At 47.6% G+C, this 67,154-nt stretch overlaps 1 long non-coding RNA gene across 2 annotated transcripts; it reads right to left on the minus strand.

Annotated features, from left to right (window-relative positions):
* Positions 1-24,040: 24,040 nt before the first annotated feature.
* On the minus strand, positions 24,041-44,108 carry LOC143822890 (uncharacterized). 2 transcript variants are annotated; one of them, XR_013226291.1, is made up of 6 exons: positions 43,828-44,108; positions 42,710-42,794; positions 30,803-31,298; positions 27,786-27,898; positions 27,136-27,248; positions 24,041-25,522 (listed from the first exon to the last, which is right to left on the minus strand). It is a non-coding gene; the product is annotated as an uncharacterized LOC143822890 (long non-coding RNA). The 2 variants fall into 2 exon arrangements; XR_013226290.1 differs by having other exon boundaries at positions 27,136-27,898.
* Positions 44,109-67,154: the final 23,046 nt, after the last annotated feature.

Genomic DNA, 67,154 nt, shown 5'->3' on the forward strand with positions numbered 1-67,154 from the left:
CACTACCCTAAGGAGTCTCAAAGTGGCTTAAAGTCCCTTTCCCTTCCTTGCCCCACACCCTGTGAGGTAGGTAGGGCTGAGAGAGCGCGAAGAGGACTGCTCTGGGAGAACAGATCCATCAGGGCTGTGACTAGCCCAAGGTCACAGAGCTGATTGCACATGGGGGAGGAGTGGGGAATCCAACCTGCCTCTCCAGATTAGATGAAGCCTCTTTTAACCACTACACCAAGATGGCTGTCTTGACAGATAAGGGAAAGGATTCAGATAGGTCACCATGTTGGTCCGACAGAGTAGAATCACTTTTTCATTGCTGCTCGATGAAAAGCTTGAGATTCTAAAATGGTGGGCAAACCTCCCTCCCCAGGTTTGGCATTAAGTATGACATCCAGATGTTTGAAATGATCGCAATGGTTCTTTTAGCTTCCCACTGCATCTTTCTCTCTGGCACGTAGAGCACAGAAGGCCTTAGCAAATAGAGTTGCCCAGTCCAGGATGGGAAACTCGAGGAGATTTGGGGATGGACTGACCTCTGTAGTCTGGAGATGAGAGGAAAGGGAAGGTGGATGTAAGCCACTTTGAGACTCTTCTGGTAGAGAAAGGCGGCATATAAGAACCAACTCCTTCTTCTTCTTCTTCTTCTTCTTCTTCTTCTTCTTCTTCTTCTTGCATTCTTCTTCTTCTTCTTGTGTTGAGCAGGGGGTTGGACTAGATGGCCTGTATGGCCCCTTCCAACTCTATGATTCTATGATTCTATGATTCTATAATTCTTCTTCTTCTTCTTCTTCTTCTTCTTCTTCTATAGTCATAATGTCACAAGAGCCACAAAATCCAAGGCAGCTGATTCCCTGCCAGCAGATTTTGCATCAGCAAAGAGATACGTGCACTCACTTATTCCTTAGCAGCACAAATCTCCTCGTATTTTCCCATCTTTGGAGCTTAGGCCTTCGATCAACATGCGGCGACATTCGGCCAGCACACACGATTAAGGGGAAAATTGCTGGATCCTGTTTCCCCCTTGGAATGCTGCTGTCTAGGAAATAAAAGAAGTAACCCCAAGGGACTTCGGTCACTGATCCCTCGTTATGTAGCCCAGAAGCTGAGCTACAAAAGGCCACAGCTAGAGATGTTTTGTCATCATGTTCTTGGAACGAGTCCACGAAAGGCATCCTTCGGGCAAACATGGCGTGACATCTGTTTGTAAGAGGGTCAGTTCCCTTTAGAAACCTGATTTGATTCGCTGGGTGGTCAAGTCGGTTTCTATCCTGACTCAAAGGTTTATCAAGTAGAGATGCCTTTGAGTCGATGTGCAGGCAGCTAGCCAGTCTCGAGCATTTATGAGACATTTTCTCTTCTCTGTGTTTTGAAATAAATTTGAAAACAGCTCTTCATATTGTTTGCGTGACGACTTTTTAGGATCTGAATATTAAGGGGGGTCTTATCAAATAGTATTTTTTGTAAAAAAAAAAATCTGGTGTTTTGAGATAGGAATACTCATTAACAGGGTTTCATTTGTACAAATGCCAGGACGTTGGCTTTCCACCCCCTGCTTGCTTGCAAGGTTTTTAGCATTTAATGCATTTGCATGCTACTGCTTCCCAAACCCACTCAAGTTCCTGCAGGGCCCTCAACTCTTCCAGGATCTCATTCCACCAGGTCAGGGCCAGGGCTGAGAAGGTTGAGGCCAGGCATACCTCCCATGGGCTGGGAACCACCAGCAAATTTGTACCCACAGAGAGTAAGGCTTCTGCACAGTTGACTATGTAGTCCTGGATGGGGTATGTTGACTGAGGACTACATAATCAAATTAGGGCTGAATTGCAGGAATGCTAGAATTAATTATGCTGCTGGCCTCTCAGTGGGAAAAAATATATGTGTATGCAGCAGTTAATATGTCAAGGCTGCCCTCTATTGCACTGGACGACTGGTCCATCTAGCAGAGTCCGTTTTCCGCAGGGGTTCCCCAGAGTCTTGGGCAGGGACCTTTCCCCACACATGCTACCTGAGATCCTTTTAACTGGAGATGTGAACCCAGGACCTCCTGCATGCAAAGCATGCGCTCTGCGTTTGAACTATGGCCCCAGCCCAAATATCCAGCGCGAGCCTTCTGGGCTCGCTAGTTTGCAAGTTTAGGAAAATATGTCAGGTACCCCGCTCAGCTGGCAGGCGGAATTCAGTTACCCCAGCGGGAGCCAACTTAACGGAAATATACCTCCCCGCCGATCTCTGAATCAACAGCGCTCTATTTGCAGTAGTGTGCAATAATATTGACTCAAGATTTGCATGGAAAGGTAATTCCTGTTTCAGACGGCTAGATAATTTCCCAATGGCTTATTCCTTTTTCTCGGGGATGCAGAAGCACGTTGACTTTAACGATAACCAAATTATGCCTCCCCACAGTCCCTTTGTCCTGTCTTTTCAATCCGAGAAATGGCAACTCCTAAGCATTAGAGAGCGAGAGGGGGTCAGCTCCAGCTGACTTTATTCCTTATGATGCCGTGGTGAACAAAAGCCCTGGGGCCAAAAACTTTAGAAACGGAGGGAGTTCGCAAAGGTTCGGGGAAACACTTGCCTGACTGAACATGTCGTATGCTACAAGGTGAGTATTAGCATGAAATCCCTGCAAGGGGGGGGGGGAGAAATCATGTACCCCATCTCAAAAGAATAAATCAATTAGTGGTAAAATAAAATGGCAGCACGCCGAAAGAGCCAAATCAAGTCAAAGCGGCAGTAAACTCTAGTAAAATACAAGAACATCCTAACAAAATATTGTTAAGGCAGCATTTCTCAATGCCCTCGGAGATGGATCAGTTCTTAATTTGTGACCAAAAGCCAAAATACCCTGAGGTTTATATATGTCAGCTTTTCTCAACTTTTTTACCATTGAGAAACCCCTGAAACATTTTTCAGCCTTTGAGAAACCCCAGAAGTGATGTGATTATGCAGAATATGGTTGGGAAGCAGAGCTGTGGACACGCCCACTTGGGGCCCCTCCCCTTCTGACCCCCTCCAGGCCCATCATTGGCCCATCATTTGGGGAGGGGGGCAGGTCAACATGATCATTGATGGTCATATCACCCAATAATTGTTTTACAAATTTCAACATATATTTTAAAATTAACTAATTCCCTCCCGTTTGGGAAACCCTTCCAGGGCCATCAAGAAACCCTGGGAATTCACGAAACCCTGGTTGAGAAAGCTTGATATAAGTCATGGAACAATCTGCTCCTCCCCTAATATCTGTGTGACTTAGTTTGGCCCTATGGGATGGAGCTCTTATTTCAGTTGTCGGTTGTGGATCTTGGTGCTGGAGCCGTCTCCTTGAAAATAAACGGATGTTTTGAGCTGGCTTGTCTCTGTCAAATGAACCTAAGAACAGGGACCTGAGTGAGTGCTATAACCACGGAACTCATGACCAGAGGTGGGCATTGCATACACAAGGCCAAGTTTACCACTGGATGTACAATGATCCACAATTTGGGGAGAGAAGTTGACAAAGCCCCATCAGCTGTGTTCCCACTGGGCTGTCATCTAATCATGCAAGCTCTTAAGAGGTCTTCAGTCTGAAGCCAGTTCCTATGGTTTATAGTGGTACGGTGGATACTGTAGGCCCAAGCTTTGAATTACACTGAATCATGCCATTGGTCTACTTGGTTGCACATTGTCTTCTCTGGAGATAGCTTTGCAAGGACTCAAACAGAGCCCCGGCATCTGCTATCTCACTGGAGATGCTAAGGATTGGACCTTCTGCCAAGTCTTTCCTAACACCAGCCACAAGAGATACCAAGGAATGTACTTGGGGCCTTCGTGTGCAAGAGATATAGTTTTTAGCCATAGCTTTTTTGTATATCTTAGACTAGACACCTGAGATATTTTGACTGGAAATGCCAGGGACTGAATCCAAGAGAGACCTTCTACATTTGATTTGCTACCAAACTAACCAAAGCTACACCAAATTCTCAATGAAAGTCTCTGGAGACAAAGTTACACCATATTCCCAGCTCCTGTGGAGGGCCTCATTCTTGTGGCCATGTAGGAGCTGAGATGTGTCCTCAAGACCTACAACCAAAGTAGAAATACTACCAACATATAATAAGAGCTGCACCAAATTCCTACTAACGGTCTCAAGACCTACAACCAAAAAACAGCTACACCAAATTCCTACTGATGGTCTCAAAGAGATATTACCAAAATGTAACTAGAGATACACCAAATTCCCAGTGATGGGCTCAAGACCTACAACCAAAATAGAACCGGAGCAACACCAGATTCCCACTGAGGGTCTCAAGCAGACAGCGGACCCCAAACCATTGCTTGTCTGCCACTGTGCCAGCACTTCCGAGCATCACTCCTCCCCCCATCTTTTGCAGGTGTCTCTCCCTCTTTCTCTCTAGTACCCAGATCCACAGTTGGAACACCCAGAGCCTTAGCCCTGGTTCACTTTCCTTCTTATCAGCAACGCTGGACCACAGAAGAGCTTAGTGTTATTAACAATAACATAATACCAGTGCTCCAGTCAGAGAGCAGGGCAAGATAGGGGTGCCTTATCTTATCAGCTTGTTTAAATTGGCTCACCAGGTGCTATAATTTTCCGATAGCAATATAAACACTGTTATTGTCCCACTTTTCACCAGCCTCTCGACTTAATAAGGTTGCCTTTGCTCTCTTCTGTCAAGTGGATTTTCCATCCCAAAGTCCCTTTTAAAAAAAAAAATGTTTCCCTGTTTCTTTGTCTTCTCTCTTTGACTCGTTTTAACTCTGCCGGTCACACTACTGTTCGATGAGCAACAACAGGCAAAGGCCCATGGTTTCTGTTTCCCTGCGAGAAGAGTTTACTTTGTTTCCATGGCTCACAGCTTGGTGGGAGCCCAAATCTCCGAAAACAAACCTTACAACTGAGCCAATGGGGGAGGCAGAGACGGTTTTTGGAAACCATTTTGCTGTAGTGAATGGAGTCCACCAACAGTGTGTTGTACCCGGTCAGACAGGGCTTTGTGATTCATTGAAGGTGAGCCAGAAAGACGAGAATGAGAATAAAATTTGTGGATCAGTCATAAGGGAAATCTTGCTCATTCCGTGAGCAGTGCGATAACTAGTCATGGATATTATTATATACTTCCTGGGTGGCTTTCTAAAAACAGACCTAAAATGTGGGCCGAAGTTGAAAATGGTGTAGACTTTTCTAAACATTTGCAGTAGCTTTTGGGTGACTTGGAAAGCAAGGATCGTTCATCTAGCCAGGAACTGGCTTGATGCGTTCTTAGTGACATCATCCCATAGCCAAATCTGATTGGTTATGTAACCTTGAGAGTTCAACCCATTCACTATCCCTGACTGGCTGGGATTTCCTGGCTGACTAGACCAGGGCCTCTTCTGTACACAATAGATAATGCACTTTCAATGCACTTTAGAAGTAGATTTTGCTGTTCCGCACAGAAAAATCTAGCTGCCAAAACACATTGAAAATGCATTATGTGTGCGGAATGGGCCCAGAAAGCATCAACTAATTCACAACAATCTTTGCTGCTTGCCTTCAGTGTTATTCCACTGTCATCTACGATTGGCTACAAAGCATTGTGATGTCATCCCATTCACCAAAGAATTCCCAATAGGCTGAGATCATCACCCACGTGGCTGTCTCCGGAAGAAGAGGACTGAGTAGTTATAATCAAACAAAATGGCGGTGAAAGAGGGCAGGAGGAAGAGAGACAATGAAAAGGAATTCCTTTGTTTAAAAGAAGTGAACATTAGTGGAGTTTTTTTTTTTTAACATGAAAATTAAAACCAACTTTGTCAGACCTCCTTGAAACAGCAGAAGGTTCTCTCCTCGCCCTGTGTCGGATTGTGAGAAAACACACCACACTGCAACCAGCAAGCTCCGTGAACCAGTCATTCAGCAGTGACCAGCTATCAGTGCGAGGGGTTGTAATGCTTAAACAAACCTGCCTTATACCCTGGTATCCCCTAATTTCAAGGGGATTACTGCTATCCAGCAGTCGACAAAGATTGCGCCCTGTTTTACAGCCACGCCAGCTGTGTGGGAATGCAACGCAGCAGCCGGAAAAAGCCACCCAAAGGGCCCGTTGGAAAGAAACGCTGTTCAGATCGGGACAGTCATTAGATAACAAACCCTGTAGAGGGATTGATTAGCCCTGGAGAGCAGAAGGATCTGCCTTGTTGACCTCAGGGCTGAATGCCCCATATGGCCGTCTTATGTTCTTTATTAAGATCTAGCTCCGTATGGAAGATCTATGGGGATGTGGACCAGGTTCTATGGAAAGCCGCCCTAGACAAAAGAGGAAATTCTGCTAGGATGAAGTATGGGTTTGGATTTTATGTCTCTCCCCTCTCTTGGTATGGTGGTGAAGAGCAACGGCCTCTAATCTGGAGAACTGGGTTTCGTTCAACACTCCTCCGCGTGCTGCCGGAGCTCATGGGGTATCTGTAGTAGGGAGAGGAAGGGAAGGTGATTGAAAGCCACTTTGAGACACAGGAGAGCTATGAGGTGGCCTTGGGCCAGTCACAGTTCTTCCTGATTTGTCTCAGCCTCAGCTACCTCAAAGGTTATCTGTTGTGGGGAGAGGACTGGAAGCTGCTTTGAGACACATGAGATCTACTGGGTGGCCTTGGGACAGCCATAGTTCTCTCAGAGCTCTCTCAGCCCCACCTACCTCACAGGGAGTCTGCTGTGGGAAGAGGAAGGGTAGGTGTAGTAAAAAGCAGGGTACACAAAATCAGCTCTTCTTCTATTAATGGGAGGAAAAAGAACTGAACTGAATCCAAATGGATTCCCTCTACTACTTGATCCTTCGGATGGCAAGATCTGCAATCGTTGTAGGGAAAAAATGAAACCTCAGAATGACATGCCACCGTAGCAGCTATATATCTATTGATGTGAAAACATCTTATGCGGCAGCCATAGGGGAAAATTAGAATCCTAATTACGATAAGCTATCCCCGCCTCGTGTTTTAACAAGGGGTTTTGACAGATGGGGCTTCAAACACGAAGAGCACCTGCCTGTATTTTTGCTCGCTGGTTTGTTACATTCCCAGTGTTGTCTTTCTTTAATCCTCGGCTTCTGTCTGCCTGCAAAGATGCCGAAATCTTGTAATCACTTAATTATAGGAACAACAAGGCCTGAGCTGAGTGACAACGGAGGCCGTGCAGCATCACTCAACAATTACCTTGTTTTGCATCCAGTTATTTCTACCTTTCAGCCTCTGGAAAGTTACACTAAAATAAATTTCCCTCAGATCTATGCCGATTGCATCAGTAGCAACAGGGCGCTAAATCCACTTGCTCCGTTGAAGCGGTGGGTAACAGAAAGGCTACCTTTCTTGAAATTCAGGGCCCAAGGAGAGCTCTCCTGGTAAAAGGAGGCCATTTCCAAAAATGATCTTATGAAATTTCTGGCTGTTAGGACAAAGTTTGCTTCCGGGAGGATTCCCCACGGTTCCCTCGTTGCCGATGTGAATGCACAATCATGTGCGGCAGCAGAAGAATAATGCACAAAACACACTTCCTCACTACAGCTGCCATCCCTCCCTTTGCCACCAGAGGGCTTTGCCTTTGCAATCAGCAATTGATGTATCTCTATAACTCTATAGCAGGGGTAGTCAAACTGCAGCCCTCCAGATGTCCATGGACTACAATTCCCATGGGCCCCTGCCAGCTTTTGCTGGCAGGGGCTCATGGGAATTGTAGTCCATGGACATCTGGAGGGCCCCAATTTGACTAACCCTGCTCTATAGCACTGGCTTTCTCAACCAGGGTTTCTTTTCTGCCCTGGAAGGGTTTCCAAAAACGACTGGGAGTTGAAGAAGAAGCTCCCCCTAGCCACTGGCAAGGGATTGGTGGGACAGGGTTCCCAAATCCAGATTGGGAAACTCCTGAAAATTTGGGGTTTGGGCAGGATACCATCCAGTTCACCCTCCAAAGCATCCATTTCCTCCAGGGAAACTGATCTCTGTATTCTGAAGACGAGCTGTAATTCCAGGGGATCTCCAAGTCCCATGGGGAGGCTGGCACCCCTCCCCTTGTTATTTAGATCTCTGGATTTTAGGGTACTGTCCAGGACGATGTTGCTGCGAAGCCGGCCCTGCCCATGACCTGGCGTCCCCACCCTCGTAATGCCTGCTGAGCTGGTACATTTGTAAGGTAAACAGATGGTTACAGAGCACCAGAAGCGGCTTGCTAAACGTTCTCCCGAACTTCCCACCCATTATGGAAGGCATGTGAAGCAACAGCAAGGCCTCGATGATGATTCATGACTGTGGCTGCTCCCCATTAATAGAGTCATTATGCCATTAAGGTAGTCATTAACGATTCATACGGAATAGACCCAGCTGGGCGAGCCCCAGGGAGGTCACCCAGGGATGGCTTGTCGTAGCCTTTTTCAACCTTTTGACCATGAAGGAAGCCCTGAAATATTGTTCAGGCTTCAAGGAACCCCAGAAGTGGTGACAGGCCCCTTTCTGAGAAGTGGGTGTGTCAGTAAGATGCGGGAGCCAGCCAATTGATTGATCATTTACCGTTTCCGTTGTGGAGAAAGAGGCTAGAGCTGATTTGGCACTTACTTTGGTTTTTCCGTTGTGGATCCTGCTGAATTCAGATCGATTTGGACTTGGGTCTTCCTCTATCCCCCCCACCCCATTGAAACAAAGTGTTCTGCAGTTGATTGGGGAAGCTCAGAGCAGGGAAGGAAGCCAAGTGCAGCAGAGGCTCTTTCTTTTCTTGAATGAGGTGTGGGGGGGGGATTGGAGACAGCAGAGAAGGGGGGAATAAATCCAAGAGGCAAATCTCTGCTGAGAGAAGTTAGGGCTTCTGGAGCGCAGTCACTTTAAGACAAGCCTTGCAACCAGGATCCAGGAAGTCTTTGAACTGATGCCCTGACCAATCAGGGAAGACTGCTTTGCTATGGGGCATGGAGAAGGGAGTTAATTCGCAAAGAGCAGAAATCTGCACACTTACTGACAGCGATTTTTCAAATATCGAGGGTTATATCCACTTCTGGATATTGTGGGGGAAAGGTAGGGTCACTCCGGATCAATCATGCATGTTGTAGAGGGAAAATTTCCAAAATCAAAATGGAAATCGAATTCAGTGTAGATGGTAGGGATTTATTCAGACTTGGAGTGGGTTAAAAGCCCCATTCAGACTACACTCAGGCCTGTAGAGAAACAGGGGAAGGTGGCTCCAGTGACATATAGTGATGTCAGCGGCCATCCAAACTTCTGGGAAAGGCTGTGTAACCCCTGGGGGGGCTCTCATGTAATCCCTGGTTTATAGTAACAGAGAAAAGCAGAACCTTGAAAAACCTGGGCAGAAGGGAAGGCTAAGCGGAGCGAATCCTGCTGGAAACTTCCAAATGAACCATGCGACAGGCAGGAAAGGAGCCAGCTGAGCATGGACTCATCAAGGCATGGAGGGAATCCCAGAAAGCAGGAGATCTAACCAGCTCTCCCGGGTTGCCTTTTGCGTGAACCCTTCCTGGGTGGTTTGTTTGCACATCCCCGGCAGATAAATCTGAGTCATGAGATGCTGATTCGGCCACATCAAAAAGCCACATTCCATACTGAAGGAGTACCCAAAGCCAGATCGGAGACAACACCTTGCGTTGTTGCTCCCTGGGGTTTCACCACCTGGGAGATGGGAACATCCCCGCAGGCAAGTCCTAATCCGGGCCTTGCAACTGTGCGAAAAGGCTGAACTTTTCACATAGGATCCTACGAGGCTGCAGGAGCCGAGCCGAAGGAGCAAAATGAGTAAGTCGCATTTGGCTTAGGCTCATGCATGAACCCAGTAGGGTGTGCGTTTTTCTCCTGTCATGCCCCCCTCCGCCCAATCGACAGCTGTTTCACCCAGAGGACTGTTGACGGAGCATCCTTTGCGTTATCTGGCCTTAACGATTTTGCATGGTTCTCCTTGTAGTGTGGAGTCCTGCAGGAACGGTCCACGGATTGATTTACTTCATTGATTCCCTGTTTTCCTCCCCAATGGGGAATCTAAAACAGCAGTCAGTCTTCTCCCCATTCTCCAGGTTAAGCCAAGAGCAGGAGTGGCCAAACTCTGGCTCTCCAGAGGTCCTTGAACTACAGTTCCCATAAGCTCCTGCCAATTGGCCGTGCTGGCAGGGGCTCGTGGTTATTGTAGTCCATGGACCTCTGGAGAATCACAGTTTGGCCACCCCTGGCTAAGAGTGTGTGATAGTCCAAGGTCACCCAGCCAGCTTTCATGGAAGAGGGGAGATTTGAACCTGAGTCTCCTTGATCCTGGCCCCTGTGACTACTTCACCAAATGGGCTTTGTACCGAGGGATAGGTGCTGGCACACCTGGGAATTAAGGACTGTGCACAGAACTCCAAGGGAATGTCTAGTTAACAGGACCGGGCCAGACACAGGAGTAACGAGGACTTTGTAATGTCTGAATTGGTTCTGGTGGTCATTTTGGATTCTTCACCAGCCAAGGACACTTTTGACCAGGCATTTTGTCCCATGGCAGAAGCATGGAAGAACTCTCCTCCCTTAGCAACTCTCCCCCCATTGCCATTTGTGAGCTGATGAGTCTATTATTTAGATCAGGGGTAGTCAAACCGTGGCCCTCCAGATGTCCATGGACTACAATACCCATGAGCCCCTGCCAGTGTTTGCTGGCAGGGGTTCATGGGAATTGTAGTTCATGGACATCTGGAGGGACGCAGTCTACCCCTGATTTAGATTTTATGTTTTAAGTTAAGATGAGAGGGTGTGACTGAACAAAAGTTACTGGCAAGTTTCCATAGCAAAGGGGACAATTTGAAACTGGGTTTCCAAGATTTGAATCCAGGTTTTCTCAACCAGAGTTTCATGAAACCCTGGGGTTTCTTGATGACCCTGGGGTTTCCTGATGGCCCTGGAAGGGTTTCCCGAATGGGTGAAGGATAATTAATTTTTGAAATATTTTTTAAATTTGTTAAACATTTATCGGGTGATATGACCATGTATGGTCCTGTTGACCCCCCTCCCAAAATGGCCAATGATGGGCCTGGAGGGGGTGGGAAGGGGAGGGGCCTTGGGAGGGCGTGTCCACAGCTCTGCTTCCCAACCATATTCTGCACGATGGCGCCACTTCAGGGGTTTCTTGAAGCCTGACGAATGTTTCAGGGGTTTCTCAAGGGTAAAAAAAGTGGAGAAAGGCTGGAGCAGAGAGAAACTGCAAGGCTGATGAACAAAAGAGAAGTGCAAATCGGCCCAAAAGGTGGGTGAAGCAGAAATGTGCTCAGCATACCAAATGAGAGGCTGCCAGCCTAAGCGGATGGCTTGGTGATGAATGAGTTACAGGTGGAGCTCTCTAGTGGGGGGAAAAAACTCAGGATGGTCCCAATAAGTCTCCACGATTCTTTTTTTATTGCAGCATAATGTATCCAACAGCGGGCAAAAGATAAAGCTTGTGAGCCATTTATTTTAAGGCTTAAAATATCAAATTCCTCATTAACAACCGACTTCCTCAAACCAGCCCTGGTAATTACAAGGGTCAAGTTGTGAGCGATCTTGCACTTGGAGGGAATTAATTTTCACCGCCACCTCCAGCCTCCATAAAAAAGCGTTCGGCCAGCAAAGACAACTTTATGATCCGATCCAGGACAACTGGGGCAAAACTCAGATACGGTTTCATGGTCCTCCGTCAAAGAGGCACTTGGGACAAGGGGATCTAAGAGAAAGACTCGTTTTTCCATTATGCTTCTAGAGAATCAAGAGCTCGAGAGGTGTGCAAGAGTGTTATGGGATGTTTCCCAAGGAGCAAATGGGGATATGGAGTGTAGCAGTGTGAGGAATTTTCCAACAACTAATTCTTTATCCACAGATGGGAGAGCCTGGAGTTTAAAATTGATAATCTTCTTCTTCTTGATAATCTTCTTCTGCTTCTTGAAGAACTTGATAATCTTCTTCTTCTTCTTCTTCTTCTTCTTCTTCTTCTTCTTCTTCTTCTTCTTCTTGAACCACTAAATCAGGCTTTCTCAACTAGGTTTTCTTGAAATCCTGGGGTTTCTTCATGATCCTGAAAGGGTTTTCTGAATGGGTGGCCATTCATTAATTTTTAATATTTTTAAAAAATTGTTAAACATTTATCAAATGATATGACCATATATGGTCATATCTGCCAATGAGTGGGGAGGGGAGGGGCCCAGGGTAGGCTTGTACACAGCTCTGCTTCCCAACTGTATTCTGCACGATGGTACCACTTCTGGGGTTTCTCGAAGCTTGAAGAAAGTTTCAGGGGGTTCTCAATGGCAAAAGATACAGGAGGGAGGACCCATAATTCTAGGGAGCGTACAAGACTAGTACATCTTTATGCACAATGACAAAATGCTACAAAGATGTTTGAACTTTCTCTAAGGAGAGTGATTCTCAAAGCCATGGGGTATCAGAACTTTTAGAAGCCTACGCTGATAGAGAACATCTGAACTCTGTCTAGGGTACTTCAAGGACTATCTCCTCCTGGACTGGTCAACTCATCATTTGAGATGTACTTTCCAAGCCCTGATCTCCATGCCTCTTCATGCAGAGGGGAGACAGGTAGTACCCAGAAGCATGGCTTTTTCAGTGGTGGCCCCTTGGCTTTGGAATGCCCCTCCCCTTTAAGCTTGCCTAGCACCTACCTTTCTGTCCACTGGATGCCAAGCCAAAATCTGTCCATTTCTAGCCTGAGGGCCATTCCATGCATATCATTTTAGGCAGCCCAATGGCATTTTATGCTGTTCTTAGGGTTTTGATGACTTTAATACTGATTGTGCTTTTTGGCTGTTTGCTGTTTTTATGATTTTATTGTATTGTTTTTACTTTGTGGGCATGTAAGTTCTTTAAATAAATAATAATGCACAGGGAGAAGGGGGAGCCGGATCTCTACCATTCTGGCCCTTAGGGGTTTCAACAGTGATCCGAGGTGCTGTTTCTTTTAATGTGCCTGATCATCCATTCTGCTGTCTATGCACCATTGCTAGTATATAGCCATATTTATCTAGGCCAGAATGGCCAGAGATTCTGTCTTTTTTTTGGGGGGGGGGAGAGGTCATCCGGGCATGGAATTGGGTTCATTCTGCAGAGGGTAGGACTAGATGACCCTGGAGGTCCCTTCCAACTCTATGATTCCATGACTCTATGATTCTACATTGTGTATATGGAACTTGCAGGTGGAAAGTTTGGCTAAGGTATGCATGAACAACGCTGTTCAGAGTTGGAAAAGTAAGAAACAGCATTTTCAATTATATCTGGAAATGGAAACTAGCTTGCAGCTGGTGCATTCTCTGCCGAATTTGCTTAATATTTCTTTTAGGAACCAGCATAAAGTGCTATAGATTCCTGTAGAATCGCCGAGGGTCAGACACGACTGAACAGATAATATCATCATCATAAAATGCTCAGGTGCCAATCCTGCACAGGGCTGGAACACATTTTGCATGGCTAGCCATCAACACTGCATTCTTCTCTAATCAGCCAGAATCCCCCCCCCTGCTTTGAAGAGTTTATAAAATAATACAACAATTCTCGAAAGCAGGATGCAACAGGCCGAAATAACTAACATTAAATATGGGACAGCCAAAGTCCTTGGCCATTTTAAAAGTGTGATTTTTCCACCCCCTAAGTTGACTTTCAAAGCAGAGCCACTGAAAATCCCCAAACGTAGGGAGGAATTCTGTTTTGCACTAGGAAAAGTTAAAGTATTTGGGGCTCATCAACTTTTACCAGCTATTGACTGCGATGGCAAGTAGGTTCTAGACTATGTGAAGTTTTGGTCTCATCCATCTGGGGTCTTCTAATGTCTCCTCTCTGATGTCTTAGAAGCAAGCAGAAGATCAAACAGGAAAACGGTCTTATCTTTCTCTTACAGGTTCATTAACCGGGCACCAAATTACATGGTAGATACCAAACCTCTCACCTGGTTCGGTTTCAAAATTAAGCCCTCTTGACTTCAATTAACTGGATTTTTAATTGAATTGGGCTTTAATAATCAGAGTGGTTTCTTACTCCAAGCATTATAATAATCTTGGGTGTCCAAGGATGCCAGAAAATGATAAGACACACCTCTGGGAATAAAACCACCCAAGAAGTCATTATGGGCTCAAGAGTTCATGGTGCCAACTCTTTGTAAGAATTTATGTTATGTATCTATATAGGAATTTGTATCCTGCACCCTCACCCCAAGGTGGGGCACAATGCAGAATAAAATAATCTAAAATACATTTTTTTTTTAAATGCCAATGTACTTCATGGAAGCTTCTTAAATGGGGCAAAGAGCAGCTCCCCGGAGCTGTTTCAGGGAGGGAAAAACAGCATGCCAGCCCCCTGCACTGTGGTTCTGATCTGACCTAGGCGCCCTAGTCCCTAGGAATCCCAAGTACAGCTCTAAGTCAAAAATTCCCAGAGAATGTCTAACCAACAGGACACGAAAGGCACTCAAGAACATGTGAATTGGCGTTTGCTAGAATCTGCGAACACAAGAGTCCAGTGTGGCTGAAAAGAAAGTTGGGGCCTAGCCATTGAATCGATACTTATGAAGGATGGGAACTGTTGGGAACGTGAAAGAGGCCCACGCAGCTCATGAACGTCTCTGGTTGCTTCTTACTGAAAGGACCTCCTTGCAGATGCTTTTGGCGAGGAGGTGGTCAGTTACTGAGAAAACAAGACAGCCTTCCATTTGGAAAAGAAACGCTAGGAAATGTTTGCCATCACCAAACGGCTGCACCTTGAACCCATCACCACTCTGGGCTGTGATGGACAGGAGAATAAAAGGCCCAGGGGCTGACTCAGGAAGCTTCCCCGTGCTTTCCCCCCAAAGAACAAAAGCTTCTTATTGGCTTCTGAAAGCCCTGAAGAATCATTACAATGCCATTCAAGTAAACATGACCTATTCAATAAACATGACTTATCACCCATCTTCCAGAGTCTTAAAGGTAAAGGTAAAGGTATCCCCTGTGCAAGCACCGGGTCATGTCTGACCCTTGGGGAGACGCCCTCTAGCGTTTTCATGGCAGAATCAATACGGGGTGGTTTGCCAGTGCCTTCCCCAGTCATGACCGTTTACCCCCCAGCATGCTGGGTACTCATTTTACCGACCTCGGAAGGATGGAAGGCTGAGTCAACCTTGAGCCGGCTGCTGGGATTGAACTCCCAGCCTCATGGGCAAAGCTTTCAGACGGCTGCCTTACCACTCTGCGCCACAAGAGGCTCTTCCGGAGTCTTACTTAGCCCCTATCTGTGTAGACCAACTAGAGGGCAATGACCCCAAGACACTCAACAGTAAAAATCAGACTTTTCCAGCCCAGAGGATTCCAATGAATCATTCTATTACTGATATTTCCAAATCTGATAGGTGAAGAGGACGATGCCGGCTTTTCCATCTAGGAACAATCGGCATCCGTGGATATGATATGATAAAATTCAACTTGTCCCAGCTTTGACTCCATACGCAGTGCAGGAGTAAGGGGGGAAAAGATGAATATCTATATTTCTAATCAGATCTGGAATCCTTCCCCATTCCGTTGGCATGACTAATGATATTAATGAGATGCAGCCTGGGGGCGGGGGGGGGGAGGAATTCAGTTTTAATCAGAGCTATTTCCATGCCTGTCAGAGAAAACCAAAGGGAGTTTTCCCGGTGGTGGAGAATCGCGGTTAATTTCTTTTAATGTCCTAAAGGGGATTCCCTGTATTGAGATGCTGTTAGCCTCATTTAATTAGTTAATGATTTTCAGCCTGGTAGTTTTAACATGCTGTTAAATATGGGCTAGGAGCATCTCAATCCTGTGCTCTCTGTGACTGCCAGACCCAAGGTCAGAAAAAGTTCAAAGTCCGTAGTTATGAAATGCTTCGCGAACCATATTTTTAAAAGCTGCATCACACTGAGCAGCCATACTAGGTAGACTCTAGTACAGCCTTTTCTAACTTGTACTATCTTGCTGGGGTCATATTAAAGAGCTGAAATGAACTCCTGGGGTCTTGGGCTGATTCTGCAATTACTTTGGTTTTTCTGTTGTAGATCCTGCTAGGGTTAGGGTTAGGGTTAGGGTTAGGGTTAGGGTTAGGGTTAGGGTTAGGGTTAGGGTTAGGGTTAGGGTTAGGGTTAGGGTTAGGATTGATTTGGACTCAAGTCTTCCTCTATTCCCCCCTCCCATTGAAACAGAAAGTGGTCTGCACTTGATTGGGGAAGCTGAGAGCAAGGAGGGGAGCCAAGCATAGCAGGAGTCTCTTCCTTTCTTTTCTTGCACGAGGATGGGGGGATCGGAGACAGCAGAGGAGGGGAAAATAAATTCAAGAGGCAAATCTCTGCTGAGAGAAGTTAGGGCTTCTTGAGCGCAGTCACTTTAAGGCAAGCCTTTCAACCGGGAACCAGGAAGTCTTTGAACTGGCACCCTGGCCAATCAGGGAAGACTGCTTTGCTACGAGGCATGGAGAAGGAAGTTAATTAGCAAAAAGCAGAAATCTGCACACTCACTGATGCCAATTTTTTAAATATTGAGGCTTATATCCACTTCTGGATATCGCAAGGGAAAGGTACGCTCACTCCGGATCAATCATACATATTGCAGAGGGGAAATTTAAATCGCCCAAAATAAAAATGGAAATCAAATTCAGTGCAGACTGGAGGGATTTATTCGTGCTGGGAGTGGGTGAAAAGCCCCGTGCAGACTACCCCCTGGTCTCTGAACCCACAGATCCAACCCACAGATTTATTTAAGGGCTGGCCCTTAAATAAATCTAATCCCGTGGATTCTGTTTTTAGCAATAGCCAGCCAGATTCCTCTGGGGGTTCACGGGCAGGGGTGAACAATCAAGGATATCAGGAATGTGGCTATTCCACATGACCCTGGATTGTCCGGTTGCCGGACAAGTAGCTTGGCAAGGGGTTTCAAAGTTGAATTGTAATAAATCACCATGAAACAAAAAATGGTCAGCTGGGAATGCCTGAATGATCCATCTTCTTTATTTGAGGGGTATACCACGATGAAGCTCAGGAATTCTTTTTGCTAATAGCTGTGACTCTTTATAGATGCACCATTCTTTTCCTGCATTTCCTGCATAGGTCCCCTCTTTGTTTTGCTCTGTTGAAACTGGCCTCCATCTCTGTCCTTTCCTCTTGCAAGAGCCCGCATCTTTTAAACTCTCTTTTCCAGCCCCGTCGACCCTCCCTCTAGCCCCCCACCCCGGCCCGCTCTCACATCATGCCTCTCAGTTTTCATGGACCATCTTTGAAATGAGTATAAATGAGTCTGGAATCCAAGACGCTGGCTTTCCTATTGACATCTGTATGCATTACAATGGGTCGTTGTGGCCCCGTAACATCTGGTGCCACCTAATCCTACTTCTTGGGAAGCCTTTGATTCCAATTCCACCTGTGAGCAGGTTGTTTGCTGCTATGGCTCTCTCTGGCTTGTTTTAAAAGATGACCACCACCTCCACCCCTGAGTCCTGATTATCAAGCCCTGGAGGGTGCAATCATCCTCCTGTGGTCGCTGACCACACAAGAAGAACAGAAAGGCCGTTCTAAATGGGCTTGACAGAAGTTTCTGAATCTATTGATGCTCAGAAAGGGAGATTCATCTGCAGTTTTCTCTTGGTTCTTTGTGTGAAGGCTGTTCTTCAAGACGCTTCCTAGGGGTGTCAGCCTCTAGAAGAGACTAGGAGATCCTCTGGAATTACAGCTCATCTCCAGATTACAAAGATGCATTCCCTTGTAGAAAATGGATGCTTTGGAGAATGTACTCGGGGGCACTGTACCCCACTGATGCCCGTCTCCTCGCCTGGCTCCTCTGCTAAAGCTGCAAGATCTCTGCAGGATCAGCTGTTCGACGGGAAGTCATTTTAGCCTACCATTTGACTTTTCCTACTTTTAAGCAGCAAGAAGTGAATGGGCCCAAATTGGACCTGTTTGTTTGGGGAGATTGGCTTGCCAGTGGTTCGGGATTCAGGAAGACCCTGAATCCCGACTTGGAATTTTCTGGTCCGTGCCCACCTTTATGCTAGCAACCTCAATGGATTCCTCATTTGGTGGATAATTACAGCCTCTTGTAAATTGAAGAACTAAATGAGTTGACAGCTCTGGAAGGATTTCCCAAATGGGTGGGAGTTCATTGATTTTTAATATATATATTTTAAAAATTGTTAAACATTTATCGGGTGATATGACCATATATGGTCATGTCAACCCGCCCGCCCCCTCCCAAAATGGCCAATGATGGGCCTGGAAGGGGTGAGAAGGGGAGGGGTCCCGGGTGGGCGTGTCTACAGCTCTGCTTCCCAATCATATTCTGCACAATGGCGTCACTTCTGGGGTTTCTCGAAGCCTGAAGGATGTTTCAGGGGTTTCTTTATAGTAAAAAAAAAAAAAATAGTTGAGCAAGGCTGGGTCAGAGAGATGGAAACATAACCTTCAGAAATGCATAGACCTAGACAGAGGATATTGCAAGAAACAATATGACTTTGTAGCCATACGTTTTGACTTACCCTCTTATAGTCAAGAGGCTCAAAGCAGCTTCGAACAAAACAGGAGTCGTGGCTCAGAGGCTGCAAGCCTCCTTTCCGCCCCAGGATGTCCCAGATTCAGTCCTCTTCAGGTAAAGGACCTTAGGTCTCTTGGCTAATCTGAGATGCCAGGGTTCAGACAATACTGAGCTAGACAAACTGATTGGTTACTTAAGCAAAAGTCGGTTTCAGGGTAGGGCTGCTTTGCAAGCAGAAAGTCCCAGGCTCGATCTCTGGAGCTTTTGGGAAATACCTGGAGAAGAACCGCAGGTCAGAGTAGAGAATACTGAGGCAGACATACTAATAGTTTGCCTTAAGGAGCTTCATGGGAACAGTCTGAGCCCTGGGAAAGATTTCGGGAGAATGGCAGCGTGAGACGAATGGCGGATGTGAGGACTCTTGTGTTTAACCTCTCTGCAAATTCTGGCACATGGCTTAGGGATCCAACCGACGGCATCCCGATAGGATTCAGCATACTTCCTTTAATCCAACATTACAAGAAAGAAAACAATGCTGTCCCCCCCTCCATCCCTAGATCCCTCGAGAGGGGGATTCCGCAACAATTCCCCTGTTTTTATAGGTGGGGAATTGGCACGATGTTTTCCTCCGCTAACGGCATCCAAATCTAGCAACAGGTGTGACTCCCGTCTCCATTTCACTCCGTCTGAAAACTGACGGATCCTTGACATGTAATCTTTGGTGGGGGGGGGGGATTTGGTTGAGGGGGTGGTATCTTACAAGACTTCATTTGTTTGATGTATCTGCCTCCGACTGTCTGCCGTCCAAATGCCGCAATTAATCCAGCCAAGAGTCGAGCCAGGAGTCCGCGATGCTACAGAGGCATTCGATGGAGACCCCTGCATGATGTCAGCCATCGCGTGGCTTTGTGCCTTTATTCTGGCAGCTCTTTACATGCCACGTTCAGATCAATGACAGCGTCCAGAATTCATAAGGGTGTACCTTCTGATGAAGGGATCTCCACATGCAGCCTCTGAATCCCTGAGCCAGGAGGCAACATGAGGGAAGGCCTCAGCATCTATGCCCTGTTGTTGGCCCTCCAGAGTAACTGGTTGGCCACTGTGTGAGACAGGATGCTGGATTAGATGGACCACTGGTCTGATCCAGCTGGTTTCTTCTAGGGAGGCCTCAGCCTCTATGCCGTGTTGTTGGCTCTCCAGAGGAACTGGTTGGCTACTGGTCTGATCCAGCTGGTTTCTTCTTATGTCCTTAGGGAGGCCTCAGCCTCTATGCCCTATTGTTGGCCCTCCAGAGGAACTAGCTGGCCACTGTGTGAAACAGGATGCTGGGCTAGATGGGCCATTGGTCTCACCCAACTGGGTTTTTCTGATCTTCTTGTGTCAGAGAGGTGATTAATGCCTCCTTAAGAGAAGGAGTGGTCATCCCAACCTTGGAGCAGACGTTGGTTCATCTGCTCCTGAAGAAGCTTACTTTGGACCCAGGAGATTTCCATAACTCTTGACCTGTCTTAGATGTTCCATTCTTGAACAGGTAGCGGCTGGGCGGCATCAAGCATTCCTGGAGGAAGCAGATTGCTTGGCTCCCTTCCAGTCTCCCATCTTTCCCCCAAGCACTTCTTCCCTCCATTACCTCTCTAACTCTTTTTGAAATCACCCGTGAAATATTTCCCAATCCTTTCATAACAGAGGAATCACTAATCAAAATGACCTTTTTTTCCCATGCGATAAAATCTTCCCACTGCTTAGCCTTTTGGTGCATCTGGCTCGTCCGCCCGATGATCCTTGGAGATTATGGCTCAGACTGCTCAAAGCAAAGAGTAATCAAGAGTCCCCGAACGGATTAAGCTGTTACAGATGCCCAGCAACCCACAACGAATGGCAAAACTACATTATGAATGCAGTTCTTCAGTGCTGAGGTCTTTAAAATGTATGCAGTGCAGTCTCTAGGGTCACAATTTACAGGGGAAGACCAAGCATTTGGGGAAGGGATACTGGAGGGCAGGGGAAAGGCAGAGAAAGACTGTTTTAGCCATTCTCAACTTTTCCACCATTGAGAAACCCTTGCAACATTCTTCAGGCCTCGAGAAACCCCGGGAAACATTCTTCAGGCCTCGTGCAGAATATGGTGGGAAAGCAGAGCTGTGGACACGCCCACCCAGGGCCCCTCCCATTCCCACCCCCTCCAAGCCCATCATTGGCCATTGGGGAGGGGCTGGCCCTCATGACCATATCTGATCATTGTTAGCAGGGTAAATAAGTCAAGGATATGCACATACTGTGTTTTAGGTTAAAGGAGGTAAAAGGATTTATTTATGGAAGGAAATACTGTGATCGGTCAGAGAGAGAGAGGACAGCGTCTGCCTGCATGGCTACTTAAAGGAGAAGAGTGATTGAGAAGCTTCTGAGAAGAAGCAGGAAATTGCCCTGAGAGTAGCAATCTAGAGACAGACAAAAAGCACACTTAAAAGGTAGAAAGGTCCTGAACTCTGGCCTATAACAGTCTTCTGGCTGCCCCCTTCAAGGTCTTCTTCTCTTCTTAACTTTAGATTCAAACGAGTAGCCGTGTTGGTCTGAAGTAGCACAATAAAATCAGAGTCCAGGGGCACCTTAAACACCAACAAAGATTTATTCAAGGCGTGAGCTTTCGAGCGCATGCACTCTTCCTCAGACTAAGAACTGACCATCACGACAGTAGGATGATGAACAGTTATGATGATCAGTTCTTAGTCTGACGAAGAGTGCTTGCACTCGAAAGCTCGCGCCTTGAATAAATCTTTGTTGGCCTTTTTAACTTTGGACACCAGACATTGCCTATTCCAGCAATCATATCACCTGACAAATGTTCTACATTGTTTTTTTTAAACATTAAACATTATTTAACTCCCACCCATTCAGGAAACCCTTCCAGGACCATCGAGAAGCCCTGGTTGAATCAATAAGCTTGTAATAGTTAGGGAGAAGAAATTCCAGGAATGAACCTTAGTATGAGAACGGGTGTTCCAATCCTTTTTTTCTCCTATGATATCTGTCTGTCTGTCTGTCTGTCTACCTATCTACCTACTCGTCCATCTGTCTGTCTGTCTGTCTGTCTGTCTGTCTGTCTGTCTGTTTGTCTATCTATCTATCTATCTATCTATCTATCTATTTATCTATCTATCAATTTATATACCACCATTCCCTGGTGGGCTCAACAATAAAAGCATAAAGCACAATAAAACCCCCTTAAAACTTCCCTTATTACAACCAGCAACTAAGGCAGCAGGCAATAAATAAACCCTCTAGTTATCTCACCCTTCTCGTCTACCCAGAGGCCAAGCCTTCTGCCATATGTTCAGAGGTGGCACAGTACCTGGGCATCTACACCTCTGTACACCTACAACTTCTGAAATGCATGCAATAAAGCTTTTAAATCCAGTCTTCAAGAACACAGTGTGCAGCTAACACGTTCTAACATGTCCTGCAGGGCTCCTTAGTTGCATGCACTGGAAAAGCAAAAAAGGGGGAGGGGGTTAGAAAAATTCTTCCTGATTTCATAGCCTCAGCAAGCATTCGGGGCTGCGCACCAGTTCGGCTTGTTCAATAATTTTTTGTCAATGTTTAATAAAGACTTAATGCCTTAATTAGGGCATGGAGGAGTTAATTATGGACTTAGCCAATATTTAATACTTTAATGGAAACAGAATGCTTGAAAGAATTATTTAAGTCAAAATGTGTACACATGTATACACAGACAGCCAATTACGAAAGAATTTGGAGGTATCAAATTCTAAAGCGAACGTATGATGAGCAACTGCCAAGGAATGGGCTTTCCTATATTTCTTCTCTGTCTCTCTATGCAATATAGTGTCACACTTTAACACCTTATGGGTCAATTCCTCTTCTTCTTCTTTGCAAACAGAATACGGTGACTGAATTTGGCAATGTGAGCCGCTTCGTTTTAAAAAAACAACCTTCCACTTAGGTCTTTGAAGTTGGTTTGATCAAGGCCAATGGGCAATCCCAGAAACCTGGACCATCATGGAGCTGTCTTATACTGAATCAGAACTAAATGCAAAATACAAAACTCCTTGAAAACCTAACCCCCCTCATTTTATCTGCTTTGGAAGCCCAAATCTTAACCCTGTCAGTCAGGGCCAGAAAGCCCAAGTCCTGTCCCTTGATGGGCTGCGGCTTTAAAACAAAACCAAAAAGCTCTTTGATAAACTACACTGTCATTAACAAATGAGGCTGCGGGATTGATGAATTCTCCAGGTTTCTTCCATTAGAAGCCACTACATCTTTGTTGCCCAAGAGCTGTCCTCTCTTCCCCTCAGAGCTGACCTCCTTCCCCACCGGTTGGCCATTTCCCTCGGCTGTGGAAGTTATTATAGGCTAGTTATTGGAAAGACCTGGAAACCGAGGGCAGCCTCCGCTTCCTTTCATCTTGAGCTCTGCTGCTCCTCACTCCTTGGCAGTTTGGAAAGACGGTGGAAGTAATTAATGGCCCAGGAGGGGAGGCGGCGGCTCTCCTGAGAGTCAAAAATTCTTCTTGATAATGACCACATGTCTGAGGCTGGGCTACTAGTTCACCTGACAGCTAATAAGGGCCTAATGGCGATTCATCACCACAACACGCAAACTTCCTGGCTTTTTGAAGGGTCTCTCTTTCTTCCTCCTCTTCCACCAGGCGGAAAGTCATGGCACTGTTACCTGGACAGATTTTGAGTCCAGGGGCCCTCTTCAAGACCAACAAAGTTTTATTCGAGGTCTGAACTTTCGTGTGCACGAACACATCCTCGGATACAATGTCCTGGAATGGAAGGAATCTGTGCATACTTATAGGCAAAGTGTAAGAGTAAATTTACGTACAGCAGGATGAAACTGGGTAACAAGTTCCAGAGATAAATAGGGGGGGGGGGAACCCAGCAATTTGGATTGGTTTGTATTCACCTGAGATTGAGTTGCATTGGAAAGATTTTGTGTCCAATAAAGATGTCTACATTAAGAGAACACTGAACAAATATATAATCAATTACTGGTTTCAGTAATTACAGTTAGCTGAGAGCTAGCTCTTTGCCCCCTTCCTATCTCCTCAAGCATGAAAGAACTGTGATTTCTATTTTCTGGGTTCGTCAGCTTTGCCATAGAGGTGAAGTTTCAAATCTTCTCCAACCGCAAGTCCATTCTAGGTAAATCTTGTTGCTTCTGCCTGGTTGTTTCAAATGGAGATGCCAGGGATTGAACCTGGGACCTTCTGTATGCCAAGAAGGTGCCCGGCTTCTGAACCACGGCCCCATCCGTGAGACTGCAGCACGTTATTCAGTAAGGGAAAAACAACTAAGGAAATATGCTTATCCCCATTCTTTTTTAAAGAGCCTCATCTTACTCTGGCCATAACGCAGCTCTGTTATTCTTTCCCCAGGGTAGGGATGGAAACGATATCTTGAGAGAAATGAGGACAGGTTTGACTGACAGTGACTGGCCATGCAGAAGTTAAACCAGATGAACTGCGTCATCGGCGGGAGGGAAATGCCTGGTAGCTCTTCAGAAGGCCTTTGTCCCCCCCCCCTCCCCAACCCCACCCCGGACTTGTCACTGACTGAATGGTTATCTGCAAAGAGGGCAGAATGTAATCAGAAACACATTTTTAAGTGAAGGACTGAACCTTGAGGAACTGGGAAGGATCTGTTGAGGCTGGCCAGCTGTGCAACTTCTGGGCTGTCTCCAGCCGGGTGTTGGGGTTAAGGGTGGCGGCCTCTAATCTGGAGAACTGGGTTGGGTTGCCCACTCCTCCTCCACATGCAGGTTGCTGGGTAACCTTGGGCCAGTCTCGGTTCTCTCAGAGCTCTCTCAGCCTCACCCGCCTCACAGGGTGTCTTTTGTGGGGAGAGGAAGGGAAGGCGGTTGTCAGCCATTCTGAGATACGTGAGACCTACTGGGTGACCTTGGGCCAATCACAGTTCTCTCAGAGCTCTCTCAGCCTCACCCGCCTCACAGGGTGTCTTTTGTGGGGAGAGGAAGGGAAGGCGGTTGTCAGCCATTCTGAGATACGTGAGACCTACTGGGTGACCTTGGGCCAATCACAGTTCTCTCAGAGCTCTCTCAGCCTCACCTGCCTCACAGGGTGTCTGTTGTGGGGAGAGGAAGGGAAGGCGGTTGTCAGCCATTTTGAGATATGTGAGACCTACTGGGTGACCTTGGGCCAATCACAGTTCTCTCAGAGCTCTCTCAGCCTCACCTGCCTCACAGGGTGTCTGTTGTGGGGAGAGGAAGGGAAGGCGGTTGTCAGCCATTCTGAGATACGTGAGACCTACTGGGTGACCTTGGGCCAATCACAGTTCTCTCAGAGCTCTCTCAGCCTCACCCGCCTCACAGGGTGTCTTTTGTGGGGAGAGGAAGGGAAGGCGGTTGTCAGCCATTCGGAGATACGTGAGACCTACTGGGTGACCTTGGGCCAATCACAGTTCTCTCAGAGCTCTCTCAGCCTCACCTGCCTCACAGGGTGTCTGTTGTGGGGAGAGGAAGGGAAGGCGGTTGTCAGCCATTTTGAGATATGTGAGACCTACTGGGTGACCTTGGGCCAGTCACAGTTGGGAAATTCCTGGTAACTTTGAGGATGGAGCCAGGAGTGAGCAGGATTTGGGGAAATGAGGGACCTCACTATTGTATAACGCAGCCATTTTCTCCAGGGGAGCTGATCTCTTTGTTCTGGAGATGAGCTGTTATTCCAGGGGATCTCCAGGTCCCACCTGGGGAGTGGCATCCCTACTCGTAAGAAATGCAGAAAAGCAGTCCTTGCTGTGAATATGAACAGATGGAAGTGTGATGGGGGGGGGGAATGGAGGGGGTGTAAGTGTGACCTGACCATCTCGATAGCACAATCATCGGAACCCCCACAACACCCACGAAAACCTGAAAGGTGGGTGCAGCCTGGAAAGCGACCCAAAGCCCACCTATTCCCCACATGCTCCTCGGGAATATTTGGCTTCATCTCCTTGTGTGTGCATACACACCAGCGTCCGTGTGTTGAACACAAAAATTATGCCTCCAAGCGTCCCATAAAGAAATTCCTGGTAACGATAAATCAGACACAGAAACAATTATCACCGACTATCGGACGATATATTATTAGGCCCTAAGTAATGGAATCTTTCTCTGGCTTATCATGTCGACACAAGAACAGGAACTGGATTCTACCCTAGTAATCTTCAGTTCTAAGGCCCTTCCCCTGCTGGTTCAGGTTTCTTACATGGGTGTCGGCACAGTATTTACAAACCCCAACAAACAAACACACACGGTTATAGCTGCATAGCTGCCCTATCAAGCAACCACAGCTAGCTCTCCAAGCTCTCTGGGGCAGATGCTTCTCACCGCAAACAGAAGCTGTGGATTTCTTTGTTCTCCGGAGGGTTAATTAGGTTTGTTAACAGGCGATTAATTCCTTTGCTTACCTGCCAAGGTTGGGTGTTTCTTAGGGTTTGGTTTTTAAGACAAATCCCCCAAAGGGGGGAAGGGGAGGGGAAATGCTCTCAAGGACTTAGAAAAATAAGGAACGTTGTGGAACATGACAGGAACTCAACAGCCTGTTTAATACACGAGGACTATAAATGCCGATAAATGCCAAGAAAGGTCATCCAATAGAAAAGGGATAGATTTTAACCCCTCTGCTGAGGAATCAGGAGCTGTATTTAAGCACTGAGGTTCAGGGTCGTCTAACACAGGGGTAGTCAACCTGTGGTCCTCCAGATGTCCGTGGACTACAATTCCCATGAGCCCCTGCCAGCAAATGCTGGAGGACCACAGGTTGACTCCCCCTGGTCTAACAAATTCCATATGGGGCGTTCCCCCAGTTTAGTGTTTTCTATCCACTTACATCGGTGCAGCAGCTAGTTCTGCCGGACGGCAGGTGGACGCTGAGAATTTCCCAGAATTACAACTCCAGACTACTGAGATTGGTTCCCCTGCAGAAAATACCTGTCTTGAAAGGCAATTTCTACACCTTCCTGGAAAAATTTTGAATCCAGGGGCCCCTTTAAGATGAACAAAGTTTCATTCAGGCTATAAGATTTCATGTTCATGCAAACTTCTTCAGAGACAATGGAATGGAAGTTCCCAGATAACAACAACAACAACAACAACAATAGGCAGAGGGTGGGCAGCAAATTAGCATACAGCATATTAAAGTTGTTGGAGAGATGAAAGGACCAAATTGTAATAGCAAGCTTCGTTCATGTGATCCCCTTTGTTTGAGGTTAATTCCAGAGGGCAGCGGAGAACACAGGGAAGGAAATAAACATGTTGAAATAGGAGATTGGTGGGCAGATGTATCCTACTTAATTGTTGAATGCTCAGATTCATACATGGGGATCACAGCTCTAAATGAACCGTGTGCAATGAAGGGATGAGGAAGGGATGTGTCAGTGTTTATCTCTTGTGGCCCTGTCTTGCATATCCAGGGAATTTCTGATCGCCACTGGGATAGTAGGCAAATTTCCTCCAGGCCGGGCTGGATTCTGAAGACATTTGGTGGTGGTGGGGGTATCAATTGGGCATGAAATTGGGTTCGCTGTGGGCAGGCAGGTAGTTGTGAGTTCCCGCATTGTGCAGGGGGTCAGACTAGATGACCCTGGAGGCCCCTTCCAGCTCTATGATTCTATGATCCTAAGGAGGAGATGGAACTTACAAAGTGATCCTTGGCGTTGGCACCCAGATATTTCAAGGACTGATGTCTTCATCTGTGGAATTCTGGCAAGTCTACGATAACTCCAAAAATGTCCTGCTGCATGCTGGGTAGATCTAGAGTCAATCAACCTTGAATCAACCGACAGCAAAGGTGCTCCACAACAGAGGGGGTGAGAGAAAGTGCACAAAAGAATCGATGCACTTTATTTTATTTTCATAAACATGCCCTCCACATTCCTGACAACCCGCACGATCAACCCTGGAATCCAATTAAGTCATAGTACCCGGAGTTAAAATTCCAAACCTTCCCCACCCTCTTTTGAGAAGTGCAAAATCACAGGCTACTTAATCTGATCGTGTTGGTAATTTACTCGCTGTTTGTACAGCACTTTGAACGTGCAGCGCTACAAGGCCTTAAGCGCTCTGCTGTTTTAACAACAAATCCCTCGTTGGGCAAGGAGAATAATTAATCACAATCGTCTCGTTCAGAAAGGGCTCCGCCTCCTCAAACCCACCCAAGCGCCGAAGGTATCGGAGCAGGGCCTTAATAATGCGCCTAGGCTTTACAAGACAAGTTGGCTGGAGTTGAAGCACTCTGCTCTGAACTTCCCCAAAGAGTTCAGGGCAGTTGGGTGTTGGGTTTTGATCTACCTAGTTGGCGTCATCTAGAAGGATCCGTTCAAAGACACCTTTGGATGCCCTCTGTGTTGTTGACTCTTGGCCTGTGTTTGCAATTCCCTCCGGTCTACATTCCACGGGGAAATCTAGCAGAGGGAAAGGAGTTAGAAAGTGGAGAACATCGCTTGTAGAGAAGTAGCTCCAAGCTGCCACATTCGCCAACATCGCACTGTTGAAAGCAGTGAGGGAGGAGTGTTATGAAATGATGCATGCTGGGTAGGGGTGCGAGGTATGCTGGTTCGGACATTGGGCCCCCCCCCCTTTCCAGATACACTTTGCCACCCCAATTCCCCTTAGTTCAGTGGTTCTCAACCTTCCTAATGCCGTGACCCTTTAATACAGTTCCTCCTGTTGTGGTGACCCCCAACCATAAAATTAGGCAAGGGTTCTTTCACAGAAATTAAACCGAAACTGACCAATGGCGTGAAGATCCATTGTTCATGATTGCATGTAAACTGGTTTTTTCCCGGGGTTTCTCAGTTCAGTTCTACCACTTGTCCCACCATGCTGATCTTGCTCTTTTCCACTGCTCCAGACAGACGAATGCTCAATCTCAATCTACCCTGCAAGGGTGTTGTGTGGATGGCACCACCCCCCCTGGGCCAAGCTGCTTGCCCTGCTGTGAAACCTGTGAAAGGGTCGTTCGACCCCCAGATTGAGAACCACTACCCTTTTTGCTAGTTGGCTAGTTAGTTTATTCAGTCACTTGACTCATGTAAATAATATTTTTACATGGACTAAGAGCAGTAAATTCCCCTTCAAACTCAACCAAATCTGGAAGAATGTCATGGTATTGGCACGCTGGAGTCATCAGGGGTGACACTCTGGTTTGGAGGCAAAACTCTATGATTTGAAGCAAGTTCTACCATAGAGTTTTGCCCAAAAGCTAGAATGTCACCCCCTATGTCTCCAATAGGTTGACATCACTTTTGGGAGATGTCAACACACCAGAAAGTTCCCGAAAAGTGCCTCCCTACTCCCTGGTGGCAATGTGGATGAACCTGGAGACCCTAAAGATGGGGTTAGAGATAACTGTTCTTCCCTCTCCTATAATACTGGAACTCCAGGAGAAGAGAGTACACAGTGAAGGTGATGGAACATAGACTGGGTTGCCAGGTCCCTGCTGGCCACGGGTGTGGGATAGGGGGGGGTAGGGTTGTCAGATCCAACTTCTGAAAAACTTCTAGAAATTTGGGGATGAAGCATGGGGAGGACAGGGACCTCACTGGGGTACAATACCATAAATCCACTCTCCAAAGCATCCATTTCCTCCAGGGGAACTGATCTCCGCACCCTGGAGATGAGCTGCAATTCTGGGGGATCTCCCATTGCCACCTGGAATCTGGAATCCCTAGGCGTGGATTCATTGCTGTGACGAGCCCAAGTCACCCAGCTGGCTGCATGTGGAGACACAGGGAATCAAACCTGGCTTGCCAGATTATAACCTTACACTAAGGTGGCTCTCTGACTGTCCTGACTCACTACCCATCATCCGCCGAGTCCCTATGAGAAAGGCAGCCTATAAATACCATCAGTAAACTCAACAATTATTTTAAAAATTTATCCTCATCCCAGTCCTAAGGCTAGAGGGAGATTATAAAAACAAAAAGATCAACCCCTTAGTCAAACACCTGGGTGTGGTGGTTGTTTAAAATAATTGTCTTGCTTTGTGTACCGATCTGTTCAGCTCATCACGCTTGGCTGCGTCCCAAATGAAGTGTCATTTGCCTCCAATGGTTTTTTTTTTTAATGGCTCAGAACATTGCAAGAGATTCTCTACATGCACAATCAGGAAACCCGCATGTTAAATCCGTGGGTTCAAGGAAGCCATGACCACTGGGAGTTCAGTCAGCTCTTAGGATCTCAGCATGGTTGGGACAAGAGGCAAAATTGAACCGAGAAACCCCACAAGAATCCCAACTTACATGCAATTGAGAACAACGGATCTTCCAGCCAAGTAGATGCTATTGAACGGTTTTGGTTTACACTGACCGGATCCTGAGACGGGGATTGAGTAGCGCATTGTTCAATTACCTTCCCAGTCACAGACCTCAGTAGAACTGTTAACAGAACCACATGAATAACTCCACATGCAAAACCACCTGTGTAGTAGAATACACATGTACGTTATCTTGGGGTGATTTTTCGTTCTCACTGAGACGTTCAGGATTTCTTCATTGTTACAGGATAGGGTCAGGGCAGAACAACCCAACTACAGTTCCCAGCAGGCTATTTTGAGCATGGAGAGAATTCTTAGAAATTTCCCCAAAAAAATTGCCGAGAAAGCTCACAAACACAGACCTGACTCTAAACTCAGCCCCATGGGGCTCGGACCGAATTCACTAGAAGTAAGGCTTAACTTATCTGGTCCCCAGAGAAGGAACCCCACTTAGATGTTTGTCTAAAGCAGGGGTAGTCAAACTGCGGCCCTCCAGATGTCCATGGACTACAATTCCCATGAGCCCCTGCCAGCGTTTGCTGGCAGGGGCTCGTGGGAATTGTAGTCCATGGACATCTGGAGGGCCGCAGTTTGACTACCCCTGGTCTAAAGCATTAATTGTTACACAACCTTCCTAATTCCAGAAAAGAAATCTAGGCAATACTCAGTGTCTCCTTTCCTGATGAAGTGGTACGAGGGCGTAAGGGGGTGATCGGTGACCTTTTGAGCACACAAAACATTGTGTTGGGAACCATCTTACAAGCTACCTGCTCTCTCCCCCAATTCCTGTGGGGGAAATGGAAAGCAAGTTGCGTTTTAGACTCCAGAAATGTGAGAGATTTGGAACAATAGCCTAAGTACTTAGCAGAATAGTTTTCTGACATCCAGATGAGTTTATATAATCCTCCATCCCTCTGTATGATCAAGGCAGAGGAGAAGCAAAGAAAACAGAGATGGGACTGACAGGTTAAATCCTACAGCGACGTTAAACAAATACGTTAAAGGCAGGACCCTTGTAATAGTAGCTGCCGGAATCGAGGCGCCCACTGACCTTTGCCGTGCACCTAAAGCACAACCCTTTGCACGGGGAACATCAGTTACTCAAGAGTAGGTCTCATCGAGGGGTTAAACCTGCATCCGGAATGGAGACATGGCCTCATGTGAGAAGCTTAGGTGAGAATCCTTTTTGATCTGCTGATTTTCGTTCTCCGTGGAGATCTTTGGCAAGGAAGAACATCGAACATCGAAGCATGGTGCTCGGGCCAAACTAGGTGTGGCCGCATCTACTAGTCTGGCCAGCGTTTTAAAGCAATTTTCAAACTTCTCAATGGAGCAGTGTGCTGGGACGAGGAGGTCTTGTTCTCCCGGTTCCTTTTCAAGTGCTGAAATGGATGTTGGGGAGGGGTTGAAGTGAGCTTGCCAACGTCCAGGGGGTGGCAGGAGATCTCCTACAATTACATCGTATCTCCAGGCATCAGAAATCAGTTCATCTGGAGAACATGGCTGCTTTGGAAAGGGGGATCCATGGCCTTATGCCCCATGAATGTCTGGAGGAATAACAGACAACAAAAGAAGAGGAAGATGAAATTAATTCAAAAGAAATTCCGTCTAAACATCCGGAAGAAGTTCCTAACAGTTTTTCAGTGGAACAGGCTTCCTCGGGAGGTGGTGGGTTCTCCATCTTTGGAAATTTTTAAACAGAGGCTGGATAGCCATCTGATGGAGAGGCTGATTCTGTGAAGGCTCAAGAGGGTGGCATGTTAGAATGGATGAGGGATAGGGTTGTGAGTGTCCTGCATAGTGCAGGGGGTTGGACTAGATGACCTAGGAGGTCCCTTCCAACTCAGTGATTCTGTGATTCTATTCTAAGAGTTATTTTTTATACCCTGCTTTGAGGCTCCTTCTGGCATTCTCAAAGCGGCTTACAATCACCTTCCCTTCCTCTCCCCGCAACAGACACCTGGTGAGGTAGGTGGGGCTGAGAGAGCTAATTTTCTTCCAGGTCTTCTAGAAATACTACATGGTAGCAAATGAGCAAAGGAACTATCTTCTCCCTTTGTAATTTCCAACAGGAATAAGCTAGGGCTGGCTGCTTTGCCAATAATCAGAGGGAGGGAGAGGGGGAAACCAAACATAAATTCACACCATCCGTCACAAAGGTCAAGGAGAGGGGGGAAATGTAACTGTCTTCATGATTTAGGAGCCCACCTGAGCAATGGTGTATTGAAAGGAAAAAAGGAAGCCACACACGCCCACACACACACACACAAATTGAGGACTGCAGTGAAAGCTACCATTCGTAAGCTGCTTCTTCTAGAATTTGCAACGGTACATATTTTATTTAGCGGGGAGGGTATAGTGGGGAAAAGGTTCTTGGACAGTTGGGGATGCGATGTTGACTAAGCGTGCACATCTTTTTCTAACTTTATTTAAATGGATTAAGATCGTGTCGTAAATCAATGGACATCTTGCAAAGGCACAGAAATAGCTGAGAGAAAGTCCTGCTGCTGCAATCTTTAAGGGCGCGAGAAATGTAGCCGTAGGGCCTCTAAATGTAGGTGGCATATTCCGGCCCCTCCACATGCCGTTGCCTACATCCAGCAGCCGGCTCATGATTTCCTCCATTTTAACGCGTGACTTCGGGAATCACAAAAAGGGGATTTACCACCCTAAAATGAGCAATGTGGTCTCCTTAATTACAGCAGTCGAGCAATTCTTGGAAAATAGAGGTCGCAAGACTACGTTCAGTTGCGAGACATCCTCCCCTCTTCTTAAGAATGTCAAACCAAAAAAAGGTTTCTTTAAAGTGCATGATCCAAGCTTCTGTTGGCAGAATATTATCTGACTTCTGATATCTCGTGAAGGTAATTCCAGCTGCCGTTTTAGAAAAGATCATTTTTCAAAATTCTTCTGGAAACCTAGGTATGTAATGTAACAAGATGACCTCAGAGAAACAGGAGAAGTCCATCTCTAATCCACATTTCACAAAGTCTACAACCAGAAAAGGATAATAAATGTGCACTTCTATTTAACCAGGACTTAAAAAAAGAAATATACTGCAATTCTTCTAAGGCAGGTTTTTTTAAATCCAGGGTTTCTTGAACGGGTGGGAGTTATTTAACTTCTTATATATTTTTTTAATTTGTTAAAACATTTACCGAGTGATATGGTCAGTTTAAGGCAGGAGTAGCCATGCAGAGCTATGGTTGGCTCCCTAGCTTGTGGTAGAGTCCATCAAGGCTGGATAGGAAAGCCACATACCCGCTGGGGTTCCACAGGCCCCTGGTTTGGAATCCCTGCTCCAGAGAGCATCACTAAGATAAAGGAACTGATCTTTGTCTCCTGGGGACCAGGTGTAACGCCAGCAGATCTCCAGGCCTCACCTGGAGCCTGGCAACTCTCCTTGGCCCCCTGCCATGGAAACTCACTAGGTGGCCTTGAGTCAGTCTTGGCCTAACCTACTCCACAGGGTGGTGGTTGGGAGAATAAAAGAGAAGTGGTGTAAATTGCTTTGGGTCTCCTTGGATCAGAAAATCAAGGTATAACTATTTGAATCAGGGATCCCCCAACCCGGAGTCCGTGGGAGCTCCAGAGGGGCTTTCGTAGCCTTTTGCGCCTTCCTTAATGGATTTGGCCACAAGCTAGGGAACTGGCTGCCTCTGCTTGGAGTGTGGATGTAAAAATCAAAGGGGGAGGGAGTCGGGTGGGTTGTGGTCCAGGTGGTCTGGGCTGCCTTCTCAGCTCTTGCCATTGTTTCAAGCCAACATGAAGCAGAGCTGCCCTAGTAGTAGTAAAGGTATGGGGAGGGAGTGAAAGAAAGGCGAATGGTGCAAGTGGTGACATCACGTCCGGTGACATGTCACTTCCAGGGGGCGTGGCAGGGAGGAGTGGCCAGCTGACATCATTTCCAGTGGCCCTCTGAGCCTGGAAATTTATTTCAGGGGCTTCTCCACAGTCAAAAGCGTGAAAAAGGCCGATCTAAAGAAATAAATGCCATTAAATTTTAAGGACGGGGGTGGTTGGGGTGGGGAATTGCAAAAGAAATGAATGAAAATAGGCTTCCCAATCATGCCATGGAAATGAAAAGAGCTCCAGGAAGCGGGGATCCATCTTGAAGTTTATTTATTTATTTGTTTGTTTGCTTGTTACATTTATATGCTGCTGTACCCAGCACAGGTGGCTCATGGCGGCTCACAACAAATCCACGGGAAAGCCCATTGGTCCATGGGGGGTGGAACTTGGCCCACGGAAAAGCCCATTGCTTTGAGAAATGTCTCTCAAATGTGATCGGCCTGCATGTGAGAGCGAAAGAGAAAGACAGAAAGAAAGCTTTTGCTTTCTCTGTAACAGATATCGCATCACGTAGTATTTCTTCAGTAGCCATGGCTTGGGGGTGGGACGGGGGGGGCAGTGGGGGGGAGTTGAGGGCCTAGTAGCTGAGAGATGATGTATTGGGGCCTTTCCATAACACCTGTTCTGGAGCTCAAATGAGCAGAGGGTGGGGACAGGCAGCACCAACCTCAGGCCAAGGAGACCTCAGGCATTCAAAATCCTCCCGTTCCTTTTTTTGCCTCCCAGAGGTTTCTCCCCCCCCCCACACACACACACACTCCCTTCCCCCCCTTTTTTCCCTGCTGCACTCTGAGCACAATTACATGCTAAATATCTGTCTGTCAATAGGCCGGATCCCCTCAATTTGTATGACACGGTTTAACGCAGGCCCAGCCAAGCCTAATGGAATGACAGCTATGCCCCTAAACCATAGACCAAGGGCTCCTGGGATACTTCTCACTGGACCGCTTTGGAAGGGGAAGGGGAGGGAGGGAGAGATAAGGAAGGAATACAAATAGGCCGCCAGCAGGGTGGGGTGGGGTGTGGGGACACCGAACTCATCAAACCCTTTTTCAAAACCCTGCACATTTCTGAAATATTGCCTAGCATGAGTAAGAATATCTAGGGTTCTAGGGATCTACGAGAAATATAATTTATTTCCAGTTGACAACCATCAGTTCCTCTGGAGGAAATAGCTGCATCGCAGGATGAGTTCCATAGCATTATACAACACTGAGATCCCACCCACTTCTGGCTCCACCCCCCAAAGTCTCCAGGTACGCCCTAGTTTCATTTGAATCGGTAGGATGTGCAATCTCAGTTTTGTAACTGGATTCGGCTCTCTGCCCACTTTTGCTGTACACAATAAAAATACGCATGCATGTCCAACACATTTCCCGTTCTTAGATGAAGAAGAAGAAGAAGAAGAAGAAGAAGAAGAAGAAGAAGAAGAAGAAGAAGAGTTGGTTCTTATATGCCGCTTTTCTCAACCCGAAGGAGTCTCAAAGCGGCTTACAGTAGCCTTCCCTTTCCTCTCCCCACAACAAACACCCTGTGAGGTGGGTGAGGCTGAGAAAGCCCTGATATTCCTGCTCGGTCAGAACAGTTTTATCAGTGCCGTGGCAAGCCCAAGGGGTGGCCAAACTGTGACTCTGTACATGTCCATGGACTACAATTCCCATGATCCCCTTTTATCTGTTTTAATTTCTGTATTTTATATCATTTTGTATACCGCCCTGAGCCGGCTCGCTGGGAGGGTGGTCTAAAAATCCAATATATAAATAAAACAAATAAACATGTTCACATATTCCTTGTCCAACATCCATATTATCAGGATTCTCAAGTTCATTTTATCTTCAGGTACAAAACAGATGGATTTGTTTGTTTGTTTGTTTGTTTGTTTTTTGCAAATATCAAAATCTCACATCGCGTGTGATTTTTTTTTTTTACCAAAAGAAAAGGAAGTGAGGGCTGTTTGAATGAGTAGAGAGGATTCAATTTATTTTTAAAGGGGGTCTGGGCAGAGGAACCAGAGAAAAGGGGGTCTGGGGAAGAGTCAGCTAGTCCAAGTGCTCGTTGTCATAAAGAGAACAAAACCCCAGTGGGAGGGAACATTAAATGTAATGATTTTTCAGCCAGCCGCCAGACAGCCGTCTAATCCCATGTGAATAAAGACCTCAAAATGAATAGCACCCGTCACTGTGATCTCTCCTCCTCTAGCCAGCTGGACAAGACCCCCATACAAGCTGGTAAACATATTGGAGCAAATTCTCTTGTTTCAACTGTGTCTTTTTTTTTTTTTCCTAGAAAGGGGCATTGATTTCTTCTCTGCTCCAGCCCCGGTTGACTGATAGTTGACTCCCTTGAAATCCAAGATCTTGTAAAAAAAAAAAAAACCTTATGAAAATAGCTTTACATTTTTAAAAAGTATCCATCAATATCCAGTCACTCCCATTTGTCCAAGCAGCTTGGTTTAGTGGTTAGGAGTGCGGACTTCTAATCTGGCGAGCCGGGTTTGATTCCCCGCTCCTCATCCACATGTAGCCAGCTGGGTGACCTTGGGCTTGCCGCAGCCCTGATAAAGCTGTTCTGACCAAGCAGGAATATCAGGGCTCTCTCAGCCTCAACTCTCCTCATAGGGTGTCTGTTGTGGGGAGAGGAAAGGGAAGGTGACTGTAAGCCATTTCGAGACTCCTTCGGGCAGAGAAAAGCAGCATATAAGAACCAACTCTTCTTCTTCTTCAGTAATATCAGGGCTCTCTCAGCCTCACCTCCCTCACTGGGTGTGTGTTGTGGGGAGAGAAAAAGGAAGGCAAATGTAAGCTGCTTTGAGATTTCTGGTAGGAAAAAAGTGGCATACAAGAACCAACTCTTCTTCTTCTTCTTCTTCTTCTTCTTCTTCTTCTTCTTCTTCTTCTTCTTCTTCTTCTTCTTCTTCTTCTTCTTCTTCTTCTTCTTCTTCTTCTTCTTCTTCTGTGGGATACAATGCTACAGAGTTCACCCTCCAAAGCATCCAATTTCTCTCAGGGAACTGAGCACTGTGGAAGAGGAAGAACTGTTTTGGTACCCCACTTTTCACTACCTGAAGGGGTCCCAAAGCGGTTTACCATCACCTTCCCTTCCTCTCCCCACAATGGACAAGGCCGGTCCCCATCCATTGGCACGTCTCCTCCATTTTGCAAACCTCTTCTCCCTCCAGGATGTGATAAAATAAGAACGTCTGTGTCTCTTTTTCAACCAACCAGCAACCCTCCATTTATTTCTTCTCCTCTATGCCAAATCAAGCGGGCAGAAGAAGAAGAAGAAGAAGAAGAAGAAAAAGAAGAAGAAGAAGAAGAAGAAGAAGGAGAAGGAGAAGAAGGAGAAGAAGAAGAAGGAGAAGAAGAAGAAGAAGAAGAAGAAGAAGAAGAAGAAGAAGAAGAAGAAGAAGAAGAAGAAGAAGAAGAAGAAGAAGAGGTGGGGATGGGGACGAGAAATGATAACAACCCAATGAAAACAAAAAACCCATGACGTTATTTCAAATAAATGTTGCCAGTGTGAAGGATTTTCACTAAAGGGAGACGAAACTTGGAAGACGCCCCATCTTTCAGCTTGGTTGAATGACCATGAATCGCAGCACATTCCTGCTCTCCAGGACTGCAGCGACAGGCGTTACATGAATTACTTTGCGCCGCTGCCCTCAGAAGCATGTTTGCAGAGCCGGCTTTTTGCACACCGGGAAGGGCTGAAGTCTCTCGCCCACAAGGCCCGTCTCCTCCCCCTCCCCCTCCCCATTCAAAACCATTTGTTTTTCTACCTTTGTTTCACCACCAAGGACGGAGACCTGGGAGTATTTTTTTAAGAATGCTGGTCTAGGATAAAGCCACCATGAATGGGCTTTTTTTGGGGGGGTGGGGTGGGGGGGAGGCATCACCGCCTAGAGCCCAATGGAAGGGGTGGTACAAAAACCTAAATAAACAAACAAACAAATAAAATATTGCATGCGTGGCTCCATGCAGAAGTCCTTACCCTTTGCATGGAGATAATTTAATAATAAAAAAAATATTTTACCTCCACTCCTTGTGAAGTTCTGAATTGCCGGAGCTTGTTTGCGAAAGACAAGTAACCTGTTAGAGGACTAGGTTTTTATAGCCCACTTTCCTCTACCTGAAGGAGTCTCAAAGTGGCTGACAACCGCCTTCCTTTCCCATGCCTTGTGAGTTGGGGGGAGCCTGAGAGAGCTCTGAGAGAACTGTGATTGGCCCAAGGTCACACAGCAAGCCTTGTGTGTCTCAAAGTGGCTGACAACCACCTTCCCTTCCTCCCCCCACAACAAGCATTTTGTGAGGCAGTGCGGCTGAGAGAAAACAAAAACTGGCACAAGGATGCCCAGCAGGCATCATGTAGAAGAGTTGGTACTTATATCCCACTTTTCTCTACTGGAAGGAGTCTCAAAGCAGCCTTGTGTGTCTCTGGGAGGCTTACAATTGCCTTCCCTTCCTCTCCCTGCAACAGACACCTTGTGATGCAGCTGGGGCTGAGTGAGCTCTGAGAGAACTGTGATTGCCCCAAGGTCACCCAGCAGGCATCAAGGTGACATAGAATCGCCTTCCCTTCCTTCCCCTACAACAGGCACCTTGGGAGGCAGGTGGGACAGAGAGAGTTCTGAGAGAACTGTGACTTGCTCAAGGCCACCCAGCAGGCCTCATGTGTCTCCACGCAGGTTTCACGTGTGTTTCGCCTATGTGCAGGACATGAGTCAAATATCACACTGCAAAGGGGTCGCTGGACTCAAATGAGCACCAAGTAATTGACTACCTCTTCACAATGTCATTCTGCAAGGACACCGTTACCCCTGTGGACGTCAACTGCTCTTGCCAAGGGGTACCGGGAAATATTGGAAACAGGAAGAAGAAGAAAACTACACCAAACCGGTGGGGTGGGGGTCTAAAACGTGAGAAATCCTCGGTGTGGAAGCTGTCCTCAATGTGAACGAATGCACAGTCATAACAAGATTTAGAAACCAGGGGTAGTCAAACTGCGGCCCTCCAGATGTCCATGGACTACAATTCCCATGAGCCCCTGCCAGTGACTGCTGGCAGGGGCTCATGGGAATTGCAATCCATGGACATCTGGAGGGCCGCAGTTTGACAACCCCTGGTACAAACGCAGAGGAGAGCGTGTGTTCATCAGTAAAAATCTCTCACAATATCTCCATATAATTTTGTGACCAGGTAGCTGAGAGATCCAGCCCAGCAGTTTTAAAGTAACTTCCCACCAGCATTAATTCAATATTCCCCCCCCCCAAGTTTTTTTCTTTTGGAAAAGCTCCGAATCCCCAAATGACTCTTCAAGCCTGGAAGCGTTTAAACCCCAAATTGGGGGGCAGCTGCCAATGGAACGCTACTTGGAAAATGTGGGTGCGCATTCAGGTTTCTTTTCTCTTTTTTTTTAAATCCAGGCGTGCACACCTGTCTGGAACACAGCCATCATATAAAACGCAAGCTGTTTCCATTAGCGGACACCCTAAGGTTCATTGGTCCCTAAGAATTGTTAATTGACCCTCTGCCAAATCACACACACTTGGAGTTGTGTCATCTGGGCTGGATGCGCCTGATGACTTTACTCATAAAGTGGGTTTTTTTTTTTAATCCAGGGCTCATAAGCGGGGCTTTTGGCAGTGATTTCAGTCTAGCTCCACCTCATTTCCACTGCTCAAAGTCGTAATTCATTAGCAGGAAGAGAGCGGACACCTGTCGGCCTCACAAAACACAGACTCCCAGCGCAAGGAGAGGGGTGGGGGTTCTCCTCAGACAGCAAACAAACAGACTGCCATTTGCTGGTGACAGGCGCAAACCCTGTGCGTTGTCCGGCTGGGGGACTCCCCCCTCCGCCCCTCACACAGGCCGAGAGCGATGGAAGAAACAAAGGAGCTTTCCGTTTTCGGAACTCCGTTTGATCAAAACACCTGAATAAGGTAGGCTCTCTCAACCAGGGTTTTGTGTAACCCTGGGGTGTCTTGACAGCTCTGGAATGGTTTCCAGATGAGAAGGAGGAGGAAGAAGAGGAGGAGAGTTGGTTTTTATACCCTACTTTTCACTACCAAAAGGAGTCTCAAAGCAACATACAATCGCCATCCCTTCCTCTCCCCACAACAGAAACCCTGTGAGGGAGGTGGGACTGAGAGAGCTCTGACAGGACTGCTCGGTTAGAACAGTACTATCAGGACTGTGATTGGCCCACATCCCTCGCAGGGGGATTGGAAAGGAAGATTGGAAAGGAAGGTGATTGCGAGCTGCTTTGGGATACCCAAGAACTGCTTGAGCCGGTCACAATTCTCTCAGAGCTCTCTCACCGCACAAGGTGCTTGTAGTGGGGAGAGGAAGGGAAGGCGATTGCAAGCCGCTTTGAGACTCCTTTGGCGAGCGAAAAGCGGGGTACAAAAAGCCCAGCTTCTTCTTCTCTCTAAATTCCCCTATAAACTACCCTGACCACGAAGGACAACGGGGTGTCACCTCAACTTAGGGCAATCCTGTGCCACAGAGGAAGGAAAAAACTGAGCAATCTTCTCCCTTGGGAACAGAATCAGGAGAGCTCCATAATGTTCCCACACCAAGCATGCTGCCCGGTCGCTCACCTGCATGGCGTAGCCTCTCTTTCCCATGCAAGGCTTCCCTGTTACCACCCGCACAGACCATCGGAAGCGCTGTTTATAGTAAACACAAAGGCAAGGAACAGGGCGGCCCCTTTGAAGCAGAAGCCTCCTCTGCTGGTACGGAAGGGCCTGTTTGGTGCAGCCTAGCCTCCTCTCCTGATTGATCTCAAGTGTTCAAACATAATTGGGGGGTTCTAGAATTTCTGGCCCGGAGACCCTCCTCGAGCAAAGGACGGAGGGGGGAAAACTATCCGGCCTTCGCAGGGTTGGAACTGAAAGAGGAGAAGGAGCTCACGCTTGGTAAAAAAAAAAATTCCTCCGTGCCACCTGGCGAGACAAATGGGCCAAGGGCTTCACTCCCAGGACGGCGGGCGATGACGGAGGAGCCCTTGAACACCCCAGCCAAAGAGATTCAACCAGCGGGGCCTCCCACAGAGCCACCCTGGGCCTTTGTCCCCCTCGCCTTGAGAGCAGGGGTGGCCGGAAAGTTACACAGGGGGACTCGGGACACCGGGACGGGAGAAGCAGCGTTGCAAAGTCAGAAAGAGGAGGATATCTTGGCCCCTAGGTTTTTATATGTATGTTATATTTTATGTAAGCCAGGGATAGTCAACCTGTGGTCCTCCAGATGTCCATGGACTACAATTCCCATGAGCCCCTGCCAGCGTTTGCTGGCAGGGGCTCATGGGAATTGTAGTCCATGGACATCTGGAGGGCCACAGGTTGACTATCCCTGATGTAAGCCACCACGAGCTGGCCAAGCCAAGAATGGTGGTCCAAAGATTTTTTTAAAAAGTTTGCAAATTGCAAATCTCATATGACTTACTTATGAGTAAACCTTCCCATGACAGAGGCTTTTCCTGGCTTTCCTGGGCCCCCAAGGGCCAGTAGGGGGTCGTTTCTGGGCCTCCCACAGCCCCCCCCCCTCCAGAAGGTGTGCAGAGGCTGAGCCAGGAGACGCAGTTCTGTAGTTACGTAGTTAGTTATTTAGTTGTTTATTGAACACGGAAAAACAAGGACATGAGCCTGATTACTGAAAGTAGGTGGGGCAGAGAGAGCCCTGAGATTACTGAAGAAGAAGAAGAGTTGGTTCTTAGATGCCTCTTTTCTCTACCCGAAGGAGCCTCAAAGTGGCTTACATTTGCCTTCCCATTCCTCTCCCCACAACAGACACCCTGTGAGGGAGGTGAGGCTGAGAGAGCCCTGATATCACTGCCCGGTCAGAACAGTTTTATCAGTGCCATGGCAAACTCAAGGTCACCCAGCTGGCTGCATGTGGCGGAGCGGGGAATCAAACCCTAAATGCCAGATTAGAAGTCCGCACTCCTAACCACTACACCAAGCTGGCTTTCAAGGCAGGGAGGGGCCTAGAAATACAGCAGGGGACCCCCACCTCTCCCCCACCCTCCTGCGCCTTGAGACCCCGTCGCCACCCCAAAGCCCTCCCGGCCCTATAAAATCCAGAATGGCAGAAAACCTCCAAGAGACGCCCAGAGCTGAGCCTTTTCCATCCACTGGTTTCCTGTTCGCTGGATAAACAGCCGAGTGGCATTTTGGCCTGTTAATCTGTCATTCCTTCTCGGGGACTCAATTAGTTTTCAAACACAATAAATCCCAAGAAGTGTACATAAGGGATGATAAATGCCTCTCCGACTATTGGGATAAATCAGATAATACCACCCAAGTGTCTGTGAACCGAGAAGGGGGGGAGAAAGTGCCACTCTTTCGCTTCTAGGCCACAGGATCTATACCGCATCAAGTTGCCAACCTCCAGGTAACACCTGGAGAGCCCCTGCTATTATAGTTTTCTCTCCAGACGAGCAACATCAGCCCCCCCCCCCCCCGGACAAAATGGTATTTTTGGAGGGCAGACTTTATGGCAGGGATGGGCAAAACTGTGGCTCTCCAGATGTCCTTGGACTACAATTACCATGAGCCCCTGCCAGCATGGCCAATTGACAGGGGCTTATGGTAATTGTAGACCATGGACATCTGGAGAGTCACAGTTTTGCCCACCCCTGCTCTTTGGCATCCTCGGAAGGTGGTAAGTTCTCCATCTTTGGAGATTTTTAAGCAGAGGCTGGAGAGCCATCTGATGGAGAGGCTGATTCTGTGAAGGTTCAAGGGGGTGGCAGGTGACAGGGGCTGAGTGATAGGGTGGTGAGTGTCCTGCATAGTGCAGGGGGTTGGGCTAGATGACCCAGGAGGTTCCTTCCAACTCTAGGATTCTATGATTCTATATCTCCACTGAGCCCCCACTCTAGTCAAAACTCCTGTTTGCTAGGAGCTAGAAAACTTTTACTTTGTTTAGTTTTCCTTTCATTCTGAGAGTGATGAAATTGGATTGTTGTGCTCTTGATTTCTGTTCTGTTTAGGACATGTTAAAATGAGCATGTATTTTTTTTAAGGGAAATCTAATTTAATATATTTATTTACTTATTTATTTATTTATTTTATATATATTTGATTTTCAGCAACGTGGTGGTAACTTACTCTTCGGTGTAGCTCCAACTGGTGTTTCTAAAGTATCTGGTTTGGAGCCCGCTTTCTAACATATGCATTATCTGAGGCCACCACTCTGTAAAGAAAATGGAAATAAAAGTATACAATTCAAAAAATGAAAAATGAAAAATGCCCACATTTCAAACAGAATACCTCCATACATACCTCAGCTTTTGCCAAACTCTGCATCAAGAGTGCATTTCCTTGTGAGTCAAAAACACTTTGTCATTGCAATGGGGAGGGGACTATTTGTATAACAGTTATACAAAAGAACAAAATCCGCAACAGCTACCTTCCTTGCAGTCTTCTATAGTTTTAGGAGTTGTCGCTCTGCAATTAAACTACTTAGAAATTCGTTAGGATGTGAATAGGCGTAGAGGCACAGAGAAGTTTTTGTTGAGGCTGATTAAAGAATCATTCGCCTGGATTTGGCATTCCTACAACTTGTAGGAATATCTTTGCAGTATTTCTAGGAACTCTCTGCGTTTTCAAAGCACCGGATGGGCCTGGGGATGGGTGGGAAGGGGAGGGGCATGTCCACAGGTATTCCACCCAACCAATTTCTGCATGATTGTGCCACTTCTGGGGTTCCTCGAAGCCTGAAGAATCTTTCAGGGGTTTCTCAACGGCAAAAAAGAGTTGAGAAGTGATGCTTTACACCAGGGGTAGTCAACCTGTGGTCCTCCAGATGTTCATGGACTACAATTCCCATGAGCCCCTGCCAGCAAACGCTGGCAGGGGCTCATGGGAATTGTAGTCCATGAACATCTGGAGGACCACAGGTTGACTACCCTTGCTTTACACAGCAGGTTTTCCTGTCTCAAAACGGCAGGCAGGTCTCGCCATCCTCCGCACCCCCTCGGCTGCAAGGCCGCCATCCAACCACCTCCTGCCCTCAGTGAAGTTTTGAAACCATGATTCAAATTTTTGCTCTGAGCAGGAGAGGGAGATGAAGGTTCCGGCTTCGGCCGTCACCACATCCTATGGGAGAAAAATCGAGCAATGGTTCCAGCTCGGAGGGGAGAGAGAGATAATCGAGCCGCTATTCACCGTCTGTCGTGTTCCCCCCAGACAAGCGGGAGCTCCGGCTTTTATTATTAACAGCTCACCTGTCGTCATCTCTCAGCACATTTTATCCAGGTATTTTATTCATCCGAAAGGGTCAGTTGTCATCGCCTCCGCGGCTCTCGCCGGCTTCAAATGCAAAGCGGCCGACGGGGGGTGACGGGGGGTCGGCGGCCCCTCACCATCCACTCCCCGACTGTTTACTCTTGAGCAACTGTCCCCGCATGGGGCAGCCATCTTGCCGAGGCCCGCAAACACCTCTGTTGACTCTGCCTATCTCGCTCCAGGCTCAAAGTGCGCAGAGCTTTCAAAGCTCGACAAATAAGAGGGTCTTTCTGATCACGAAATAAGCAAAGGGTGTCCTCCCCCCCCCCTCTCCCGGCCGCTCTTCCGGTGCAGGGGACGGTGACAGGTTCTGTTGTAGGGCTCTTAGGCAAACATGGTCAGGAAACAGCCATGTCCGTTCCAGAGAGTGGAGGCTTGGATGAAATAGTCTTCACAGGCACCCAGGTGAAAAAGCAAGAAGTGGAGCCACAATACTTTGGGAGGCTTCCTCGGGAGGTGGTGGGTTCTTCATATTTGGAAATTGAAGATTTTTAAACAGAGGCTGGATAAGCCATCTGATAGAGAGGCTGATTCTGTGAAGGTTCAAGGTGGCAGGTGACAGTGGGTGAGCGATAGGGTTGGGAGTGTCCTGCATAGTGCAGAGGGTTGGACTAGATGACCCTGGAGGTCCCTTCCAGCTCTATTATTCTATGATTCTATGATTCTAGGTTTGTTTATTTTGTGCGTGCATTTCTGCAGCGACGACAACAACACAATTAGGGAAGGAGTGCAACCATCATACAATCTAACACATCAATGGGGCGTTAGGATTAGAGCTGTTCCAAACTTTTGACCACGGAGAAGGACTTGGAATGATTTTTCAGGCTCTGAGGACCCCTGGAAGTGATGTCAGCTGGCCCTGCCTCCCTGCCACACCCCCATAAGTTACATGTCAGCAGAGGTCATAGGATCACCTGCATTAACAGTCAGTCTTGAGGAGGACTGGGAGGAAGGGAGACAGGACGTGGTTTAAGGTGGGAATGGGTGGCCAGGCTTTGTCCCCCTCCCCCCGGGCACAGAAACCACGAGAGGGGGAGCAAAGCAGCCGGTTCTCTAGCTTATGGCTGAGTCTATTAAGATAGGAGGGGAAATGCTGCAGACCCCCCGCAGAGCTCCCACATATGCCTGGGTTGGGAATCCCTGGGTTAGAGAGTTGGACTAGGACCGGGGAGCTCTATGTTCAAAGCCCCACTCACTGAAAAAGTCACTGGGTGGCTAGGCCAGTTACGTTCGGTCAAACCTACCCTGCAGGATTGTTGTGAACATAAAGTAGAGAGAAACGGTGTCTGCTGCCCTGGGCTTCTTGGAGGATGGTGATGGGCAGTGCCCTCTAGTCATTGCCTACCTCTGCGTAGCAACCCTTAACTTACTTGGCGGTCCCACATGCAAACACGAATCAAGGCTGACCCCACTTAGCTTCTAGATCTGAAAGGATCGTGTTAGCCTGGCCCACCTAGGTTAGGGCTCTTAGAAGACAGGTAGGATTAAAAAAAAACATACTATCTACTTTTAGAACACATTATTAAACGTTGGATTTGTATACCACTTTTTCAACGAAAAGTAATACCTCGCAAAGCGCCCGACATCAAAACAAATTTGTTTTTCAGCGTTAGCCAGTAGGGTGTAGGGGTTAAGAGTGGCAGTCTCTAATCTGGAGAACTGGGTTTGATTCCCTATTCCTCCCTGTGCAGCCTGTCCGGTGACCTTGGGCCAGTCACAGTTCTCTCAGAGCTCTCCCAGCTCTCCCAGCCCCTCCTAGCACATAAGATGTCTGTTGTAGGGAGAGGAAGGGAAGGCGACTGTAAGCCACTTTGAGACTGCTTTGGGTACATAAAACCAGCTTTTCTTCTTCTTGTTGTTCTTCTTCTTGTTCTTCTTAATCGGTGCTGTACATAAACAAATCAAGACTCCCACCAGACTCAAAGAGAAGACGTACAAGGGAACAGGAGTTGGATTAGAAAACATTGGAAAGAAAAGGTGAACAAACAGGATTTTAATCCAGTGGGGGCCAGGATGCTGTGACGGTGGTCAAACTGATGCCGCTACCCAGCTATGCAAGACTTTAAATGTAAAGTATGTGCCATCAAATGCCTTCCGTGAACGGCAAACCATTTCTCTAGGCTGATCAAAGCAGTTCTCAGAAAGAGCCATCGCATTTGGCCAGAAAAGGAGATTGGCTTTTACTAGAAAGGCTTCCGAGAGGATGCAAGGTCATCAGGTGTGCCCTTCATAAATGGAATCACGAGGGAAAGGAAGAGGTCCTTGGCTTGCTCCTTTTCTAGTGCTAGGACAACACTGGAGAATCCCAATTTAAAGCTGTGGAGGCAAGTTACCAAGTTTACTCCTTTTATGGCTCCTTCCTGCCAGCATAAAAGAATCTTGATGCAAAAGAATCAAATCCATTTTTTCACTCTCTCTCTCTCTCTCTGTCTCTCTCTTTCTCACACTCACACACACACATACACACCAGTTTGGTACTTTAGACTATTTTATTATTTTATTATTTATTATTTTTAAATTTATGTTTATATTTTTATACCGCTGCTCTTGAATGTCTCACAGCAGTTTACAAAATCAATAAAATCACTAAGTTTCATGCTCTGCTTGTGAGCTCCTCAGAGATATCTGGTTGGACACTGAGGGGAAGAATCAGGATCCCGAATTCGGGACTCAGCCCTAATCCCCTCGGACTTCCCAGGCCACCAAATCCAGCGACAAGAAGCGGCCGGCTCAGTCGGGAATGGAACTCAATACCTGGTTCGTGTCACTGATACAAACCCGCACCGAAAGGGCTGTTTACGTTCCCCTCCAGAGTTTCGCAGATGCAAGAATGTGGCAGAATCTGTCCCTTATGAGAGCTTATCTCCGAGCCACCAGGGCTTTCCTGTTCATTAATCATACGGCGCACGATAGCACCGGGACGGCTCTCCTAAAAGGGTTCTTTTCTTCTTCCTTCCTTCATCTCCACCAGCCGAGATTTTGGGGGGGGGGAGAAAGGGGCCTTCATATCCAATCACACGTTCAAGTTTGTAAAATAGCCCAGGCGTGAGTGGTATTTGTGTAAAACTGGCCAGACAAAAAGAACTTTTTCCCCCTCGCCATCCTGGAAACAGAACCAGGCTGCTCTATTTATTGTATATAAATAACACACACGCACACCCTGCCGTAAAGCTCAGGGGGACCTCCAATAGAACCAGAAATAAGATCACGGTTGCACACAATAGCCTCCTGAAACAATTCAAGCCGAAGCGGTTGAGGTCAACCCGAAAAACAAGCAGAGCCATCCGCAAAACCTCTGGAGACAGCTGGCGTCTAAACCAGGGGTAGTCAAACTGCGGCCCTCCAGATGTCCGTGGACTACAATTCCCATGAGCCCCTGCCAGCATTGGCAGGGGCTCATGGGAATTGTAGTCCACGGACATCTGGAGGGGTGCAGTTTGACTACCCCTGGTCTAAACTGTCAGTCAAATACAGTAGTTGCCCGATGACACATGTTTAATGCACACTATCATGGGGTGAGTACACTTCCCCTAATTTTATCCTCCAGAGTGCACCTGGCTAGTTCCCCCTGCAACCCTCTGTGGTTTTGCTCTGCCCTGCTGTCCACGTCTCGTCACAGATCCAGTTTCACCGGTAAGATTTCTGAAAGAAATTGTGGAGGCAGAGGATATATATTTCACACCATTTAAAGTTCACGGGCATCTTTTCATCCGGTGCTCATTTTTATGGACAAGTTGCCTCATGTGCTGTAGTTTTTTTTTAATACAGAGAAGAAGGAGGAGGAGAAGGAGAAGGAGAAGAAGAAGAAGAAGGAGGAGGAGGAGGAGAAGGAGAAGAAGGAGGAAGAGGAGGAGAAGGAGAAGGAGAAGGAGAAGGAGAAGGAGAAGGAGAAGGAGAAGGAGAAGGAGAAGGAGAAGGAGGAGGAGGAGGAGGAGGAGAAGGAGGAGGAGGAGAAGAAGAAGAGGGGGAGGGGGGAGGGGGAGGGGGAGGGGGGGAGGGGGAGGGGGAGGGGGAGGGGGAGGAGGAGGTGGGGGAGGAAACTTGGCTTTTCTAGGCCACTTTTCGCCATGAGAAGGGAGTCTCAAAGCATCTTACAATTGCCTTTTCCACCACCATGACAAACCACCTTCTAGCTGGTTTCCAGAGGAAGGAGTGTGTTTTTCTGTGTGTTTCCCCCTCCCCCTTATAACAGAGGGCAGCAATGGTTGGGTTTAAATTGTCTTCTTTATTATCTCTCTCGCAAGCAGAAAGACTCGGGCGCCACTGTGTGAGCACCACGAATCCCATCTGATCTCAACCAAAGCCTTTGGAGCCGTTTCGATCCTGAGGGGAATCAGCGGGAAGATTTATTTTATTTTATTTCTATAGCGCCCTCCGGTGAGGCTTCCCGCTCCCCTCCCTTTCCCCTTCAGTTTGGTGGTCATGTTCAGCCAACCACACCTACAGGCGCCGGTCTCCAGGTGGGATACCTCAGAATTGGAGCTGTTCTTCAGACTACAGAGATCGGTTCCCTTGGAGGGAATGGATGCTTTGGAGCAGGGGCAGTCAACCTGTGGTCCTCCAGATGTTCATGGAATACAATTCCCATGAGCCCCTGCCAGCATTTGCTGGCAGGGGCTCATGGGAATTGTAGTCCATGAACATCTGGAGGACCACAGGTTGACTACCCCTGCTTTGGAGGGTGGACTTGATGGCGTATACCACTGAGGATCTTCCCTGGGCTCCATCCCCAAATCTCCAGAAGTTTCCCGTTCCCCCCCATCCCCCAATAGTGGCCGGGCAATCCTATCCACACCATAAAGAACAGAGCGCTCCAGGGTGAGCGATTCATTTTGCAGATTTTGGAGATGCCCTGCCAGCCGTATGACCAAAAGTCACACCTGGACATTGGGGCCTTCTCAAAATACACCCCATTTAAAAGGGGTGCCCTGCTTGTTTTTACACCTACTTGATGCTGAGAAAACATCCACACAGTCCCCCCCCCTCCCCAAGTTTTCTTTTTCCTCCCCAAGTACTGGTTCCCTCCCCCCCCCCCTCAAGCAGAGGATCTTGGAGCAATTCCTCTGACCTGAAATAGAAAACAGATGAATGTATAAATCATACCCAGCCCTCAGCCATGCATCTTCTGGCCTTTCCATGCCTTGCCAGCTGTGAACTTTCCACAACAATAATAAAGTAAAATTAACAACTCTGCGTGCTTCAGTCAGGCGGACCTGACAGTTGAAGGTCAGGCTTCCCAGTTAGGAAGGGAAGCAAACAGATTTCTCCTTTGGAACACTAGCCTGGTTGGGTCCTGCACCTCCCTCCAGCGCATGAAGCTGGTTAAAGTGGTGTCGAACCACTGGTCCATCGCCCGTTGCCTGCTCTGACAGGCAGAAGTTCTCTGGGGACCTCAATGGTTCTGCCTCAACATCTACCGCTGGAGGGCTTTGTAGGGCTGGTACCGGGGAATGAACCTGGACCCTTCGATTTGTAAAATACATGCTCCGCCACTGAGTCACAGCCCTTCTCGGTTGTCCTGTTATTGCTCTCTGGAGAAGTCTGGATTGTAACCTCACACTGTAAAAGGGAAGTGCGGCCATGTCTGAGGGCGGTATCCTCCTTTCTTATAAATAGCTGTCATCAATAAATGCTACAGAAAGAGGAGTGAAGGGCTCATTCTGCACATGGAGGATAATGCGCTTTCAATGTGCTTTTGCAGGTGGGTTTTCCTGTGCAGACCAGGAAAATAGACTTCCCAAGTGCATTGCAAGTGCATTAACCATTGTGTGCGGAATAGGTCAAGGAGTCCCTAAAAGAACAAGTCATAATATTGCCTCGTGTGGGTACTTTTCATGCTTTGAGGGCCCATTTCAGCCTTCTCCAACCTTCTGACCATGGAGGAACCCCTGAGATAATGTTTCAGGCTTTAAGGCGCCCCGGAAGTGATGGCAGCTGGTCACGCCTCCCTGCCACGCCCCTGGAACTGACATGTCACCAGACATCACAGGCTCAGGGAGGACGGGGGGGGGGGGAAGAGAGGAGGTGGTTTAAGGCCGGAGTAAGCATACAGGCTTCACCCCTTCCCAGGTGCAGAAAACACAAGAAAACTCATGGTAGGGAGGGGTAGCAAGGGGTGGGACCAGTTCTCTAGCTTGTGGGCGAGTATCCAAAGATCTCTGGTTGGGAATCTCTGCTATAGACTGCTACTCACCCCCCATCAATTTCTGATGGGAAAACAACCCAGCCAAACAGAGTTTCTTTTCTGGAGCAACAAAACTGCAGTGCTGGGAATTGCAAGGGGTAGGGGGCTCCCTAAATACCTCCTTAGCAACTACAAGGACTGACAGAAAGAAGAGGGGAGCCAGTATCTGTTTCCTGAAAGTGCAAAATCAAGGCTTGCTTACCGCCCACCGGAGCCCAGAAGCAGCTCCGAAGGCCACCCATCTGGAAAGCAGCTGATCATTACTGGACGGCTCTTCCCAGGCTTGTCTTGCTCTCCGCCCCCCCCCCTCCCCTCGCGGCACCCGTCAGGGTAGGAATGAGAGCTTATGAAAGGCTCACAGCAAGCCTTGTACAGGCCATAACTTCATGGGTCAACAAACATTGCTATAAATTAGCAGGAAGAAAAGACCCCAAGGGGATCGTCTCCAAACTGGCCTGCAGGACCACATAAGTCAGCAGTTTTAAACATCATCATCTAACGTTTCAAAATCAATTGTGTCTGGAAATGTATGGCCTTGGAAGCCGGGAGAGGGAAGCCAAACTAGTAGGCTGGGAGGACAGAGTCTAAGTAACAAACAAGTAACGTTTATAAAGTCACAGGCTTGCAAGGTTTCGTGTGGGATTACATGGCAACATTTCATGCTTGCTTCCCAGCTGGATTGCTTTTCTCCACTCAGTCGCAGGCCTATTATGCATGGATGTTTTCGCTCACTTTCAGCATGAATGTCCTTTGGGTTTTCTTTCTCATTCTGCATTGATTTTCCTCCCTTGAGTCCTCAGTTTGCTTTACGGTCGCCATTTTCCCGAGTTTTCTGAGGGTGCTTTTGTGCCGATTTTGCTCTTGTTTCACTTCCGCCCTTTTGCTGCCCCTCAAAGATCACTCCCCTGCCCACATCGAGGTCATTCTGCCTACTCTGCACTTTCTGCAATTGTGCCCCCTTCATTGGTGTACCAGATCAATTTCCCCCTCGTTTTATTATTATTTTTTAAATGACAAGCAGCATGAGTCCAGTAATATGAGACTATTGCTAGTCTCGGATTGCAGAATAAAAAAAATCATATGACAGTGAAGGTGTTTTGGCAATCTCCAGAAACCTAACATTAAAATGCCAGCTCAGCCACTTGGACATTCTGCGAACACTCCAACTCAAGATTTGGTTGGGAGTGATCCATTTGGAGGACAGAATGCGATCCATGCAGGGCAGCATTTTCATAGAATCATAGAGTTGGAAGGGACCTCCAGGGTCATCTAGTCCAACCCCCTGCACGATGCAGGACATTCTCAACTACCTGCCCACTCACAGTAACTTCAATTCCATGCCAGGATGATGCCCCTCCCCTCAAAAAATACAGGATCCATGCCAGTCTGGATTCTGCTAAGGTCACAATCAATGTGCAGGATCAAGTTAGAGAATCACAAAGAGATTCAGAATCACAAAGAGAATCACAAATTTCCAAGGAAGGCCAGGAAATTAGCATCACTATGCAGCTGTGCTAGGGCATTGGCAAATAACCCCCACCCTATTTTTTTTCAATTTTGTGGCCCTGTGCAAATCGTGGCGGAACTGCAGCTGACCTTGCACAGGCATGCACACACACACTGGCAACAAGCACAGCTTGCAATGCCAGTGCCAGTGGGTTCCACTGCACATTCTGCACACACAACATGTTCCCCTACCACCTGATCCTCAACGAGGGAGAGTGAGGATTGGAACTGGGGCCTTCTGCATGCCTTCTAGATGCTCTTCCACTGAGCCACGGCCCCTTCCCTACATGGCCACTATTTTCTTGACTTCCAACCCTTTTTAACCCCCACACCTTTTACAGGTAGGTTAATATCCAGGTGGCCAATGGAGACCAGAACTTTTGGCATAGGGCAGCTTCATCGATTCTTATTATGGATGCTTTGGGAGGGACTGTGGCTCAGTGGCAGAGCTTCTGCTTGGCATGCATAAGGCCCCAAGTTCGGGTTGCCAACTCTTGGTTGGGAGATTCCTAGAGATCAGGTAGGACAGGTTATTATGCCGTAGAGGTCACCCTCCAACCCAGCCATTTCCTCCAGGGAAACTGGAATGGGGAGACCAGCTGTAGCACCAGGAAGTCTCCAGGCCCCAGCTGGAGGTTGGCAACTTGGCCAGCCTACCTCAAGTCCAATCCCCAGCATCTTTTGTGAACTATGCTAGAAGGCACCGTTCTCCCCCCCCCCCCCTGCTGAGCCCTTGGGCTTCTGCCTTTGCAAGAACCACAACGACCTTGGCACAGAAGATAAATGAGTTTCAACTGGGGGGAGCCCGTCCTGTTTAATGCAGAGAGGGAGGTCACTTGATAGCGGAGAGGACGGGGCCCGTTCGTGCCCATTTGTTTCCGCTATTCATAAGGAAAACAGTCAACACCCTCTCGGAACAAAGACCGGCTCTGGCGTTTCTTGTTTCCAAAGCATGCTCGGGCCAGGGGAATATTTAGCCGGTGGCCTCATCTACCAAGGGAAGCAGCCAAGTAGAAATGGGTGCTTTGCAGGACAGTGGGAATGCAGAGGTATTTCAGAGCTGTCTGAGCTGGCGGCTGCTCATCTTCGCAAGACGAATGGGCTAGACGTGGAGACTCAGACAGGACCAACATGTGCCAGGATCAATTCAGACACAAGCCCTCAGGTCCCCTGGGACCATAGCTGATAGCTATGCTTTGGGAGTTCTGTGTTCTTTTGGATTAGGACAATGACCAATGGGGAAACAGGGCATAGAATCATAGAATCTTACAGTTAGAAGGTACCTCCAGGGTCATCTAGTCTAACCCCCCTACACAATGCAGGAACTCACAACTATCTGCCTACTCATGGTGGCCCCCGATTTCTGAGCACTCCTATAGCTTTTTCAAGCTCTTTTCAAGATGCATTCTCTCCCTGCAGCCTCGCCATTTATCGCCAAGTTAGCTATGCGACTGCATCTCAAAGTACCCCCCAGCTCATCCTTCCTGTTTTGTTGCCTTGTCAATCATCTGCCCATCAACACAGCATGGGCCAACGTTATTGACACACCGGACCCGTTGAAAGAACACGTCCATCGCGAAGAACCTCCGTGTAGGCAATTGGCTTTTAGTGCTAACAACTGTTCTTCCGATGGTTTGCAATTGCCGAAGCAGATACGGTGGCTTTGATTCTACAAGAAGGATGTTCAATTAGTTGCTGTGGTTTCCCAAACCTGTCGGCCACGCAAGAAAGGGGAGCAATTTCTTTGTAGAGTTTGAGCCCATAAATCCATTATGTTTTTTTCCCTCTGCATTTTGTTGCGTTTTCTCACTTTTCATTCAGTAGCAAAGGGAGGCACACTGGTCAGATCGATAAAGCTCACCTGCACCAAAAACAAGTGTGCATTTCCTGAAGTCATTGGGTGAGGTGCGGTCCACCAGGCGCATGGGGAGGAGAACGGTTGTGGGAATCACTCGGCTGTGTTTTTCATCTTCTTCCTGCTTTGCAGATAAATTGGGTATTTCTATAAGCTACTGGGAGTTCAATCCCAGCAGCCGGCTCAAGGTTGACTCAGCCTTCCATCCTTCCGAGGTCGGTAAAATGAGTACCCAGCTTGCTGGGGGGTAAACGGTAATGACTGGGGAAGGCACTGGCAAACCACCCCGTATTGAGTCTGCCATGAAAACGCTGGAGGGCGTCACCCCAAGGGTCAGACATGACTCGGTGCTTGCACAGGGGATACCTTTACCTTTACCTTTATAAGCTACTTGGAGTCCCTATCAGGAATGGATGGATGGATGGATGGATGGATGGATGAAATGAATGAATGAATGAATGAATGAATGAATGAATGAATGAATGAATGAATGAATGAATGAATGAATGAATGAATGAATTTTTGGCTCACTTCCTTTGGCAATATCATGCAATCCAACTCGTTGAAGAAAGCAATTATGCTAGGATTGGTCAGTGGCAAAAGGAAACCAGGCCGACAAAAAACACGGTGGTCAGATACGATCAAAATGGACACTGGCCAGAGCATCATACAACTAAAAGAAGCGGTGCAAGATCGGAAGACGTGGGGACGGTTGACCCATAGGATCGCCAAGAGTCAGACGCATCTGAATGGTTAACATCATCATCACCGTTGATACAAAAGATTTGGTAAGCCACCTTGATCTGAGCCAAAAGAAAGCCGAGACTGATAGAGGAAAGACACAGACTGAAAATTATTATTGGCTTAGGAAGAAAGATGGGGAAACGCATCACATGGAGCCTGTGTCTTCCTTCCCTGGTTAAATCTGACCCCTTCTCTCTCTGTCTCTTGGGGGTTGGCCCGTGTTTAGATTACTTTGAAATGCAGCCTTCCCCTGTGTCTCCCCGTCTTTGTTTTCAAAAGGGCTCCGGAGGACGGAGGAGCCATCCAGAAACCGCCCGGCCGAACACACAAGCGGCCTCCCCGGGCCCAGCTTCTCCTTAATTAGCAGAGTGTCTAATTAGCAACAGGCTCCCCCTGGGCCAGGCTGAAACTGTAGCTGCTGAACATCGGCTGGAGGCCATCAAGAGACTTGTCAGAGCCCCGAATACATTCCAGCTGCTTTCGGCTGCCCACCCTTTCCCTCACTCCTCTGGAAGGCCTCGGAGATGCTGGCGTCACAGTGAGCCTTGGCGAGTCCCTTCGCAGAGACTTGGCTGGAGGAAATTTGCTTATGAGGAAGCCCAGGCCAACACTCCCAATGTGAGGCCCTCGTGCATCTCAGTGACTTTCTTCACACCCACTTGGTTCTTCTGGTTTGGTGTAGTGGTTAAGAGCAGCGGACTATTGGGTTCGATTTCCCTCTCTTCCACGTGGAGCCAGCTGGGTGACCTTGGGCCAGTCACAGTTCTCTTAGAGCTCTCTCAGCCCCACCTACCTCACAGGCTGCCTGGTTTGGGGAGAGGAAGGGAAAGGTGATTGGATGCCACTTTGGGACACTTGAGGCCTATTGGGTGGCCTTGGGCCACTCACAGTTCTGTTAGAGTTCTCTCAGCCTCACCTAACTTAGTGATAAGCTGAGGAACTCCAATGTCTCCTGTGAGGAGAGTAAGGGTAGAAGACTGTAAGTCACTTTGAAACTCCTTCAAGTATTAAAAAGCAGGGTTCAAAAACCATCTCTTCTTCTCCATGTGAGGAAAAGGAAGAGAGCTCAGTGGGGTTGAGAGGCGACTTACTTGAGAGAGTGAATTACTTTTTGACACTTCCATTTCCTCCAGAGAAACTGGTCTTTTTAGGCTGAGACTTCATTGTAGCTCCAGGAGAGCTCCAGGCCCACCCTGGAGGTCGACCAGCCTCCTAAGATGGCAGTTATCCCGTCTCTACTTAAAGACCTCCAAGGAAGGAGAACTCACCTTCCTTGAACACCGTTGATAAAGAGCCAATAACCAGGCCTTCGTACAGCCATGGGAAGGCACTGGAGGGACGCTGGTGCATTTCCAGTTTCTGGTAGCCCAAGTGGCAACTTTTCAGGAGTGCTTGAAGTATAAAAGAACAGTGGGCTTGAAGCACATCCATTCTCAAGGAGTACAGGTTACCACTGATTCCTTTAACCACTTTCTTCCCTGGTACTCAAAACGAGCTCTCGTTCATTCAATGGACAGGCCACAAACTGAACAACTTTTTAAAAAATTGTCTGGGAGAATTCGTGTTCTGCAAGCTGAGAAGAAGAAGAAAAATAAGAAGTATTTTATACCCTGCTTTTCACTATCCAGAGGAGTCCTGAAGCGGCTCACAGACACCTTTCCCTTCCTCTCCCCACAACAGAAACCCAGTGAGGGATGTGGGACTGAGAGAGCTCTAAGAGAACTGCTCTGTGAGAACAGCCCTAAAAGAACTGTGACTAGCCCAAGGTGACCCCGCTGGCTGTACGTGGAAGAGTGGGGAATTAGACGCTGCTCTTCTTAACCACTACACCCTCCTAGTTCTAAGGCCTTATTCTTGTCCCAGTCCTGTCTCAAAGCGACTGAGAAAATAACCGGGTGCTCTGAGTCCCCCCCCCCCAAACTCCCTGAAAATCATATGCCTGTTTCGGACCTCCCAGTCCGACTCTCTTTCCCTGCAACCGGCAAGGCTGTGCATGGTGGAGCCAGGAGAGGAAGGGTGAGAAGGAAGCCCAGCTTTCCTCTTTCCCAGCATCCAGGTACTCCCACAGAGGGGTTGTCAGGAAAGATGACAAGACCAAGCTGTCAAGAAACTGCCCTTCTCAGTTACGCGGGGAAACTGAATCCTTCCCGGCCCTAATGAAGGAAGACACCAGCTGTGGCTCAACCCCAGGGGGGTCCCCTCCAGTTGTTTATTCCCCTGCCAACCCCGCAAAGACAACAACCCGGAAAAACCTCCCAGCCTTCACCAGCATGTCCCTCAAGAGAAAGGAGTTTGTTTAGCTCTGGCACCGGAGCCAGATCCTGTGGCTGCCAAGATGACGGATGGGCCCAGCCTCTGAGTGACATGAGGATGCTCTTCCTGTTAGGAGCCAGGGCTCCCTCGGCTTCCTTCCTGGACGGCTTCGCCCTCACCTTTCCACCTCCCCCTCTTCAGACAAGCTCCTGATGTCCTGTGCTGAGATGGGAAGATCTGTCCCACGGCGAATTGCCAACTCTGGGTTGGGAAAGACCTGGAGATTTTAGGGGTAGAGCCAGGCGTGAGTAGGATTTGGGATGGGGAAGGACCTCAGATTATAATGCTAGGGAGTCCACTCTCCAAAGCAGCCCTTTTGTCCAGGGGGACTGATCTCTGCATTCTGGAGATGAGCTATGATTCCAGAGTTCCCCAGGTCCCACCTGGAGGGTAGCATCCTTAGACAATGCCATAGAGTTTCCCCTCCAAAGCAGCCCTTTTGTCCAGGGGGACTGATCTCTTTAGTTTGGAGGGGAGCTATAATTCTGGGAGATCTCCAGTGCCCATCTGGGGACTAGAACAAACAAAAAACTGGGGTACACCGTAAATGGGAATACCAGAAATTAAATATAGTAAATGATGCTTCCTAAAATGCAGAAATAGTCATAAAGGCAAAGTAATGCTACTAGCATTTCAACATGTGTGATGCAAAAATTAATTCAGGCAACAGTTCAACTGGTGAATTCCAAACTGAGTCCAAAACAAGGACCCGGTAGTCCCCCATTATGCAAGGTGCCTTCTACAGAGGACCTAAGAAAAGCAATAATATTAACAACTTCCTCAAGGGAATAAATCACAAATTGACTTCTCCTTATACTGCATCAGACTGTTGGCCCATCAAAGTCAAAGTCAGATTGCCAGCTGGTCTCCAAAGACTGAGACGAAGATCTTTTCCCATCACCTCCTGCCTGGTCCTTTTAATTTGCCAAGGAGAGGCTCTACCCCTGAGCCACTGCTGAACACGGGGTTCTTTTTTCATCCAACCTCCCTCCCCTGGAACATTTTATAAAGGACAAATATTGGCTAACTTGGGGCATATTTACCATACTTTACAGCAGGGGTAGTCAACCTGTGGTCCTCCAGATGTCCATGGACTACAATTCCCATAAACCCTGCCAGCGAATGCTGGCAGGGACTCATGGGAATTGTAGTCCATGGACATCTGGAGGACCACAGGTTGACTACCCCTGCTTTACAGAACTTTTTGGTTTCACCACCATTTATATAATGACATCTGCATAAATGTACATAAATGAGGGATTATGGCAAGCTTGTGAGGACTAGAGCACATTCCAACAGACGCATGAAATTTAATCTTCAGTTATGTAGAAAAATAGAATACAAAGAGTGACATTTCCATGCAAAAGTGGGCAGTGTACCTCAAGTGATCACTGACAATGCATAATATAACCGTCCCAGCTCCTGAAATAGGAAAGAAAACCTTGGTCTTGATTAAGTCCTGAATCAGTCTCAAGCGTAATGATGAATTCCAGTGCAGCCATTTCACACAGCGTCTCAGTTTCTGCTCCCAGGTCAGCACACCACTCAGGAATGGGGAGGAGGAGAAGCATTGGAAGATCACGCCCTAGCTTGTCGCTGTCCATTAAGGCAGGAGGGGAAATGCTGTGGGCCCCCTCCTGAACTCTCACAGACCCCCGGGGGTCTGCGGGGCTCTGGTTGAGAATCCCTGCTCTATAGCGTTACAACTCCACTGTGGCCCCACCCAGCCCCAAACCACGCCCACTCCTGGCTCCACCCTCAAGGCTTCCAGGTCTTTCCCCACCCAGATCTGGCTGCCCTAGTTTCTGCTCTGAAAGCATACAAAGGCCAGGCACAAGCGAACAACTACTGGTGCACATCTTTGATGCGACTGAGGATTTGAAAAAGGGGATTTAGCCAGGGCCATTCCGAAAGTGGTGGGCAGCAATAGCTAGAACCCCATAGAGGCAGCAGGGAAGTCGCAGAGAGTGGATATTATATACGAGCTTGCAGGCTCCGTTCCCGGGAATGTGTGCTCTCATTATTGCCCCCCGAAATTAGTCTTTCCCCTGCCGAATGCCAAGGGAGGGGGGCAGGAGACATCTTGCCTTTTAACTTCCAAGGCAGGTCCAGTCTACAGAAACCTCCCGATATGATAAATCAGGATTCCTGAAGGTGCCTCCCGATTGTTTGTATTTTCTGAGTCGCACAAGACCGGACAAGACATTCTTTCAGCCAAGGCACAAATCTGATAAAGGCCTTTGCAGACAAGCAGCTTTCCGAGTCAACACGGCAGGTGAACGGGGAGGAGGAGACCAAGGGCCCATCCATCTCGGTCTGATAGCTTCAAGCCGTTTCTGAAGCACAGGGTGTGCTGCTGCTAGGCAGCACCTGAACGCCGCTCCTTTACCTGTTCGGCAGGTGTTCTTGGACGGTCACAGGTCCTCCGCTGTGGGCTTTGACACCTTGGAAGGGCATTATTTCGTGAATGGCCATTGTATACCACTGTGCTGGTCCAAGCTTTCCCTTTTAAAAAAGGTGTGGCTCATTTGCGGCAATATTCAGAGGTGGTTCACCAATGCCTTCCTCTGCTCGGTGGCCTTAGAATTCCTTGGTGGGCTCCCATCTAGGTACAAACCTTGCTTGACCCTGTTTTGTTTTGTTTCCAAGTTCTGATGAGATTGGGCTAACCTGGGTCATCCCAGCCAGGGTACAATATGGGTACTTGCTATTTTTCTATACCACGGCTTCTAGCAAATGTTGGAGGCACATTTAACCAGGGAAACCAGGCAGGGCAGAGAGCCCAAACTCCTTCGGTGAAGATCATGGCCCCATTTCCTGCAGGTTCTGCTCCTGCAGAGGTTCTGTGGGGCCAGAGCCGAAGTCCAACTTTATGTGGAGCACCTAACATGCCGGATAACGCAGTCGGGTTTCTGCTTTCACTCTGTGAAGAAGCAAAACCATCACTAAAGTGCCTTGGAGATGGATTGAAAGTGCATCATTCAGCAGGTGCGAAAGTGCCTGTGGACTTGATCCTTGAGTTCTGTTTATAGAGTCTTCACCATCTATGCACTTCAATTACATGCTCAGCTATGGAAAGAGATATGCGCACACACCCAAAGACACACACACCATGCAAGTACCCAGCATTGCAGATATTTTCTCCCCAGACATTCCACAGCGATCGCCAAACAGTAAAAAAAAAAAACCTCCCTGTTTTCTTAAGTGTAATGAAATCACGATAACCTTTGGCATTTAAAAATGACGGGGGCCAAGTCGGAGTGCCCTTTGACCTATCCGGGTGACCTTGAGTCAGTCTGCGATTCCACAGAAGGTAAAGATATTTTGGCAAGGGCCTCGGAGGAAGGTGGAGGGGGTTGAGTTACAGGTCGGCAGATGCCATGGGGCTGCGGCAGAAGATGTCAAGGGCTGCTCTCCTGGATCTGCTGCTCTGACTGTTTTTAGGAAAGTCCAAACTGTGCAGATCTCCTCTAGCTAGCATGATCTCCCCGTGTACCAAATATGACTTTAAGATGATCATTCCCCGCACAGCAAAAAGAAGAGCTGGTTTCTTATACCCCGCTCAAAGCAGCTTACAAATCTCTTCCTCTCCTCACAACAAGCACCCAGTGAGGTAGGCGGGGCTCAGAGAGCTCAAAAAGAACTGCTCTGCAAGAGCAGTTCAAAAGGAGGAAACAGGTGTCCGTCAGCACTGCCAAAGTTGAACATGCTTGAAAAACCAAACAGGTGAAACTTTTTTCTGCAGGAAATGGAAAGGGTGGGGGGAGCTTTGTTTAGGTCTATCTGTTAGACCAGGGCAGAGCTCTAAGGGAATTCAAGGGCTTGCTTTGTTGCAGAAGGTCCACGGTTCAGTCCCTGGCATTAACAGTTCGAGCATCTCCAGGAGCAAGTGTTAGGAAAGCCTCTCTCGGCCTGAGAAACTGGAGAGCCACTGCTATTCAGAGAAAAGCCGGATAGACCAATGGTGATATTCAGTGTAAAATAGCTTCCTGTTGGACTCTACCTAGAGCAATTTGATTTCAAACCACCCACCAACACGCTCAAACGCTCACAATAACGTTCGCTTTTATTTTAATTGTTTGGTTGAATATTCGTTCTACAAGGCATCGGAAATGTTTTGCGCCGGTGTGTTCTCACTCCATTTTCTGTCCCCCTCCATTTCTACACCCCCCCCCTCCAATACCGAATGAATATTCAGTGTATATATTTATTTTCCCTAAAGCATTGATAGCCTGCCTTATGCCCTTGGAGATTGCTTTGTTTGTTTGAAAATGAAACTTGGGGATCTAATCAATATTCCAAATTTGTTCACCTGGCCCGCCAAAAGCTGAATGTTCTAAACTGGATCGAAAACACTTTATAACATCCTTTCTCAACTTTTTTACTTTTGGGAAACCCCTGAAACATGCTTCAGGCTTTGAGAAACCCCAGAAGTGGCATGATGGTGCAGAATATCGTTGGGAAGCAGAGCTGTGGACACGCCCACCCAGGGCCCCTCCCCTTCCCACCCTCTCCAGGCCCATCATTGGCCATTCTGGGAGGAGAGGGCAGGTCAGCATGACTATATATGGGTCATATCACCCAATAAATGTTTAATATATTTTAAGCGCCCATTCAGGAAACACTTCCAGGGCCATCAAGAAACCCTAGGGTTGAGAAAGCCTGATTTATATGTTCTTAATAATTAAAATGAAAACATTGCTAAACTGAAGTTGGCACTAAACATCTCTCCTCATGCTGGGGAAAGATCCTCCATGTTCCTTGTTAATGATTAAATTTTGAATTCACACACAGCTCAGGGAAATGAATACGGCTTCCTCCTTTGCCACCCTATCCTCACAACGACTCAGTGCGGTAGGTTATAGCGAGAGACAGAGAACACCTGGCCCAAGGTCGTCCAAGGAGAATCACGCTTAACTAGAGCTTGCTCTGTCTTTCCACGTACTGTCGCACCGTCACTTACCCTAAGAAAATCAGTGGGGACCTATTCATGGAATTAGAGTCGCAAGCATATCGACACCAAATTAGACAGAACAAGCAAGCAGAGATAATAATGTTCGTGATGGCCGGTTATGAATTGTAGACCTCGTGGTGGGATGTGCCATCTAGTCAACGCTGAATTAAGGTGACCCCATAGAATTCTAAAGACAACCGATATTCGGAGGTGTTTGGCCATGACCAGCCTCGGTATAACGACCCTGGATTTCCCATCCTGCTTAGCTTCTGACATCTGATAGGACTAGGTTAGCCTGTCAAAATCAATTCGCATCCCACCTCTCAATGGAAATCCCAAATCTACAAAACACCTTTTCTTAGGTCCCACTGAAATAACTCCACGCGTTGTGTGTGCTTTTGAGTCCTGCCAAAGTCTCCCTCCGAATGGATGTTAAAACCAGACGCACAAAAAGGGAGAAGGGAGAGGGGGAAATTCTCCTTGTGGGACACCATGTCAAGGTCTCTTTGTCTGATTTTCACAGACTTCACAGGCTGGTGTCAGACGGCATGCTGGGAAGAAGCACCAAACATGGAAGCCGTCCAAGTTGAAAACTTAACCGCCCTCATTAGCTGATCAAAGGTCTCTCGGATGCCAAAGGAAACGCTCTAGCCCCCTCAGCAAGACTCTCATCCATTGGTTCTTCTCACGGGTCTTGCAGCCCAGCCGGGTTCCCACCCGGTTGTTTATTCCACCTGCCAGCCGTGAGGACAAGGGAGCGGCATTGTTTTGGCCAAAGTCTAAACAGTCACTGATGCCATCACCAAAGTATGCTCCACACAGAAGTGGCTCCACTACTCAACCTTTTAATGACCATTTCAGATTGGGTACCGCTGCTGCATATCTGCAGGCCCAGATCATGTTTTACAAGAACTAGCCCTCCCCCCCACCCCACCCCCGTTTTCTACACTGCTGATTTGACTCACTCAAGTGGTCCCATTAAGGCCAATTACATTTCGCGTTGGGAGGTCTTCGACATCTGGGCAGGGATGAGCTTGGGAGAGAATACGCTTGAGAAATAGGAAAGGCGGAATGGCAGCCATTTTGTGGGCACCGGGAAGGGAAGGGGAAGGGGAAGGGGAAGGGGAAGGGGAAGGGAAGGGAAGGGAAGGGAAGGGAAGGGAAGGGAAGGGAAGGGAAGGGAAGGGAAGGGAAGGGAAGGGAAGGGAAGGGAAGGGAAGGGAAGGGAAGGGAAGGGAAGGGAAGGGAAGGGAAGGGGGTCTCTTTCTTGCCACCAGAGCCGATGGGAAACAAAAATAAAGGTCAAACTTTCTCGCAATTAATGATGTCATACATGACAAAACGAATATTTCATCAGTCCAGTTACCAGTGCCCCATAAACCCTTCGGGCTCCCCTTCTGACATTTTTCAGGCTTTGAACCCCTTCAAATCTGGCAGGGCCCCCCCCCCCAGGGACATGCCCACCTGGGGTCCCTCCCCCTACCATCCCCTCCAGGCCCATCACTGGCCATTTTGGGAGGGGGGAAGATTGACATTACCATATATGGTCACATCACCCTATTAATGTTCAACAAATTTTAAAAATATATTTAAAATTATTAACTCCCACCCATCTGGGAAACCTTTCCAGGGCCGTCAAGAAACCCCAAGGTTTCACAAAACCCTGGTTGAGAAAGCCTGAACTTGAGAGTTAATGCATCATGTTTGCCTTCTGTTCTACAGTTCTTCAAGTTTGCTGCCCAGGCAAGGAATGGGGCTGGTCTTTAGGGAAAGACTGAGATCCTATAGTAACAAATAGCCCGAAATCCTCAGGTTGTCAAAAGCTGATCTTTTCATTTCCAGGCAAAGGTAGGAAGGCTATTTTCACCTCATTTTTCAGGGTGGGATGGGGGTGATTTCCCATTTGCATTTGTTCCTGTTATAGCACTTTCAAGTTCTGTGCCTCTGATGCAAACACAGAGGTCACCTCTTCTGTCGAAGAGTTTCCTTCGGACAGGCTGGGCGATAGAAATAAATCCGAACTGACCTTGGTTTTGCCCTGAGCAGGGAAAAACCGTAAGAAAAAACTTTACTTTCAAATTGAACCAATTAATTTGTAAAACCAAAGATACAAAATGGGGGACACAGTGCACTGTTGATGTGCAAAAGAAGACAAACCATTGTGTCATGATGACACTTCCTTGATAAGAATTTACACAATAGAGAGAAAAATTATCCAGTGCGTTAAAAGATTAAACATACCAAAATCCAAATGTGGAACTGGTAAAACCTGCATTTTGCTTCCCAGAAGAAGAAGAGGAGGAGGAAGAGTTGGTTTTTATATCCCGCTTTTCTCTACCAGGTGTCTAAAAGCGGGCTTACAATCGGTTCCTGTCCTTTCCCCACAACAGGCACCCTGTGAAATTGGTAGGGCTGATCTGTGAGAACAGCGCTATCAGGACTGCGACTGGCTCAAGGTCACCCAACTGGCTAAATGTGGAGGAGCAGGGAATTAAACCCGGCTCGCCAGATTAGAATCCTCCATTCCTAATCGCTACACCAAGCTGACACCAAGTTCTTACTTTATAATAAAATCATGTTTTTTTTTTTTATTATGACATGAATGTTATCTAAAGGCCTCTAGGCACTTGTGCAGTAAAAAGTTTTGGGTTGGGGTCCACTGAGGAAGCAGTTGCAAGCGAAACGCAGACGTTACCAGTTCCACATTTGGAATTGGGATTTCCAGGGGCATTCCTAACGTTTCACAACCTTTTTGCAGAATCGTGTCACTACATTTATTTGCTTAATGCATTGCATAAGCTTTCTTGATATTGTGTACATTCTTGTCCCCTTTTGTCCAGCATTTGAAAAAACTGGCTCCCTCCCTGCACGATGGTCCATCTCTGAACCACACCATGTCCATGCACCTCAAACAGCCCATGGGTGCCAAGACAGGTTTCCTACTCAGTGAAGAGAGAGAGAGAGAGAGAGAGAGAAAGAGGGAGAGGGGAAAGATCCTTTAATACAATACTGCCCCCTGCTGCTCTATGCAAAGAACTGTTGCCCTTTTAGCATTCCTTAAGGCAGGGGTAGTCAACCTGTGGTCCTCCAGATGTTCATGGACTACAATTCCCATGAGCCCCTGCCAGCGTTTGCAGGCAGAGGCTCATGGGAATTGTAGTCCATGAACACCTGGAGAACCACAGGTTGACTACCCCTGCCTTAAGGTAAGACTCACCTTGGGATGCGCTTCTGCTGCTTCCCTCCCCAAAAAGTTAGATAATCATTTAAGCCCTATCTTTCTAATATTAACAACTCTGAATTTAGAAGGGCATGCACACTATTGCGCTATAACGTTCTCCCTTCAGCATGGCTAGAAGGGAAATATAATCACTTGCACCCCAGAAATGTACTTGCATATGCCAGGATGGTAACATCGAGAACACCGAACATGTGATTTTTTTATCGCTGTATTGACAACCAATTGCGGCAGGAATTGCTGCATTCCATCTTCACTGGCTACTTCAAGACAAGCCAAATTAAAGGAACTTCTTTCGGATAAAAATAAGAATGTATCTTATATTATTGCCAAAATCTGCAAAATTAGCAATTAAATGTAGCACTGCCTGGTTAAATATGTACAAGGGTTAGGATGCCTGTGGGGCATGGGGCATTCCTGACCCTCTCTGCCCGAGGCCCTCAAAAAACTAGAACCACCCCTATGGCTATAGAATCTACTCTTTGTCTAGGGATGCCAACCTCCAGGTGGTACCTTGGGATCCCCATGCTATTATACCTGATCTCCAGGTGAACAAGATCCGTTCCCCTGGAGGAAATGGCTGCGCTGAAGGTTGGACTCCATAACATGGTACTCCACTAAGGTCCTTCCTCACCCCAAATCCCGCCCACTCCTGGCTCTACCCCCAAAGTCTCCATTATTTCCCAACCCAGAGCTGGCAACTTTCCATGACGGATGTGTGCACGGTCAGCTCAAGTTCCTTGAGATGTACGTGGGGCCGGGAGAGATCTGAGAGAACTGCTCTGCGAGAATAGCTCTGGGAGAACTGCGACTGGCCCAAGCTCACCCAGCGGGCTGCATGTGGAGGAACAAGGCATCAAACCCATTTCTTCAGATGAGAGTCCGCCACAAAACCCCACCGGCTGCCACCACACCAGCTCTCGCCTGCTCCTGCAGAAGTCTCGCCTGATTCAGGACGAACTCCCTGCAGGCCGAATAACTGAACGGCACCAGATTGCTTAACAAAGCAGGCCCGGCTGCATAGTTTAATGGCCTTTGCGTCCCACACTAATAACATGTGGACATTCCTCGCAACATCCCGCCAGAGATCAGAGGAAAGGTGCTTTTCCTTTGTCTGACTGCAACAGAGGGCTTTTCCGAGTGTAACCGAGCCTCGGGAGAGCCACGCCTGTCATCACCCCTTCAAAGGTGGGCCCGCACGAGCGTCAATCCCACAGGCCTGAAAACTACCTGCCTTTCAGCAGAGGTGTTGGCTGAATCTCCAAAGGAGGAAGCCAAGCTCTGCTCGTCTCCAGCCCAGATAGAATTGCTAGGGAACCTCTAATGGGCACTCCTCGGAATGCCAAAGCATTTGTCGTCAAAGGAGGGGTTGCATTTCATCCACGGGACACAAATCAGAGCTGCTCGTTTGCTCATGGGGACTCTCCTCCTAGGATGATCCTGCCGTATTCATAGGTCCTTGGCCTTTTGGCTGTTTATGCACACAGAGAGAGAGAGAGAGACGGACCACACACAGAGTTGTCGACCTTCAAGTGGGGCCTGGAGGTCACCTAGAATCAGGACGGGCTGCTTCAGAGGCCACTCAGCAAACAGGAAAGTATAGCACAGTAGAATATGCATCAAAAACCACTTTGGAGCTTTCCCCTTTATGCCATTCTAGAGCTGGAGAGACAGAATTAAGCTCTTCTCTTTGGAATAGGTAGGAGCTCAGTAATTCAACCAGAAAGAAACTGGTGTCTGGAGATCTACGTCAAGCTTTCTCAACCAGGGTTTCGTGAAACCCTGGTGTTTCCTGATGACCTTGGAAGGGTTTCCCAAACAGCTGGCAGTTCATTAGTTGCTATATGTTTTATAAATTTGTTAAACATTTATTGGGTGATATGGCCATATAAGGCCTGCCCCCCCCCTCCCAAAATGCCCAATGATGGGCCTGGAAGGGGTGGGCATGTACACAATTCTGCTTCCCAACCATATTCTGCACTTTTGGGGTTTCTCGAAGCCTGAAGAATGTGCCAGGGGCTTCTCGATGGTTAAAAAAAAATGGAGAAAGGCTGATCTATGTAAACGCAATCGATCGAAAATTAGCCCGAAGCCGGTGGCAGATTGCATTTTCTTCATAGGTGCAGTTTCCCTTCCTAAGTGGGGAATCAAAGAGCAAGATTCAGGCAAGATTATGAACGACCTTTAAGGGAACTGTCTGGGAGTAAACGGGAATACAAAACTCTTCCCCTAACCCTTCCGGTGGAGAGGGGTGTGGACGGCTCATTTATCCCCGTCCCTTTATTCAAGGATGCTTAATGGGTTGTTTCCTTCCCCACCCCCACCCCACCCCCCACCCCAGTTAGTCAGAGCCTTGCCTATGCAGGTGCATTAAAAAAAAGAAAAACAGACCTTCAGTTAGCTCCTAGCCTCTGGCTATAAATTAGATTAATAATAAGACCTGGAAAATAAACACCGCTGGGTCTTCCCTTC

The sequence above is a fragment of the Paroedura picta genome, chromosome 13 (assembly GCF_049243985.1).
Source record: "Paroedura picta isolate Pp20150507F chromosome 13, Ppicta_v3.0, whole genome shotgun sequence".
NCBI lineage: Eukaryota > Metazoa > Chordata > Lepidosauria > Squamata > Gekkonidae > Paroedura > Paroedura picta.